Genomic DNA, 60,772 nt, shown 5'->3' on the forward strand with positions numbered 1-60,772 from the left:
ATGAGAATCTTGCAGCTTCTCAGATCAGAGTTTATGACTGAATATACTTGGGAGAGCATTTCTCTCCATTGAAACATATGCTCAGGGGAGACAGAAATCATTCCCACCACACCAGCGTTTTCAATAGATTATGTTTCTAATTCCCCTGCTGCCTCTCTGCAGCTCCTTTCTCCCTTAGTATGAAAGAAAAAAAAAAAAAAAAAGAAACAAAAAGAAAACAAGAAAACTACAGGTTTTGGTTATGAATGTTGGTTTTCCCGAGGGTTTTCCGCCCGATCCCTGCGGTTGGCGTACTGAGGTCTTTTTTTTATTTTTTTAGGGGGAGCATGGATCGCAACAGCTCACTCCTTTGGGTATTACCTCTTAATTCTGTTTTGAGTGTTAATGTGATTAAGTTTCATTTTAACAGCCACTGATTACTCCGTGTGGGTACGGCCTGAAACATGCACACAAGCCCGCCAGGGCGCGGGCGCGCGCGCGCGCTTTGGGGCGGGTCACGGCTCCCAAAAGTGGCAGCCCCACCTCCACCCTGCCTTCCCCTCCCACGACCTAGGGTTCATGGTCTCAGCAGTGTCTTGTGATCATCGAGTTTTCTTCTGTCCCCTCATCAAGAGATGCTTTGGCAGTGGGAGGAGAGTCAACGTTTTGCGCCTCTCGGCGCCTCTCCGGCGTTGTCACGCCCCAAAGAACAGCGGAAGGCGCCGGCTCCCGTAACCATCACTTTGGAGCAGTGCTGGCAAAGCCAACACTCCACACAGCTCACAGAAGAAAGCATCACGGACAATTGCAATCATGTAGACAGAACTTCCTTGGATTTTGATATGACAAGCTACTTTGTTAAAATACAGAAAGCAAAGAAACAGCATCTACTCAAATACTGTGCCGCTACAGAAAGTGTCCAGCACCAGCAGACAAGCAGGAACGAAGCTTTTCCCTATTGCTTCGTTCATTTTATCCCCAATTTTTATTTTTATTAAGCTTCTCTAAATTTGCAACACACTGTAAATGCAAGGGAAAGAAGCACACGCGGCTGAGGCAAAGAGCACAAACCCTTCTGACTGTAAACAGGATTTTGCTTTTTCTCCTCTTTCCCCCACCCCAAGGATGGGGATGTTTGACCTCTTTATTCCCCCTCTGCAATGTATTAATCAGGCACCAAAATAAGGAATCTATGAAAAAATATTTGGTGCAAATTAGGTAACAGCAACATGTCCACCACAAGATGAGTAGGGCATCAAACACAACATTTCTTAAGCTAACATGCTCCAGCTGCCATCCATAGAAATAGCTAAAGGACCCCTAACATGTTTCTACATATTTGAGAGGTATATATACAATCCCCATGAAAAGCAGGATTGACAGGCCGGACTAACCACAACTAGTTCCTTCATATTCAACACTAAAATCTTCTGCAGCACGGGGTCTCTGAGCTCCGGGAATGCCAGCTCCCTTTCACTGGGCCTGTATCCTGCGTATATGTGCAACATCTCCTACTGCTAGATATTGTAACACCTCCTCCTTCTCCTCACTACCGTGCCTGCAGACTTCCCCTCTCAATCAAATGGCTCAGAAGGCAAAAAATTTCGCTGCAAGGGTTTATGGCCATACGACCTGGTAAGGAAAATGGTGTGTCCAGCCAGTCTTTTCAGCTGTCCGAGCCGAGCTGTGTTTCAATGTCCACCCTGCAGATCGGGCACTTCTTGCTGGTGGCCAGCCACTGGTCCACGCACACTTGGTGAAAGAGATGCATACAGGGCAACCGCCTGCAGAGAGAAAAACACCACTGGTTTTTAGGGGTTAGGATGGAGGAGGTCCAAGGAAGCAAAAAGAGATGAAAAACAGCGTCTGGGGCTGCTTGGAACATGGGAAACTCTGCTGTAGTGACACCATTGCCACCAAGGTCCTGCAGCCTTTCCCAGCCATGCCAGTTCACACAGGGCAGTGGGCTGGAGACAGTGTCCTCCTTGGCCTATTAGAAAGCCCCACACCATCCTGAATTGAGTTGTTCCAGTTATTAATTGTGCAGGCTGCTAAATTTTAACTGTTCAGGAGCAAGGTTATCCTCCAAAGCCTCTTAGCTCTTCATGGTTGTGTCACATAAGCAGTCAGGTGGGCCCACACCGTTCCTGCATGGGTGTCCCCAGGGAACCTGGTCATGTTTCACCTACATCATCTCTGCCATCATCATGTGTCACCCTTGTGATACAGGGGAACCTCGAATCACAGGAACCAACAGCAGAAGGATCAGGGCTTTTCTTGTCAATTTAAGGATGAGAAGCAGACCTGGGTACTTCTCACTTGCAGTCCCTTCAGCCATGACAGTTCAGTCCCTTGCAATTTCTTGTCCCCATCCTCTGTCACAAGCAGAGATTTGACCCAGTGAGCAGCCTGGGATGTCTGTCAGAGACAACTGGAGTTCTGTTGGCTGGGGATGGTTCTCTGTGACCATGTGGGCAAAGTAATCCGACTTATTCTACAATAAAGCAGCTGCGTCTTGGACACAAGCCCAACTCTCCTGGACTTCACACCAACACTGCTTTTTATCTTACTTTGGTCATCTGTCAGGCTCAGGTGTTGATGACCCCAGGCTCCAGATGGTTGTCAGAGATCAGTTTAACCTACCCTTCTCTGACACTTTGCCACCTGGCCAGCTGGCACGGCCTGGAAGCAGATGATCCAAACCCAGGAAACACTATAAAAACCCTGCTGCTGCAGGGCTCTTCCTGTCTACAGGCCATACCAATGTCCTTCTACAAAGCATTGGGTTCCTGGACCCCACAACAGCCCAGGTGAGTTTCTCAGGACAAGAACAGAGACATTAATCCAAATAAACACAACTCAGATGGCACTGAGAAGCAGAGGAGGGGATGGAAGGCTCTCACCTGACATCCTCTCCATCTTCAAGCATGGACAGACAGATTGTGCATTTCTCGTCGGTATCTGACTCCTCGCCATCGTCTTGCTCAGCTTTGCCTTCCTGTGGTCTTCTCTGCAGCAAAATTAAAGACATTTGGTTAGGCCTTGCCCTTCTAATGCTCTCCCAAGCCTGGGCAGTTGCAGGAAGATAAATAATGAGATCTCCATCTATCAGCCAGATCCTCCAGCTCGGGGAAGCCATCCCAGCCAAAACAGCCAGCGAGATGAGTGTGCCACCAACATGCTGCAGGCTGGCATGTCTCCTCCTGAGGCTGGTGGCAGTGAGGAGCAGCCTGTCCTCTGCTGCCCTAATACAGCCCCCTACCACTTCCTTGCAGAGGGGATGGCCCCATGGTCTCCTCTGCTGGAGGCTTCTCCTTGGGGAGACCCCAAACCTCATGGTGCCACCACTGCCAGGAAGGGCAACCACTGTGCCGCACGCCAGCTTGGCCACTGGCCCAGTCCCATGCTGCACCACAGGGCCATGCTTATCCTATCAGCTGCCCCTTTTGCTCTTCCCCCACACATCCATTCCTATTCATATCCTTTTCCTGAGCTCACTGGAGATGCGATGAGAGACAAGTGCAGCAGGAGTTACCTCACTTCCAACCTTGGCAATGCGACATCCCTACCCTCCAGCCAGGAGTGACTGACACCAGAAACCACTACCCAGACAAGCATTCTTCCCAATTTCTACTGAGCACAACCCAAAAATGTGCCCATTTCCTCATGGGTGGGGAGGTCAGCTCTGACAGAGGAGACACCCCTGGTGAAGCCAGGGGAGAAGAAGGCTCCCTGGGACACAGAGCCCTCACGGCGGGCGCGGGGCAGTGCCGCTGGCATGCAGAACGGGGCGGGTTTGCATGCACCAAGCCCCCTTGGTGGTGTGCACTTTCTTACCAGGTGCAGACAGGGGGGAAATTGCACCCGCTGGGTGGGAGAAGGTTGAGACCCTTTTGAAAATTTGGCCCGCAGCTTCCTAGCCTAGAAGTGAGAAACAGGCAGCTGAGCTACGCCACCGCTCCCACCCCCGGGAGCCCCGCGAGAAATTAAAGCACCCCTGCTGCAGTGGGATTGTGGCCCACCAAAGTCCTTCCTGCTGCCTGCTCCGTGCCCACAGCCCCTGGCTGAGTGAGAGGGGCTGGCAGCCGCGCTGTGTTCTGGGGCACTCACCTTCTTGTACTTGTGGGGGAAGGTGAATCTCTCAATGGTGTTCTGGACGGCGCCCCGGCTCACGCTGCCCAGCCTGTCCTCCAGCTGCAGCAGCTCCTGTGGCACAGGAACATCAGGAAAGTGCCATCCCCACTGCTCCCAAAGCACCAGGTGCCACCACACAGCCATACCTGCTGGCAACTGAGGCTCCCTCCTGTCCTCTCCTCAGTGGGAATGGCCATCAACCCCAGATCAGCCATGCTGTAATGATGGATCTGATCCCTGGCCCTTGGGGTAATAACTAAGAGCTCGAGGCAAAGAGCTGGATCCAAAATTTCACAAATTAGGATGGGATCTGAGCTTCATCTGACAGGCTGGGAAACAAAACCCCATAGATCTGGAGCATTTTGTTCACAAATGACAGGAGCCAGAGCCAACCCAAGCCAGACCCAGGCACCTTGGAGTAAACCATCTTTAACCAAACTTAACCCCATCACTTCCCAGCTATTACTAAAACTGATGAAAGACTCAACGCAACTGCCACACCACAAAGAACAGTCTTACAGCTTTATAGCAGAGCTTGCATAAATTCACAGCACTTTGAAAATGAATAATTCCAGTCCCCAGATACGTACTTCATAGCTCTCCCGCACAGCGGATGTGTGCCTGCTTGGGTTCAGTCCCTGAAGAGCAAGCAGCTGAAGCTGAGGGTAAGGGTAATTTCTGATTTCATGAACAACCTGAAAAAAGTGAGGGAGAAAAATAAAGCCACCTGTATACTTGCCTACAGAAAACCCTTGTGTGCCCTGATGTAAATCTAATGCTTTAAAAATTCAAATTGAAAGAGTAGATTGACATTTTCATCAATTTAAGCCTTTTGATAACAAAAAAATGAGGTTTTATCAAATACATTTCCTAGAAATGATACCTAAGAATGTGCACTCCTTCAAAATAAACTAATCATTCCTGTATCATCCATAGAATTGTAGTTCCAAACCCCCAATATGGATTAGATTACAGTGAAATTTTGTTTCATTTAAGTGGGTGGATTTCTGTTCATCCAAGCTTTGATTGTTTTTTTTTAAGGCTTGCTTTAGTACACAGGTGTCAGGATCTGACACAGCACAAGGGAAAAGCACCCTCATGGTATTTCTGGGGAAGTTTTAAGGATTAGCAGTGGGTGGCATGACTTAGCTCCAAATACAGCACCCTGCTAGGAGAAGGGGTGGAAAATTACCCCAGTCAGCCTGTCTTCTCATCAATCCCACCTCCACCTGTGCAAGAGGTCATGAAAACCTTTACAGGTGGCATCAAAGCTGACGTAGAGAGCAATGACTTGATGAGGGATGGCCCTGAGGGCTGACACCAGCAAAGGCAGTCACCCACTGCCAATCCTTCAGCACACAAAAAGTCCTGGGAGACCACAGTTCCTTCCAGTGTTAATTATATTATTAATATTAACTGCTGAGTCTCTCACATCATGCCCATGTTTTGCAGACCAGCTTGTGAACGTGATGCTGCAAGCAATGGACTGAATCCTTCCAGAACAGCTGAAGCTTTTCTTTTCTTTCTCTAATCCAGTGCAGTGATGCAACATTATCCTTTCAGACACTCCCTCCCACGGCCGGAGATAAGTGGGATTTGAAGGAGACAGGTGATAGAAAGATAGCAGCCTTTATTTTGACTGCTTTCTGGCAGACAATGCATAAAACATTTCTCAGTAAGAGCATTTCACTTACCACCTGGGTTGAGGATGTGCTTCTGGGGAAGTGGTGCACCCGAGGAGTGGCCAGGTAATGCTGATAGGGCTGGGGCACCGGCCGGACCTGGAACTGGGCGTGGGTCAGCCCCGCATCCACGCTGAGGTCCCTGTGGGCACCAGGAGGGACACATGGCTCTGAGTGCCTGGCTGTGCTCAGGGACTGCAGCACCAGACCCCACTGACAGGGAAACCTCCCTGCTGAGCTCTGGGCTGCTCCTCAGCCTGGGGAGATGGTTTGGCATGGTTTGGCTTGGCTTGTCTTGGCTTTGTTTTGCTTGGCTTGGCTTGGCTTGGCAGGGAGCTTCCTCCGGTTTGGGGAATCACCCACCAGGTCACCATGAAGGAGTGAGGGGTTGTTTCTGTGCCCTCCCTGTGGGCACCAGGAGGGACACATGGCTCTGAGTGCCTGGCTGTGCTCAGGGACTGCAGCACCAGACCCCACTGACAGGGAAACCTCCTTGCTGAGCTCTGGGCTGCTCCTCAGCCTGGGGAGATGGTATGGCTTGGATTGGCAGGGATTCCTCTGCTTTGGGGAGTCACCCACCAGGCCACCATGAAGGAGTGAGGGGTTGTTCCTCTGCCAGGTAGCATTTGAGTTATTTGGGGTCAAGAGCTGTGCAGATGCACCCTGCTAATTTCAGAGCAAGAGCATTTTGGTGGCTCAAAAGGATACCCAGGCTCAGCAACTCAACCTGGTCAGACCAGGATCTTCCAGCGCTGCAAACTATTACAGTTTGCCTTGAATGTTTTGCAGGAATATAGTTAATTACTCAAGGGACTCAAAAAATGGTAGCTTTTAGAAGCTTCTTCTAGCTTTTAGAAGCTAGATGGACACTGTCTGTGGGCTTTTTTGATGTGCCTGTGCTCTCCTTAGAGGCTTCCCAGCCCAGATCATGGCAGGACTTGGGGAGTTAAAGGACACTAAGCCTTGCCTGAATCCAGCCTCAGGGTGGGGGGGCTTTAAGGTGTGAGGGTGGGCAGGCCCTGGCCTGGGGTGCCCAGAGCAGCTGTGGCTTCCCCTGGATCCCTGGAAGTGTCCAAGGCCAGGCTGGATGGGGCTTGGAGCAACCTGGGATAGTGGAAGGTGTCCCTGCCCATGGCAGGGGGTGGAACAAGATAATCTTTGAGGTCCTGTCCAACCCAAACCATTCTGGAATTCTACGATTCTATGAACTCCAGAACTGTGATTTTTGCAAAAAATATTTTAAGGTTTTAAGAAACGGAAATCAAAAGCCCCTGGATGAGGCAGCTGGAGGAAAGGATGAAACAAAACAAGAGGGCAAACACCAACGGAGCAAGACATCCCTGGTGGCCCTGCTTGCCTGAACACAGCCTGGCCCAGGTGAGCAGAGGTGGAGCTCAGCTTGGTGAATCTGAGCACTGTTATCCTCCACAAAGCTAACCCAGCTCAATCCCTGGACTTGTCATAACCAAGATGCCATCAAACATCACAGCTCTGCTCAATCCAACACACAGAGACAAACTACAACCCCACCACTACCACACCATGTGGAGGGAGTGGGAGGGGGCCTATGCAGCATCTCCAGCTCTAATCCACTTAGCTGGTCCCCATTCTCTCCACCCTAAGAGTCACTTGTAAAATGAGTGCTTTGAACATCATTCACTTTATCATCATTACAAATCCCTTGCTCTAATAACAATTGTCTTCACATTTCCCAAAGAAAAGCTAATTAAAGGGTGGCTTCCTATTTCAGCCTCCAACTTACCCTCCCCTTCACAGAGGACAGCATCAGTGGGTACCACACCTTCTTGGGAGCACCCCAGATGTGTCCTCCAGCAGCTATGAAACTGCTTGCCCCCACCAGAAGATGGGGACCTGAAGGGACAGTAGATGCAGAAATCCTTCATCCAGAACCGCCTGTGCACCAGGCAGCAGCACCAGTGCTCTAGAACTCCCTAACACCCCCACCAGGCTGGATGCAATGACCCTCATGGGTCCATTCCAACTCAGAATATTCTATAGTTCTATGATTCTAAGTTGAGGCTGGGAGAGGGACTACCTTTGCTGGTCCTGTGTTAGCCATGTGCTGGACAGGGAACACCTGGCAGAGGATGAAACACAGCAGGCAACTGGCAGGAACACAACCAGGGGAAGAATCCACAGGTCTTGGCACTTTCCAGCTCCTGTGTCCCAATTTTGGATATTTACCCAATTGCTTAAGGTTGTTCCCAGGTTGATGGAGGGCTCAATTGGAAATCAAGAGGCTTTGGATCCATTCTCAGCCCTGCCACCTTCTTGATGCATGACCTTGATCCACTTTCTCTCTGCCTTCCCATGTTCCCTGTTCCATGTTCTATGAAATAGATGTGGTAATTTATGGAGTGCTTTGAGATCAAGGACTGAAAACAACTCTCAAAGGTGAATGGTCATTATTAAATTGCACAAGTAACAGCAGTTACAGGACTGCTGAACTGTTTGTGCATCTAGAGACTTAAAACCAGATCTTGAGGTTCCTGAGGTGGTGCTTTGGGTCTACAGATGTGTCCAAATAAGAACAGAGCACAGAACAGTGTTTTCCCAGGGTTTGGGGCTGAAGAAGCAGAGCACACTTGCTGAAGGAGAATGGAGCTAACCATCACTTTCTAGCCCATGTTACAGGAACAAGTGTACAGCATCTTGGTGCTCAGGTGCAAGGTTCAAGAGCTGTGATGCTTGTGGTAAATGGGCTGCCAACAAACAGCCAAGGAGTGAAGGATAAAACACCAGATAAAACAGGTAGGATGGTCATCACTGCATGTGTGTGCAGAAGATGATTTAAGGAACCAAATGGGAGTTTGTTTATTCTTCACCAGAAGATTTCAGTTGGGGTTGGGCTGAGACAGCCTCAGATCTTACCTCCATCCCCACTTCCACATCCTGTGGCAGTGCCTACGACCTACAGCCTCTGAGAAAACCCTGCTGCTGCTGCTCATCCAGGGGTAACACATTAGAGGGGAGCTTTTGTATTTGTCACTGGGCAAAACTCTTCATGTGCCCCAAGGGAAAGTGAGTCACCCAAACATATGCTCCCTGTGTATGGTTCCTGTCACCCTGACTCCTTGGGTTTTACAAGGCTATGGAGCAACAGAGGGGAGGAAAGGAGGCAGGGGGAAGGCACTTAGTGATGCTTTATCAGATACTTCTAATGATCATAATTAAGAACTCTGAGCTGAAAGAGAGGCAGAAAGAATTGCTCTATCCAGATGGTACATGAACTGCTTTGCAAACCAATCCAAAAAATGTCATCCTGACCACATTCAGCCCACAGGAGAGCCAATAATGGGAACTCCTGAGAAGAAAATTGCAGAAGGATGTGGTCATATTTTAGATTGTGTATTATGCACTGAAGGGGGGAAAAAAGCAACAACCTTGGGTTAAAAGGACTTTTCATTTGCAGAGTGGAGTGCTCAGATGTTAGGAAATGCCATCATTAAGACTTCCTATGCCATTTTATTCCAGTCCTCTTGTGCAAACACATTGCAATTGTCTTTAATTACAAGTTCACATGCTATTTTTTCCATTCAGTGCACAGAATGGACTTTGCTCAGCTTACAAGCAGCTACTCAGAAGGATGCTTTTATTTTCTCATTCTTTTGACCAGGTTACCATACTTTATTAACTGTTCAAGGGCTCTCAACCTGCTCTGAAAATGAAATGAAAATTCCTTGCAAAGGTTTTCCAGGGCATTAAACACTACAGTTGGAGAATGATGAACAAATCTCCATTCATACCACGCTGCATGGCAGGGTAGCATGGTGTTCCCTAATTTGGACCACAGAAAATACGATGGCCACTGGGATATGAGTGCCTGAAGGACAGCAAAGGGTCTCGTTCAGGCTGACAGTGGTCTACAGGAAAGAAACACTCTCTGTGCCCTACAGCACAAAGAGCAAGTTGGAAGAATTAATGCTTGGCTTCACTATTAATCTGTAGGTGAAAAGTTATGAGCAACAACAATGGAGTGTGCCTAAAGGGTGGGCAATGGAGCTGGGGAAGGGAATGGAGCACAAGTCTGATGACGAGCAACTCAGGGAGCTGGGAAGGGGCTGAGCCTGGAGAAAAGGAGGCCCAGGGGGGGCTTTGTGGCTCTGCACAGCTCCTGACAGGAGGGGACAGCCAGGGGGGAACAGGATCTGCTCCCAGGGTACCAGGGACAAGAGGAGAGGGAACAGCCTCAGGTTCTGCCAGGGGAAGTTTAGATTGCCTACTAGAGAAAATTTCTTCATCCAAGGAGCTGTCCAGCCCTGGCAGAGTTGCCCAGGGCAATGCTGGAGTCCCCACTCCTGGAAGGATTTAAAAGCTGTGTTGATGTGGCACTTGAGGACATGGGTAACTGGTGGACTTGGCTGTGCTGGGGAATGGTTGCTCTTCACAGCCTTAGAAAGCTTTTCCACCCTAAATGATCCAATGATTTTTTTTATATAGGAGGCTTTCACACCCCCACAGACCTGTCAGAGAGGAGTTTTCCCATTGCACACTCCCCACACCATAACCACTGAGCTGGCTCATTAGCTTTCACCAACTCCGCGATCCCTGGTGGCATTCCCCAAAACCCACAGCCTTCCCAGGACTTTTTAAACACCTCACTGGATGCAGCAGTGAAATGGGGATCACTCACCAGTCCGTGCCCTCTGCCAGATACCTGGGCTGGGGGCCCATGGGTTGTGGAGTCTGCAGTTGGTGGCTGAAGTCGAAGCTGGGGTGTAGGCGGTGAGGCTGGACAGACATGCGCTCTTGGGCCCGCCTGCAGGGGGAGAGCAGCAACAGGCAGGGTCAGACACACCTGGGCACTGCAATTCCTGTCAGGAACCCACGGGCAACCCCCAAAGGCTGGCCTTGTGGGCAGGTGTCCAAAGCCGAGCACTCCAGGCAGGTGTAAGTGGAAGGGGAACCGAGGGCTGTTGTTCCCTCACAGCCATCACGCAGCAATCCACTCTCAGGCCCTGTGGCACCCAGATATGCTCAGTTTGCAGGAGATGCTATTTGCTGGCAACGTGCAGAGAAGGAGGGGAAGCCAAACAGCTTCTCAGCAGCTTTGTGCAGTTTGCACTATTTCCTTTTCTGCTGCAGTCAGCCCCATAAACAACACATAAAGTAAAACATGCCCCTGCTCCAGCTGTGATCCATCATCATAAAGAAGCTGCAGGTTGTCTCGTCTCCTGTGCAGTCCATAAACTCCTGGGGAACCTCATTCATAACTAGATTACTCACGAATGACTGAAAGCAGAATTTACTCTCACTGGCCTTTGCCAACATTTCTTTGGATGATGGACAGGCCAGGCTGGGTTCCAGGTCCTTCTCCCTCTGCTCTGCTGCCATTGCAGTCAGGGTAAAGAAAGTGCTAGAAAATACAGCAAGGTTTTTCTAGGGATTTGAGTCTCATGATTATTGCTTATTTGAACTGCTCAGGGGAAGTGCGTGTGCTGCTGGATCAGTGTCCACATTTGGCAAGAGACAAGGAGGATGCACAAGCAGGATTTGCATTACAGACAGGCTCCAACCCTTTGCTTGCTGACCAGTGGAACCATCACAAAGAAAATCTTCAGGAAAAAACTAGGGCAAATGGAGCAGGGGACCGCCAGGTAAATAACTTTTAATGCAGGTTCAGTTCAGAGGCTTCACTCTCAAAGGCATAACCCAAATTCCCATTACTGGGACCTCCTGCCCCACACCTGTAAGGGTTCTGACATCCTGCTCCACTGCAGCTTTCAGAGACAAGCACTGGGACTGGGCAAGAGGTCCCTGCCTTCTTCCACACTACAGCCCACTTGCAAATACAACACTGACAGCATTTACCAAAGCAGGCTCTGCATGGAATTGTGCTCTGTGGTTTTATTTGAATTCAGCTTATGACTAAGAGATAAACACTTGTATCATCAGTTTCTCAGCCTGGAACATACTCACTACCCAATTATTAGCTAATCATTAAATCCACCTAAAATCCAGTTTATGCATAACAAAACAATGATGAGAAGAACACACAATTTTCAGACAGAAAGGACATGGAAAGAAAGGGATTTCAATCCATAGCATTCTTTCCAAATGAAGCACCATTGCAAAGTCTCATCCTCTGATTCTTGATCCATGGGTACAACCCACAAATAGCTCCCTTATGTTTCTAAAAAAAATCACTCGTCTCTCAAGAAACACAATCAAGACAAGGCCAGGCATCCATTTCCATCTCTGCTGAGTTACAGCAATTCTCTCTGCCTTTGTCAGCTCAGTGTAGAGTTAGGATGCTCTCTGTGACAGAGTGTGCTGCAGGTCAGTGGCATCATTCTCTCACAGAGACAGAAAGCCTACCCAACTCTGAGCAGCACAACCTCCATGTGTATGACCTGATGAGTCAGGTGCGCATGCATGTGTTTGAAACAGCAGCTGTGAGGATGCAGCTCACCCACGCAGAGACTGGAAAGGCCCCCGGCAACACCACCATGATTCTCCTAGGTGTGACAATAATGGGACACACCAGATGGGCACAGCAGGGATCCCCACAGGAAGAGCACACCTTCAGGTGCAGCCTGCCCTTCAGGTGGATGCATTTTCAGTGCACACAGGTGAGCTGGAGACGAAAACCCAACCCTGCCAGCGCGGCTGCGGCTCTGCAGGCGACACGCACTCGGCGCGGCTTCTCCACATCCTCGGGGATGCCCTTACCTGGGATGGGGCATGAGCCGGCGGTGCTGCGCCTCGAGGAGCTGCTGCTGGAGGAGGTATTGCTGGTGAAGCGCCTGAGGTAGGAAGGAGGGCCCGGCCACGTCCTGGAAGGGCAGGGCGGGCACGGGCGGCAGGGGCTGGTGCAGGGCGCCGCTGTGCTGGTGCGCGGGGGCCATGTGGGGAGCCAGCCCCGGCTGCGGCTGCACCGCGTGAGGCAGGGCAAAGTCGGCCGAGAGCTGAGGCTGGGGACCCAGGTGGAAGTGCCGGCAGGAGGTAGCATGGGGATGCTGAGACCTTTGAAAGGGAGCACCTGGAAGAGAAGAGCACACGGCGGTCACTGATGTATTTTCGGAAAAAATCTCTTCGCCGGGATTTTTTCTCCTGAAAAGCTTCAGCTTTTTTCCTTCAGGAGTTTCTCCATGTTTTGCTCCTCTGGAATGTGATTTGGAGAATTGCTTACCCAACGTGTGAATTGTTTTTAATTAATAGCCAATCACAGCTGTATCAGGCTCTCTGAGTCAGCCACAGGTTTTTTATTATCATTCTTTGCTAGCCTTCTGATGTCTCCTTTCTCTTTCTTTAGAATAGTTTTAGTATATCATTGTCTTTTAATGTAATATAATGTCATAAAATAATAAATCAACCTTCTGGGAACTTGTGAATCAATTCTCATGTCCCGCCTCATCCCGAGACCCACAACAACACCACAACAATTAAAAACCACACACAGTGGTCACAGGGGCCAGCAGTGGGCAGGGCAGAGCACCACCCAGGGAAAGGGTTGGGCAAACGGCTGTCACTCTCCACTTGCAAAAGGTTTGCAAAAAAATACAAGTAGAAGGGAACAAGTAAAAGCTGATTACAAGAAAAAGTGCTAGTTTTGACTAATGGTGTTTCTTATCCAAGAAAATGCTGGAGCCAAAACGTAGGTTTGGGTTCAAAGTCCTGTTTCTGCTCCAAGTTGAAGTGTATACTGATGAAAACTGCTTTGAGCTTGTTTTGGCTTCCCTGTCTTAAACAGAAAAAGAAAATAAGTCTTAATAGAGCCTTTGGAGATAGAACAGAGAGTGATGGTTTTAAACAAAAAGAGAGGAGATTCAGCCTAGACAGGAGGAAGACATTTTTTGTGCTGAAGGTGCTGAGGCCCTAGCACAGATTGCCCAAAAAAGACATGGATGCATCCTCCTTGGAAGTGTTTGAGGCCAGCTTGGATGAGGTTTGGAGCAACTTTGTCTGGTCAGAGGTGTCCCTGCCCATGGCAGTGGGGTTGGACTAGATGACATTTAAAGGTCCTTTCCAACACGAACCATTCTGTGATATAGACTCAGACACTCTAGAAAAGGAAATAAGCAATAAAATCTGTTTTCTAAAATATTTGGCTATTGTATATTATCTCACAGAAGTTTTGAATGTTTTCCCTGAATTGCAGACTTTTCCTGCAAGTTATTTCTTTGCCTCTCTAAAACTGTCTCATAGGCAAGGAAATAATCTCTGCTCTAAAAAACTGCCTCACACTGACTTCAGGACAAGAGTGAGACAACTTCCTCCTCTGAGAGCAGGGATGGAGGCCCTGTGTGTTTGCTGAGATCCTTCAACAACCCGTCCTCATGGGCTGCAGGCAGGGAGAGAGCAGCTGCTGGTAACACAACATGGAATGCTATGAGACCAGCCATGAAACTGATGGGAATGAGGAAGAAATGAGGTGTGAAAGATATCCATAGTGGAGGCGTTTTGCAAAACATCTGGCACTGGCTTGCACCTTGCTCAAGATCCTCACTTGGACAGGCCCTTGGCCCAGTCTGGCCTGTTAATTCCTACATTCCTGGAGCATTTACAGGCACTATGCAAAACTTTTGGCTCTTTAACTGGGGAAAGAGTCAATTCAGAAATGAAGGATGGGACTATTAGAGATGGTTTTTTGCTGAGGACCAGCCCCAGGATGGGACGCCTGCTTTTTTACAGTGTTTTGAGCACCCTATCTTCTTCTTTCTATTTTAATCTTTGTGAATGGTACAAAACATCCCAGAACAACAGCATCAAGAGACACTATTTCATCCCAAAGCACAAGCATGTGCATCATGCCTTCTTCACCCAAATCCCTCCTGCTCACATCTCCCTGGCAGGCAGAGCCAGTCCATCACAGCAGCTCAGGGAGTCCTGAGCAAGCCAGATGACACCAGGAGAAACAACAGGAGAGGGCCTATCAGAAATGGATAGGTTTGCAAAACTGTGCATAATTACACACAGCATCTCTTAAATGCAAACTAATCCTCCACAGTGCCCCTCTGAGAGAGCGCAGGTTACACAATATGTGCCACCCACAGCAGTGCTTCTTGAGGTGATAATTTCCCCTGCTGTCAGATAACAGCATGATTCGACCACGATATTAATTAAAACCAGAGGTGGTGGGATCAGACCTGCTGCTCCTCAATAACAGATCTGCAAACCCAGGCCAAAGAGCCACTTGTATACCCTGTTTCCCTGCAAGATGTATTTGCTGCTGATGGCCTGGCCCAAATTCACGACACAGAGGTAAAAGCTGCATAATGAATGGGGATCCTGCTCTTCCCCGGCCCATTGCTGAAGGGAATTGTGAGGAGAAGCCTCCTGGCTGCTGTGAGGAACTCGTGGTGAATTGCTCGGCCTCTGATGGCCATGTGCTCTCCCAGGCTGCAGCAGGTCACAGGTGAGGCATTGTGCAGGCCTGGAGACAAGGTGTGAGAGCAGGTGAAAGTGTCAAACCCTCTGCACACACCAACACTCCAACCTGTGCCACCACGCTGAGGTTCAGCTGAATTCCAGACAAAAATGTCTTAGGGCCATACCAGACAGTGAAACCCAGGGAGACTCCCCCACATTTCCTGGGACACATTCTCTAGCACATAAGTGAAGCAGAGAAAGCCTGTCTCTCATCTGCTGTGACTCTCTTGTCTCGCAATGCCTGGTGTAACCTCAGCCAGCGATTCCCAGCTTTTACTGAGTTGTGGGAACCCTTAACTCAGTTAAATGTCTGGAGGGCCTTGGATGCCAGAGCCGTGGTGAACTAGAGAGCACCAGGTGGGCAGATGAGCTGGTCATGGTTTTGATTTGGATTTTGCTTCTCATACACAGACAGTCCTTGAGAGGAACTCAGTCATGCCCTTTCCCGAGGTCCAGAACACGCAGACCTTATCTGTGGTATGTGTGCAGGAAGATACACAGAGCTAACCTGTCTAAAAGCAAAAGCCTAACTCATTTTGTTTTTGTAGAGAGTCAATTAGCCTTATCTTTAGGAACTAATTAATTAAATAAAGCATTTTTCAGTATTTTTTGCTAGTGCCTACTGGTGCAGTGATGCATTTCTCTTCATAGGAATAACACCATCAAGATGTGACTGAGACCATATGATTAAATAAAACCCATCAATTTGTCTTAACATAACACATTACCCTATGTAGTAATTGTTCATTCTCTTCAACTAATCCAATTTCTGATGAGGATTTTTACAGCAAAGCAAAGACTTTGGGGAATACTTCAGCAATCCTATGCTTATTAGCAGTTATCCAATTACACTGCTGGCATAACCAAGCCAGCCTGCAAAACAAAGAGCCCGTCCTCACTAAGCAGGGTGCTGGTGAGCCCCAGTGAGCCCTGGCAAACAAATAACAGCTCAAAAGAGAAGATTGCATTTTAAAGTTAGTTATTTTTGAGTTTACCTTCTCCTGCTCATTGCATCTAGATGCAAAGGGCCCTGGTGGGGGTTGCTTTCCCAGCCCACATTTTGGTCTGGTGTACACAAGGTAAATGCAGTGTCACCCTGCAAACATGAGCTGAGCATCCTTGTCCAGGTAACTCACCACAATCAACACCAAAAGCAGGCACTCACCCCTTTGAATTCCACAGAGGTTCACACATTAGCAATGTCAGGGAATCACAGGATTGTTAAGGTTGGAAGACTTCTCTAAGATCAGCGAGTTAATTAACCCAGAGTCATTGTGAACCCACATTCACATGACTATTGAACACTTCCAGAAGTGGGGACTCCACCACTTCCCGAATGCCTCCTCCAGAGCCAGACCACACTTTCTGTGAAGAAACTTTTCCAATATTCAACCTACACCTCTCCTGGAACAGCCTGAGGCCATTTCCTCTCATCCTATCCCTTGTTCCCTGGGGGCAGAGCCCGACCCCCACCTGGCTGCCTCCTGCTTTCAGGGAGTTGTGGAGACCCAGAAGCTCTATTAGTGATTACTTTGCTAGCACAAAGTCTTCTCCCTCTTTTCCAAGCCACAAGTGTGGTCCTAGATCACATTTGCATTGACACAAACAAACATCAACATTGTTCATAAGATACTTCAAGAAAATTGAATTCACAGATTTAATCTGCTTTTTTGCCTGGATAGCAACATCTGCCACAGCAGAGACTAATCCATGACTAAAACCGAGTCCTGATACCACATTCCAACTTTTGTTTTCACTCCCCACTGCAAGGGCAGAGCTGACACTTTCATTAGCCAAGCTTTGGGGACACATCCACAGCAAAGACAATGAGGATGCAAAGTGTGCCTATCATGCTCCAGAGCCACTCACTGCATCCTCCAGGATCCTAGCTGGATCCCACATGAAGGCAATGTTGCTCTGGGATCAGCAAGGCAGAGACTTTCAGCTTAATGAGCTCAAGTTTTGGTCGTCATACCATAGAAGGATTCTCCTCCTCCATTGGGATACTTTGATCTTGCAGGAAGAGAGATTACCCAGTTCTTGGATGTTTTTATGGTTTACCCTCCATGTCCAAACACCTGCCTTCTCCAGCCCAGGAGACAATCACAAAATCCCAGAATTAAGGTTGGAAGGACCACTGGAGATCATCTAGTCCAATCCTCCTGCTCAGGCAGGACTGAACACATTACTCAGGATTTTGTCCAGCTCTTTAATATCTCTAGGGAAGATTTTCAGGGAAGTCCACAGAGGCAAAATAAAGTCCTCACCAGCCCTAGAGAGACTTTTGACCCAAGGCCAGCTGGAAACACCTTTTTCTGTGCCCAGCCTGCTGGCTGGGATGAGAGAACCAGCCCCTTCCATGAGGCTCACTGGCGTGCTCCCGGTGCCGTGAATAATTCCAGCTGCTCCTGTCTGGAGCTGTGGAGAACTGATTTACCTGGGATCACTGTCAGGCTGCCCACCAGCCAAAAACCATTTTGTTGTCCTGATGGTGCTTCCTTGCATTTAAATGCTGTTGCTGTAGCAGATGATGACAGCACAGAGCAACATCAGATCAGCAGCTCTGAGATGAGCGATGCATCACATCTGTGTCAGCAAAGCAGGTGATTATTTGCTCCAGTCTTGGGCAGTTTTTCTTTCACAGGTTGAGCCCAAATGTCCTCAAAATGCCCCCAGATGCCCACACACCCACCTAAGCTCCCAGCCTGGACAGGCCTTGTTGCCTTATGCTCAGCTAAGCCACAGAGATAGCTAATGCCTGAATCTAGATAGTCCAGCTCTAAAAGGTGCTTTGCAAGCCTCAAAATTTGTGATAATACATGGAGTGAGACAGGATCTGCTGGAGAAATTAATCATGTCATTGGCAAGCCAGGCTATCTGCGGGGTGGGAAAGAGAGCTAGGTGGTTCTCTGGCATAACTGGGGACAAGTCTGACCCAAAAGAGGCTGTGGCATTTTGTGATGGTGTAGGGCCATGTGGCCAGGGATGCCTTTGAGTGACCACCAACAACATCTCCCTGCCTTGTGTAATGCTCTGCTTGTTGCTGCTACCAGTCCCCCTGAGCTTCTTGATCACATCCTAAAGCCAAGTTCAGCACCAGGGATCAACAGGACCAGTACTTGGGTGATTCCTGCCACTGACAGACCATGGGTGTGGGTCAGTGGCTGCCCCAGCTGGCCTGGCTCTCCTCTGCTGCTGTGAAGCTGCAGCTTCACACTGTGATGCTGAAAACCTGCTATGGAGCTGGGTCTGTGTGACACCCCACTGCTCAGGGCCTCTACAGCCTGCAGTGCACCCCACAGATACTCAGGTCTGCAATCGCACAATCACAGAATGGTTTGGGCTGGAAGAGGTCTTTGAAGGTCATCTAGTTCCAATCCCCTGCCATGGGCAGGGACATCTTCCACTATCCCAGGTTGTTCCAAGCCCTGTCCAATCTGGCCTTGGGCACTGCCAGGAATGGGGCCCCCACAGCTTCTCTGTGCAACCCATGCCAGGGCCTCACCACCCTCACAGGAAAGAATTTTTCCTAATATCTGATCTAAAACTACTTTCTTTCAAGCCATTCCCACTTTTTCTGTCACACCTGGCTCTTGCCCCATCTCTCCTGTAGGTTCCCTTCAGGAACTGGAAGGGAATGAGGTCATTCCAAAGCCTTCTCATTCCCAGGCTGAACAATGCCAATTCTCTCGGCCTTTACTCATAGCAGAGGTGGTCCATCTCTATCTGATAATCTTGGTGGCTTTCTCTGGACTGGCTTCAACAAGTCCCTGTCCTTCCTATGCTGGGCACCCCAGAGCTGGAGGCAGCTCTCATCTGAGTGTGGTGGGGAGACACTATCACCTCCTTGATGCCACGGCCTCACAGAATAATTTAGCACCATAGAAAATAATAATAATAATACAATAAGTATTATTGTAATAAGTAATACAATAATAGAATTGTTTGGGTTGGAAAAGCCCTCTCAGATCATAAAGTCCAACCCAGCCGTGCCAATCCCCCTGCTAAACCACATCCCCCACCTGCACTGCGCAGACAATCCTCCACCAGCCTGCGGGGAGGGCTGCTGAACAACAATCTACAAAGCACCCAAAACACTTAGCTGGAAGCATCACAGCCTTCAGCCTCAGACTGAGGAAGGTACAAATTAGATTTTAGAAAGCCAGCAGATGATGCAGGCCTGTGGACAGCTAAACCTGCTTGGCTGCTCGCTGCCATTCCCACCCTTTGCTCTCGCAGGCATCGAGCACGGCGGAAACCCACAGGGAAACTCAGCACATCCTCCTCACCACCTCTTTCTCACTTCCACTGCTGCTGCTTAGGTTTTTTTTTTCCTTTTCTCCCTCTGTTCTACAGTTATATTTATTGTTTCCATACATTATCCAAGGCAGCACAGACATTTTTTCATTAACAGGAACGCTCCCTTTGCACCCCTGGGTGAACCCTGCGAATTATAAATTTTGGCAGGTTGGTAAGTGACGTTGAGTCACAGAAATGCACTGGTCTGGTCCTAGGTGATTCTGCCACTGGGGATTCTCCTTTAGCATCAGTCAGGGTTTGACTTTAGGCACATGCATATTTATCCACCCACCAGTATTTCAGCCCAAAAGGCTCAAGGGATCCATGTGCTCAGTCCAATACTGACCCATCTCTGAGATGCAAAGCCTCTGGGTAATCCCTGCAGCCAGACAGGGGATGCTACAGGCTTTTAGAAAACAAAAACCCAGAAAGCAGAACTATTTATTTCCACCTCCCCTCCTCAGGCAATAGCACTCTTGATGCAATCAGGCTCCTGGTAAGGGCCACAGGAGCTGGGATAGGTGTCTCGAGCAGACAGCTGCAGCCCAGGAAGCCTGGCCACCTTCGAGGGAAAAACAAAATCCGTCTCATGCTGTTAAGCTGCCTGCAAAGCACATGAATATCTCCCCTGGGTAAGGCAACCAGGGCTGCTCATTGAGGCCTCTGTGGTCTGCATGTGGGGGCTGGGGGTGTCAGGGAGACTGGGGCTGGTTCACATCCAGGTCCCATCGTGGCAGAGGGAGATGGCAGCTCCTGGAGAGCCCTGGCTTCACTCACTGACAGGTTTTACAGCTGAGGACGAGCTGCCTGTTGTAATCAGCCAAGCTGGGGGATGGAGCCTGCTTGTCTCAGCCACTTTGTCCTGATTAGACCCCCTGCGACCCCTCCTCCTGCACTGGGCAGTAGATAAGCCCCCTCAACAGGAGGCCTTGTGGTGCCTCTCTGAGCACCAGAAGAGCCTGCCAGGCTTTTACCATCCCAGGATGCTGCAGCTCACTTCCCTGGATGTGCATTAAAATTCCCCTCGGAGCCAGCAACGCGGTGGGAAGTTTGCATGGGCCCCGACAGCATGCAGTGAGTAAAGGCCAAAATCATGGGAGCAGCCCCAGCTCCACGTGGCACATGGAGAAGGACACCACAGGGGACTCACACTGTGCCTACAAACAAGCTCCTAATTGCCTGGTGTCATCACACACATGTTAATGCCTTCAAATTGTTTGTGAATATACCCTTATGAAATGAGTGAAAATTCACTTACTAATGGGAAACGAGGTGTGACAATCACAGAACAACTGAATGGCTTGGGTTGGAAGGGATCCTAAAGATCACCTAGTTACAACCCCCCTGCCATGGAAAATAAAACATGAAATAGATGACCCCCCAGACCAAATTAAAGGTATTCAGCTGCATAAAGGTTGAGTGGTCTGGCAGAGTGAGATGCTGTGCTGTCTCACTGCTGTTACAGGACAGCTGACTGCAGGGTGAGGATGAAGGAAGAGGAAAGAATTTAAGTGAAATCTATCAGGAAGGGAGGAATCTGTCTCACTTTCAGCACCTTTGCCAACAGCTTTCTTATTTCATCTAGTGAAACTGAGAATCACAGAATCCAATGAAGGTTGAAAAAGACCATCAGGATCATTGGGTCCAGGCATTAACCCAGCACCACACATAACCATTCCAAATGCCACATCCAGACACCTCTCAGACACTTCCAGAGATGGTGATAGAACCACCTCCCTGAGCAACTTATTCCAATGTCTGACCACTCCAGCAACAACAAAGAAAAATTCTAATATCCTGTCTGAACCTCCTCTGGCACCTTTTTCCTTGTCCTGTCCCTGTTCCCTGGGAGCACAGCCCTACCCCCCCAGCTGTCCCCTCCTGTCAGGAGCTGTGCAGAACCACAAGGGCCCCCCTGAGCCTCCTTTGCTCCAGGCTCAGCCCCTTCCCAGCTCCCTCAGCTGCTCCTTATATTACTTGTTCTTAGACACTTGACCAGCTTTGCTGCTCTGCTGGGGCAAGATGCAAGAAGCCAAAAGCCATGCTAAAAATAATGGGCTGCCAGCTCCAGGGTCCAGCCTGCCAACCCACATGTCTAGCGCCAGGGAAGTGGTAAAGGACCCCCAGATCTGTGGCAGGGAGATGCAATAAATGGATAAAGACAATTTACATTTGCCTTATTTACTTGTTGAGGTTGTGCTGTGCCAGCAAGGAGTCAGGATGAAGGGCTGGTCTGTGGTGGCTGGTGAAGCATATTTGTGTTCTGGGTGGCAGCTTGAGGTTCTGGAGGTTTATCATCTGCCCAGAGTCTTTCACACCTGATGGAAAAATGCTTAAAAGGCATTCGGGGGAAAGGGGCTCAGATGGGCTCCCCAGTGCTGATTAATTCTTTGGTTGTCACAGCAGCCCTCTTTGCCTCTGTGCAGGCACAGCACAGCTGAGCTCTTCCCAAAAATCCTCAAAACCACAGAACCTCAGAGCCTGCACAGTGCCCCTGCCTGCTTGTACAACCCCCAGTCAACATCCTCTCGCATTAATGAAGCCTCTCATTAATTGCTGAGCGACACGACCTGGTGTGGCTCAGGGTCCCTAACACAGAGCACAGCATCCCCTCTCCTGCACCCCACACAGGGGAACCACGTGCAGCATCAATACACCAAAAAAAAGATGATGTGGGACCCCTACCAGGGCCTAGGTTCAGCATTCAACAAAATCAAAACCCAGCAAGTGGTGTGATTTTTAGGACTGCTCAGCACAGGGCTCAGAGCTGGACTCCGTGATCCCTATGGGTCCCTTCCAACTCAGGATAATCAGTGATTTTGTGATTTACAGCTGGCAGTGACCAGCATTAATCAGCATATTTACACAAAATCATAGATAGTTAAGGGTTGGAAGGGACTTAAAGATCGTCTAGTTCCAACCCCCCCACCTCTATTTACACCAAGACTGAAGAGGTGCTGAGTGCTGGGGATGGGAACCAGCAAGAATGAGGGATGGGATACAGCCAGGCAGCCTGGACCCATCACAGGAGGGAGACAGCTGTTTATACAGCACTGGATGAGAGTTTTTTTCCTGCAACTCTTTCCCACTAGCTTCAGGGGGGGGAAAAAAGTTTTGTTGAAGCTGATGTTTCACAGCAACGTGTTGAATCCAGCAATATTTTCCAAGGAGGAAGGAGAAACACTTCAGCAGCGTTGCTATACTTAAAGCTGTCTTTTGCTTTTATACTTCTCACTGTGTTTTAATTATAGCCTTATTCTCAGTGTTGAATTCGAGGGTGTATTTGAGATTTTTGGATCATCACATTAAAAGAAAAAAAAAAAAAAAAGAAGCCAAATTGCACAGGGAGAAAATGTTTTCTGGGATTTAGTGGTCCCAGTTTCATTCCTCCTCTCTCAGGCTCTGGAATGTCTGGAGGGATGGAATGATGTTTCAACGGCCTGGCATGGTGTTTCTCACCCAGCCCAGCAATTTCTCCCCAGGTTGCCCTGTTTCTCCTGGGTTTAGGCTTAGCCCTGCACATCTGCCAAGAGCAGGCCCTGGAGGAAATTTGGCTTTGGAGGTGTTGAAAAGCCCCTCTGAGAATGGTGTTTTAAATAATGCTTCTCCTTTCTGTTTGGTCTGAAGGTGCTGGAGAAGGAACAGCTGACAGGAATCACTTGATCACAACTCCCATGCTAAAAGCAGGAGCCACCACACTGCGGGTCTCATAGGCTTTTTTGGGCTGCAGGGCTCATGGCCAAGCAAAATTCCAGCAATTCCAAGGGCAGAGAAGGTTTGGCTGGTACCTGAACTTTAAGGCAGCTCCTGGGGCTTTGCCCATCAGCCCAATTCTATGTGCTCAGCCACCCCTTCTCCCTCACCACCATTCCATCCTGCGTGCAACCCAAGCCTGTTCTGCACTGCTCTACACTGGAAAATGCAAAAAAAGTTTGAGTATTCCCAATTTGTGGGAAGATATCTGGGCTCAAAGGCTCCTCTCCAGGTTCTGGCCAGTTATCTCAAATTAAAAAATAAAAATGTTGAAAAGGAAGTGGAAGGGGTCTGGGTCCCCTTTGGTCAAGGGAGCCAATAAAGCTCAACTTTTGTGGTTTTATATTGCTGGCAGGGTGATACATCCATGTGAATGAATCCCCAATCTGGAAATGTGATAATTAACCAGGGGAAGGAATTCATCTCCTATTTAAAAGTAAGAAATAAAAAATCCTGGCGTGACAGCAGCCTATTACTTGGCTCTCCCTGCAATGGGGAAGCACTTGGAGCAATCCCTATCTCTGCCCTTGGGAATGCAAAAACGTGCTGACTTGTGCCTTCAACTTTGACAGGCAGTGATAGGCTGCAGCCAGTTGTTTGGAAAAGGAAATTCAATACTGGTATTTCCAATGTTTCCTTGCTTTCACAGTGTCCAAAGCCCTCCCCAGGCATTTGGAAGTGCTCAACACCTGCCTTAAAAACACTCTTAACTGCTCCTAATGACTGACCAGGGAGGTTTGCAGCAGCTCCCTCCTACCAGTAATGATATACAGGACATCCAGAAACAGGCAAAAAGCCAAAGCCATGGGGGTAAAAATATCCAGCCAGACATTGCAAGGGCCTGGCAGGGTCTTGGGGGCTGCACTGCATTGTTCATGGAGCCTCTTAATTCTGTGACAGCCCCACCTAAAACCTTCCACCCAAACAGTGGCAAACCTTAGGGGTCTGAACTCCTCATGGGGCTTTAACCCAGAGAGGGAGTCAGTGGGAAGAGCCAAAGCCCTCAGCTGACTCTGATCCGTGTTTAAGCAAAAGGTTTTGTGATCACCCCTGGTCTCACCCCTGCAGGTGCTGAGCACCAGCCCAGCACACACAGCAGGGGCTTGGGCAGGAGTAGAGTCCTGTGGTATGGCCGTGCCCCATGGGCACTCGGGACCCAGGGATCATCCACAGCCCTGGAAGCCACAGCACCCCAACCCTGTGCCAACCTCGACATCCCCTCCCTCCACAGCAGCTTTTGGGTGAGGACCTGTGTGGTGGTCTTGGCCCTCTCCTCTCCCACACACGTTGTATCCCCCCAAAGGGGTTTCCAGTGAAGGCTTTCCATCCTGTTCTCCCACTATCAGCAAAGAGGGGAAAGATGCCTTTTTTTGGAAGGCATTATTTGCCTGACCTGCTTTAAACCTCCCCTCTAGGGACAGATTGGAACAGACTTTGAAACCTACCCTGGAAACACAGAGGAGGCTGCTCTGGGTGGGTTATTCTGCATCAATCCCCATCCGCCTCTGTTTTGCACGCGTTAATTCCCCACCCACACACCCCTTGTTTCAAATGGGACTGTAATAACCAGCTGGGTTTTCCTGAAGGATTTATTTATCTTCATCTTAAGGCCAGGGGTGGGAGATTCCCATCCATCATGTCCACAGAGTGCAGGGTGAGTGGCAGTGGTTTGTGGGGAGGGGGGCAGGTTTGGGAAACGAGTGGAATGTCTCAGCATTTCTAGGAACAGCACATCAGTTTGGATGGGAGATGTTTGGCAGCCCAGCCTTTCTTTTTTCCTGGCTCTCTGGCAAATCAGCCCCTAAGCCAGAACATTTTGGCAGGGAGTCAGGACATGGGACACCCCCTTGCAAAGGGATTGGTTGACGATGGCATGTTGCAGGTCACCCTCTGGGCTTTATCTTAAATCCTGTAATCCCATATCAGGTAGGGGATTTACCAGCCTGCATGAAACCCTCAGAGTTCCAGCAGGGTAAGCACCTGACACTCAGGGAAGACAGTCTAATGTGTAGTCCCCCTTGAGTTTTTACAGATGGCTCAGAAGCCACACCACAAAATGTCCCTCCTTACCCCAGAAGGCAGTGAAAGCTCAGCAGCTGGTTCCTCTTTCAAGTGACATTGCACAGAATACAGGAGCATCTCACAACTGCTAAGGTACAAAAAAATGAGGATTATCTCTTAAGAGAGAGCAGACTGCTCCCAGGAGGTGGGTGTGCTGGGTGCAGTGCCAGAACAACGCTAGCAAATCCCCTGTGAACCACTCTTGAGTCACCATCCTGAGCCCAAGAGCTCAGCCCCACATCCAAAGCAGAGTGGGGGAATGGTTGCACCTGTGGAGCTCCTGCAAGTTCCCTGTCCCCACTGGACCTATTCATTTAATCAGCCTAAAGGATTTTGGAGTTCAGACCATCAGTGTGCTCTGGTTTGAGGCACCTGCTTGCGCCCAGGCCAGCATCTGAGCTCAGGGTCCAAGGCTGGTGTGGAGCTGTGAGAGGTGCAGTGGATGCTGGCACAGGTCAGGGCAGCTCAGCAGTTGTCTGCACTGAACTGTCTTGAACTCAGGTTTGGGAAAACCCCGGCTACTGTGAGTCCTGCCACGCTGTGTCCTGGCAATTCCCCTTTTACACTCCATGAATAAGAAGTCTGTGGCTAAAAATCAAAGATCCTGGAAGCCTGTTCCCTATTAAATTTAATACCCTGAACTTTATAGGTACATGTCACTCCAGGAGAGACAGAGCTGTGTTTAAAGTACAAGGGAAACGTGAGTTCCTTGATGTGGAAATAGCTCTTCCTTTACATTTCTGCATGAGGTCCTGGCATGAGTTAGTGCTGCTAAGCCCTGCTGTAATAACATATAAAGGAAAACTCTAACCAAACAGCAAAAAAATGTATTTTATACAGCTAAATGTAAAGTCATCCATCTAAAAGAACCCGTACAGGTGCTATTTGCAGGTGTCAGGCTATCCGAGGGAAAGTGAATTTTGGTAATCAGCAAACCATAAGCTCCCAGAGCCCCAGCAGCATCTGAAGGCACAAATGTTTGCTATATAAAAAGCAGGAGGTGGGGTTCCTTGGGAGCAATAAGCGCCTCAGATTGATGCCAAAGCTGGGAAGGAGGCTTGGAGAGGAGCCCAAGCATCCACCGTGGAGGGAGGCACTGCAGGAGACCTGTGATTCCACGTCAGAACCAGCAAAGGTAGAACCATGGCTGAGCAGAGCATAAAATGCTGCCACACGTGAGCTGGGCAGGATGAGGTTTGTCCTCATCAGGCAGGCAATGAGCCTGACAAAACCCAGAGGCCAGGTCTGGCCTGCAGCAGGCACAGCCTGGAAACCACGTGCCCACAGCCAAAATCCCTTCCTCAGCACTAGGGCTGGTTGGTTTCCTAAAGGGCGTCCCCCCACTTGCACAGGAATTAATTTAGGGATGTGGGATGGAGAAGGTGACAACAGCTGTCCCTTCCAGCATGGAAATCCACCCCCTGTGGGTATTTTCCCCTCCTTCTGAAGCCAGAAGAGACTGACTGCAAGGGATTTTCCACCACAATGAGAAAAGGAATCACATTCCTGCTTATTCCATCATAGAATCACAGAGTACCCTGAGCTGGAAGGGACCCACCAGGATCACCCAGCCCAGCTCCTGCCCTGCACAAACCCCCAACAATCCCACCTTGGGCATCCCTGAGATCATTGTCCAAACCCTCCTGGAGCTGTGGCAGCCTGGGGGCTGTGCCCATTCCCTGGGGAGCCTGGGTAGTGCCAGCACCCTCTGGGGGAAGAGCCTTTCCCTGATACCCAGCCTAAACCTCCCCTGACACAGCTCCAGCTGTCCCCCCAGCTGTTATCACAAATTGGTTTCTATTTATTCCATCAAGAACATCCCACAGGGCTGCACACAACCCCACAGGATGCTGCAGATACAGCTCCATGTCAGGGCCAGCATCTCAATTCCCTACAGCCAGCTTTGGATCTGTCCTCCCTGAGATAGTTAGGACTAAGTCAATGTTTCCACCATCAACCTCACTTTTGAGGGGCTCATAACTCTCAACATTTGTGCTCTCACAGTACCAAAACTTGGCTGAGAAACACATGGCCCAGATGCAGTTTTATTTGATAATAAATAGCTTAAATCTCATAAGCTATTTTTCATTTTGGCTTAAATGTGTAAAATGGGAAAAGAAAAATGTGTGGGATTTTTTTTTCCTACCTTCCAATAATTTTGGAAAAGTAGATTATACTGAGTAATGGCAGGCTTTTTTTTTTCAGATGCAGACAGCCAACAATGCCATTTCTCAAATCTTTTGCCTTTTTTACATCCACTTTTTAATAGGATTGATCGCAGTGCCATCATTGCAGCCCCAGTGTTCTGGGGGTGTTTTGGATTATTCTATTTTTGGCACATTAAGCCTGAAGTTCTGTGAGAGTTAAAACACAGCAAAATTCCCCGAGCCTTTTAACCAATAACAGTAATATTTTGAGGATGCATTGCTGTTTTAACCGTGCCTCTGTGACCGCACTTTTCTCTGGAGTTCAGCAATTATTGCATCCCAGCACTCTCTGCCCAGCCCTTGGGTGAGCACTGGTTTTCATCAGCAACCCGCCAGGATTTCAGCACTTTGGGATTTACTCCAAACTCAGGCTGTGCTCTACCTACTCCAGCTACTTCCCAGTGGCCAAAAGCCAAGGAAACGCCCCAAACCCCCAGCCTGAGGACTTGGCTGCCCTTCAAAAGTCCGCCTCAGCTGGAGCAGAGAGAAATAGTGATTTTGTTCATATGGTCAGCTCCAGTCAGAGGAGGTTCCCCAGTGGGACACTGGGCCACTGTCCAGATGGTGCCACTGCTGAGTGATTTGTTATCTGTGGGGCTGGGATTTTTTCACAGAAGGCTGTGAAAGGGGGGATTCAGGGAATGAGAAGGTTGCACTGGTATGGGGAGCTGGGCTGATAATGGGTGCAACACAGTCCAAGGAGAATTCTCCAGATTTCATAGAAATCCCAGAATGGTTGGGTTGGAAGGGACATTTAAAGTGACATCCTGTTCCAGCCCCACTGCCATGGATACCTTCCACTATCCCAGGTTGCTCCAAGCCCTGTCCAACCTGGCCTTGGGCAGTCTCAGGGGATGGGGCAGCCACAGCTGCTCTGGGAAACTTCTGCCAGGGCCTTCCCACCCTCACAGGGAAGAATCTCTTCCTAATATTCAGTGTAAATCTCTCTCCTTTTAGTTTCAAACCTTTCCCCCTTGCCCTGTCACTATCTGCCAATGTAAAAAATCCTTTTCTCTCTTTAATATCAGCACCCTTCTGGGCACTGAGAGGCTGCAATGAGGTGTCCCCAGAGCCTTTTCCTCTCCATGCTGGATAACCCTTTCCTATCACCCCCTCAGACCCACATCCCCTTTTCCTGGGAAGGAGGGCTGAAGGCAACACAGCACAATTGGAAAGATTCCCACCAAATTCTCCATCTCAATGCCCAGCCTGCAACCCAGCAGCATGGACAGAGCATCCCCATGCACTGATCCCATGGCTCAGCCTCCCCAGATCCCAGCAAATCCAGTGCAATGTTGCCTCCAAAAGAGGGAATTTTGTGTCTGGAAGTGAGGCAGGCACCACCCCTTGTCCCAGCAGGACCCAGGCTGCTGTCAGCCCTGCGTGCACGTGGTCTCCAGGAGGAGCAGGATGGCTCCCATATGGTATGGATTCACAGAGGAGCAGGCTGACTCACTGCATGGGGGAGTGGTGGATGGAAAGAAAAACCCCCCAGTACACAGGTACGTTTTGGGACATCTGTCCTCAGAAATGCCAGCCATGAGCCACCTTACAGAGCTCCTAGGAGAAGAGGTCACCCATGTGAAACGACTCTGCCAGGAAACAGCAGCCACACCCAAGGAAGAAGCATCAGCCTGCTGCACTTTTTGGGGGAAGTTTTTGATGCACAAAATGCAGCCCTGCATCCTCACAGCAGCCTAGAGACCTTAGAGTGCTTTTTACCAGAGCCTAAAGTGGCTCCAGGAGAGCTGGAGAGGGACTTTGGACAAGGGATGGAGGGACAGGACAGGGGGAATGGTTTAAGCTGGAAGAAGGCAGATGTAGGGTAGATACGAGGGAGAATTTGCTGGCTGGGAGGGTGGGCAGGCCCTGGCCCAGGGTGCCCAGAGCAGCTGTGGCTGCCCCTGGATCCCTGAGACTGCCCAAGGCCAGGTTGGAAGGGGCTTGGAGCAGCCTGGGACAGTGGAAGGTGTCCCTGCCCATGGCAGGGGGTTGGAACTGGCTGAGCTTTAAGGTCCCTACCATTCTGTGATGAGGTGTCCCCAGGGCCTTTTCCTCTCCTCCCCATGATGGACAACACCTTCTTATCATCCTCTCAGACCCACATTCCCCTTTCCTGGGAAGGAGGGGGGAAACCCAAACCATCCTGTGACTCTGTGATCCAAAGCTACCTCCAGCCACAGTGAGGCCTCCCCACCCCTCATTCACAGGAGACATAACCCAGATCCCACAGCTGGGTCTTTGGAGGAAACACCAGGCATGCTCCACGGTTGGGAAGCGTTTGCTCAACATCAGGCTCATGCCAGGAATGTCTGTGCAAATCCATGCAAGCTGGCTTCAGTCTCCCTGCAGGAAAAACACAGCGGTGGGTCTGCACTCCCTGTGCTTGCCATCAATGAATGCCTTTTATTTTTTATTTTAAAATTAAAGTCAATCGAGTAATTGAACTCATCTGAGGAAGCAGACCCAGCCACCTCAAACAGAAAAGCTGTTGCAGAGCCAAAAGACCTATTCATGCACATATTAAAGACACAGGAACTACCAACAAATCCAGGATGAACCAAGCTGGGTGACAAGGGAGACCCACACAAAGCAAAGCAGCAACCCCTGGTTTCATGAGGAATGAGCAGGCGAGGAGGAAAGGGACCCTGTCAGCTAAGTATGCTCCCTCCTTTGAGCTAAACACGACTTCCAGCAGTCTGCTCTCCATAAAATCAGATCAGGTAGAGCCAAACTGAGCATCACTGGCTGGGAAACGGGTCTGGGTCCAACATCCTCGCCCTGCACCAACCCCACGGCTGGGCACCTCATGGGATGGGAGCACTGGGCAGCAGGGGAAGCTGCTCAGAGAAAAACATTCTTCTCACCAGAAGACAAGCCAAACCAGGTCATCTCAACTCACCTTGAGGCAGGGTTGCAAATACAATGGCAGATGAGTGTTCTCCCTTTACCATTTCCTTCCAAAGAGCTGCATCCTCCCACTGTGTGCCCTTCCAGGACCTGAGCTGACCTCCCACTATGATTTTTAGCATTCCTGACAGTGGTTTAGCTGAGCCTGCTCAGACAGAAACATTTTTCCTCTCTCACGTGGATGTTGTTTTTATTACCTTGGAAACCTCCACGCTGCCACTCAGCATAACCAGAAAGCACAGCAGGTACAGGGGGGCTGCACAGCCCTCTGCCCTGCTGGACCAGCAAAACCCCCTTGCTATATTCCATTAACAGCACCAGGTTGCCACCATTATCTTGTTTTCCAAAGCCAGCCTTGCTGTTGAGAAATGAAATTGACATTTAGAAAGAATTTGACTCTCAGGGCTGCAGGCAGTGCTCTTAACAGAGACGACAAAATAAGAGGGTTTTTGTTAAAGGGTTAAGAATAACCTGCAAATTGTTGTTTAAGGGGCTGGTTAAGTGCCCCATAAATACAAAGAGTGGCAATGACTGGAGCCCATGGGCGGGGAGGAAGGTGGGATGCTGTGGCATTTCTGCACCCTGGGCACCAGCCACTTTTTATTTTAACTGATGCATCCATTCCACAAGTTTTCAGGACTAATCACTACCCACCACATATCAGAGGATATTACTCTAATACCAGTGGGTTATTTCATGTTAGCAGGGTTTCTCAAATGGGCTTTTAGTGGGTTTAGTAGGTGTGAGGCTCAGCTGCTCCTCAAACTCCAGGTCTTGGCTCTCTGGAGTTTGTGGGAGACCCAATATAAGGCAGCAGAAACTGGATGGTGATGGAATGAATGAAGTGAGACCATCCATCCCTGACAGAGCCAAGGGATTTGCCATTAAATTAGAGCAATGCTATAAGGAGAAGGTTGGTGGCCTTGGGGAGAAGCCTGCAGCCCTGCTGAGCTCTTTCCACGAAGGCTGGACCCCCGGTTAAACTCATGTTTGACACTGCTTTTCCCAGATGAAATTCCTGGCCGGCACAGCTCCTGTACTGACAACTCTGATGTCAGATGAAGCCTCCAAAAGACCTTCAAAAGATTCTCAAACAGATGCAGGAGGGGTTGATGTACCTAGCAGAGAGATGTCCCTTGCTGTCCCCAGAGCTGGGGCTGGAGGCTGGCAGAGGGACAGCGCTCCCTTTCACAGCTGCTGATTAAACTGCCATGACAATGCTCGGCACAGGGCCAGATTAATTAGCACTAGCCACATGATCTACAAGTTCCTTTTGGCTTCGAGGGGAAAAAAAAAAATATCTATGGATTTTCCAAACTCACTTTCACACACCTCCCCGGCTTGATGCTCTCCCTTGAATTTTCTATCCCTGAAGTTGTGTCTCTCTTCCACAGGGGTGTGTGCCATTTTTAGATGCTGTGAGCCTGGACGTGTGGCAGGAGAAACTCAGAGCCTGTGTGGCTCTTGGCCTTTCAGAGAGGATGGACTAATCTCTGGCTGATATTTAGCAGAGGCTTGCAGCACCACACGCAACCTCCAGCTTGATACTGTTGTGACCTTTCAGCTTCATTTGCGAGACCATCTGAAATTTGTTTGATTTCGGTTCCTCTGCAGGCTTTTCGTGCCATGGCAAACCACAGCACACACAAATTAGCTGTTTCTCTGCTTAAATGGCACAGAGGGAGGGTGGCAAAGTGCAGTGAGAACCAGGGCTGGTGACTGCACCCTGTTTTACAGAGAGGATGGGGATGGGGCAGGGGGCAGAGCTGTCCTGGCCAGCAGAACCAGTGGGTGGGTGGTGGATCCAGGGTCAGATTCCCTCTCTGCATGTGTCCCATGGAAAAATGTTTGTACAAGGGCAGGCTGCTGCCATGCTGTTCCCTTCCCACTCCCTCTTGCTGATGCTTTGAGGATCAAAGCCACTTTTCCCCCTTTGACCAGCCAAGGCCTCCCACAGGCCTGCAGAGCATTTTCTGTTCATCCCCTCATATTCAAGGGCAGTTAGGATGAGACTTTGAGTAAACTGGCCTGGTGGAAGGTGTCCCTGCCTGTGGCAGGGGCTGGAACTAGATAAGCTTTAAGTTCCATTCCAAAACCATTCCATGATTCCATGATTTTCAGATATCACCCTCCCAGGGTGACAATATGTGACAATATGACAATAAGTGTGTTACCACTGCTGGTAAGGTGACCCAAACACAAACAGGGATGTGCTTCTACCAGGAGCAGCCTAAATATCCTATTTTTGGCTTACATGCACTATTTTTTCCCAGCAGCAGGCAATTTTCTGCCCTGCAAACCATGGACATACACGACCAGGAGTGGGAAGATGCATCTGGAGGGCACTGGGTCAGCCCCACGGAGGTGGGCAGCACATTTACAGACTGTAAGATAGCTCAGCTTTTAACAGCTCGGCTTTTATCAGCTCAGCTTTTATCCATGTATCTCACCCCTGCTTCTTATGGAGAGATTTCCTTCCCAAAGGACCTATTACAGTGTCATGGCCCTAGATTTCCTGAGGCATTTAGGAAATAGTAATCTGATCTTTTGTAGAGTCATGGAATTGTTTAGGTTGGAAAAGACCTCTGAGATCACTGAGTCCAACCATTCCCCCAGCACTGCCAAGCCCACCACTAAACCATGTCCCCAAGTGCCACAGTCCCCAAGTATCCTTTTTTTGGACACTTTCAGGGATGGTGACTCCACCACTTCCCTGAGCAACCTTAAAAGAGAAGAATTTTTTTCCTAACATCCAAATAGAATACCAGGAATATTTTATCTGGCCCTGTGCCAGCCCAGAGCTTCCTTCCTCCTGGCCCCAGAGAGACACCTTCATCTGCTCCAGACTGAGGAGCCAAACAGCTGGAATGGCTCATTCTCCAGCTTTATTTTCTTCTGGCAAGGACCTTATGCTGAGAACCCTGCCTGTCCTGCTGCTCCAAGGGGGAAAGGGAAGAGAGGGGAACAGGCAATAAACCTGTGGTCACTGCAGACCTACTCATACCTGTTATCTTTGGCACTTGCAGAGCAGAAACTTGTCAGTGCTGGGGCCCAGCTGAAGCCCAAAGACAAAGGCAGAGGTTTGTGTGTCTTGAAAATCCCACAGGAGGAGAAGAAAACCTTCTCCAGCCAGCCTAGCTTGTGACCCAGATGCACAGATGTTCCCAGCTGTGGACAGCCTCCCCAAGGAAGGATCCCAGAGCAGATCCAGGTGTGTCATACCCAATGCATCTGCCTGCAGGCCCCATGGAGCAAGGCCTGCAGCCAGGCACCGAGGATGAGGGGTGACCACATCTCAAATCCACTCTGGCAAACATGGATTTTTAGAGGCGACAGCCCCAAGGCCAGATGGGGACCACAGGGAGCCAAACTGCAGTGAGGAAGGCGCCATGTGGTACCATGAGGTGCTGTGAGGTGCCATGAGGGGCCATGAGGTGCCATGAATGAGGTGCCATGAGGTGCTGTGAGGTGCCATGAGGGGCCATGAGGCGCCATGAGGGGCCATGAGGTGCCACGAGGTGCCATGAGGGGCCATGAGGTGCCATGAGGTGCCACAATGTGCCATGAGGGGCCATGAGGGGACATGAGGAGCCATGAGGGGCTATGACGTGCCATGAATGAGGTGCCATGAGATGCCACGAGGTGCCATAAGGGGCCATGAGGTGATGGGTGCATCAGGAGAGGCCCCAGGGTTGAGGGCCTCAGGGTGACAGACCCTGAGCACCTCAAAGAGACCAGGAGGGGGAAGGTGATGGTTGTGAGGCTAGAAACACAGAATCATTTAGGTTGGAAAAGCCCTCTAAGGTCACTGAGGCCAACCATTCCCCAGCACTGCTAAGGCCACCACTGTCCCATGTCCCCAAAGTGCCACATCCATGCAGCTTTTATACCCTCCAGGACTCCACCATTGCCCTGAGCAGCTGTGCCAGGGTTGGGCAAGCCTTTCCATAGAGGGATTTTCTCTGATGTCCAACCTGAGCCTCCCCTGTCCCACCCTGAGGCCGTTCCCTCTGCTCCTGTCCCTGTTCCCTGGAGCACAGCCTGACCCCCCCGGCTGTCCCCTCCTGTCAGGAGCTGTGCAGAGCCACAAGGGCCCCCCTGAGCCTCCTTTGCTCCAGGCTCAGCCCCTTCCCAGCTCCCTCAGCCTCTCCTGGGGCTCCAGCCCCTTCCCAGCTCTGTTCCCTGCCCTGGACACGCTCCAGCCCCTCAATCCCTTTCTCATTGTGAGGGGACCATCCGAGTGGGGCCGAGAGCATCCCAAAATTTCCCACCAGTCCAGGACAAACAATGTGCACCACACTCCTCCCTGCAGCACACAAGATCCTACCAGGAACCTGTCCAGCTGCCAAGTGGAAAGAAAAATGCACTTTTTTTTCTCTTCCACATGTGACCTCTAGGCCTCAAGGATTTTTTACTAACTACCAAATTTAATTTACTTTGCTGTCTTCTCAGTGCTAAGGCTTTGCATTGCTGGGCCTGTATTGTTTCTGATGCAGCCTGCTGTTGTCCACAGAAATTTCAAATTAAATATCAGGCACACATTAAGGTCAGGCAGCTCAATTCCATTAGCAGGCAGCCAGGCTCAGCCTCTCTGTAATGAATGCTGCTCTCGCCTCCTAATGATAGCAGCAGAGGAACTGGGCAGTGCCAGCTTGTGGTGATTGGCACCCCACTGACACTGGGGACCACTAAATTGATTTTAAAATTCCATTCATCTTCTGCAAATTGTGGCTTAAGTCTTCCTGACCTGTGACAAATCTTCATGAGCTGCAATTTGAAAGATAGAGCCAAGAGGAAAAGGAGGAAAAAAATGCACAAAAAACCCTACAAAAAATTCCCCAGAGCAAGAAATATATTTCAGCTGGGTTGTTCTGCCTCAGCTTCGAGCTCTCTCCCCCAGGTATGATTCTGCACTCACTTTGTGAGAGAGGTTAAAGGTTTTTTAACCCACTGCCCACCACAAAGAGGACTCAGAGGATCCAAGGATGCTACAAAAGCCTCCCTGATGCTGGACTCTGGGCATTGGAGGACTCATGATCAGCAGAGGTGTCCTCCCCATCACCATCCTGACACCTTCCTGGCCCACTGCAGCACAGCCAAAACCACAGCTCACAGCTCCCTGCTCGTGCAGCTGAATGGGCTGGCTGCTCTCACCCTTGGGCAAAGGAGACCTACAAAGTTATCAGAAAATGGTTTTTCCTGCACCCTTTAGCACAACAAACTCCAACCCAAGGGTGCAGCCAGCTCATGTCTATACCAGAGTTTTGCGCCAGAGTTTACACCAGAATAGTCCAGGCTGAAACTTCCTCTAGATCCACATCTCAGAGGGTGCTGAGGCCCTGGCACAGGGTGGCTAACTCATCCCTGGAAGTATCCAAGGCCAGGTTGGATGGGGCTTGGAGCAGCCTGGGAGAGTGGAAGGTGTGTGAGCAGCACCAGGGTTTCAGAGATACTTCAAAAATTCTCTTGGGGTGAAGAAAAGGACACGGGGAAGAGGGTGAAACAGGACTTGGAGGCACTACCACAGCACAAGGAGTCTGGGTTTCAGGCTGTGAGTTGTCACATTGTTATTGCTGAGGCATTTGGGAGGTTTGTAATAGCTCTTTTACTCTGTAGAATTCACCCTTCCTAAAGAAAAACATTTATTCCCCTCAAATACAAATAACAGCTAAACACAGGCTGATGAGTTTAATAGTGCAGTTGTGCCTATTAAAGCGACTGCAAAACCAACATCAAGGCATTTCACATTAATTCCCTCTCAGTGACTCCAGATCTGATTCACTTTGACAAATCCCCTGCTATGAAGAAGTGGCCACAAATCCCCACAGCCCTCTCTCAGGTGGCATTGAAAAAAACATTGCTGTTGGACTCGAAAATTTTGTCAAGGTCTGTCAGGGAAAGAAAACCTGTTGATCAGAGCAGCCAGATAAGGAAGCTGTACAGGTAGTGCCAGCAGATGGGTTTTCCCCCAGATCAGTATTTTTAAGCAGATTTCATTAGAGGAGAAGGGGTGTGAATGTCTCTTCCCACTGCTGTAGTGAGTGACCTTGGGAAAGTGCCTCCCCTTGGATTTTAACCAAATAATGTTAAAGCTATTATTTAAAAAGTAAGATGTATTCATGTCTTTGACATTAAGAAAGAATTGAGGTTTTCATTTTTCATTCAAAAGTCTCAGCTTTGTCAGTTTTCTGTTTCATTTCCAAATCTGTTTCCTGAAGAAAGCAGAGACATCTGATCAAGCTTTTATGGCTAAATACAATCCTCCAGACATCTCCTGTAACACATTTCCTCAAGAGTGACCACAGAAAGGAGGATATGAGACAGAAATCTGCTTTTCTCACCCACATTTACATTTACCCCTGAATTTTACATGCAAAGGAACAGAATCACCTGCATTTCCCTGTTCCCTGAATTTTACACCCAGTGGCCTGCAAGACAGTCACTGGTATATTGTGCAGGTGGAGAAATGAAGGTAAGAGATCCAAAGCTCTTGCTCAGCCTTAGGAATCTCCATTCCCAGAGATTCTGATGGGGATCTGCAGAGCTGGGGGTCAGCATGCTGTGCCCACACCCACCTGAACCCACACGAGGATGTTTGGGAAACCGGGAGCACTTTGGGAAGAGCTGGGTTCTGCTCCAGGTGCTGGGCACAGATATTTGGCCTTGGACCACACCCATGGTGGTTTGGGTCACAGAATCCCAAAAGGGTTTGGTTTGGAAGGGACATTTAAAGCTCATCCAGCTCCACCCCCTGCCATGGGCAGGGACACCTTCCACTGTCCCAGGCTGCTCCAAGCCCCATCCAGCCTGGCCTTGGGCACTGCCAGGGATCCAGGGGCAGCCACAGCTGCTCTGGGCACCCTGGGCCAGGGCCTGCCCACCCCCCTCAGCATAAAAAAATTTTCTTCCTGAAAATGTTCTTCCTACTCAACTCTTTATGGGACAGCTGGGACAGATCAAAAACCGTAATGAAAATAATCCTAGATTTTCCACTTATACTGTCAGTTCACAATGTAACTGGACCTTTAGAGAGCAGAAAAAGATTACAAGGGTTTTTTTCCCCCCCAGTGCTAACTGCTGAACCCAGGAGAAGACTTCTGCCTGGGTGGAAATAAAAGAGCACAAATAACACTAACCCATGTAATATCCACTGGATGGGGGTTCTGGCAGTTATCAAGCAGAGGAGAGAGGAGCAGCAATTACAAAGCAGTATTTCAGATTAAACCCAGCTCTGAGGGGAAAAAAAGTAACATCTGTTTGAGACACAAAACCTGTTGACACCTCAGAACTCCCAGTTATATACAAAAAGGAATTAAATTTGGGATCTGAACTTCTCAGTGATGTTAATTAAAGGCTGGCACCTCTAGAACATCAGATGAGCCACACACTGAATTTCTAAAATCTTTCTGGTGCTTTTGAGAACGATGGACTACAAAGCATCTAACCCTTCCCCTCCATTCAGAAAAAGCATTTTGAGCAAGCAAATCAATCTGAGCCCCCAGTTAGGAGCTCTGGGCTGGTTCAGAAGCTGCCCAACATTTGGCAGGTCTGCAAACATCAAGCCCTGAAGAGGTGTCTGCTGGCTGTCCCCAAGCCCTGAATACCATCACCCAGGAAGCTGGTGGACAAAATCCTAATTCCTGACTTTTTTGTACATTCAGAATGGGAGCAAACAGCCTCAGGTTGTGACAGGGGAGGTTTAAATTGGATGTTAAGAAAATAATTCTTCACTGAAGGAAGAAATTTTCAGGTCAGACTTTAGAATGGGCTGCACAAAGGGCAGTGTTGGAGTCCCCATCCCTGGAGGGGTTTGAAAGCCCTGTGGATGTGGCACTTGGGGACATGGGTCAGTGGTGGCCTTGGCAGTGCTGGGGGAATTGTTGGACTCCATGATCCTAGAGGATTTTCCCCAACTTTAAGGATTCTATGATTCAATGGTTTTGAAGTGGGCTCACCCCTACTTTTTACAGCAACAACAAAAGCTGCGTGGAGGGCAAACTTCCTCTGGGACCCTGAGCTCAGACGTGCTCCTGAATGCCCCATTTTCTCAAAGACAAGGGGTGGCTCATTCAGAAAGGTGCCCAGCCCTGCAGAGCAGCTCAGCAGGCTGGACCAAGGTCTCCTTTCCTCTCAATTTTGCAGGAACCAGCCAACAACCTCCTCCACGCCAGCCTGGAGGTGGAGACCCACAGTGCTCCTGACCATCACCAAGCTGCCCCAGACCAGTGTGGGATTTCTCTCTGTGTTGCTGTTTTTCCCTGACATTCTGGTCCATCACCTGCTGCCCTAAGAACTTCCTGAGCTTCTCTCTGTGTGTTACCCTGCCTCCTCCCCTATCACCCAGCACTTCTACAACAGAGCTCAGCTAAAATCTCCCCCACAGATGAAAACTTCCCAGGAATTTTAAGCCCTGCTCTTTGCAGAGAGATACCTTTCTCCCCCAGGCAGGTTGTGTGCCCTGACAGACAGAAAAAGCAACTCCTACAGCTGATGGGCTGCACCCCACCCAACCCCAACTCAGATGTGGGGAGCACACCACTCACCACGGGTGTTGATAACAACAAATCACTTTTCATTGGCTTTTTGGTGCCTGAACCTTGGCAAACACTTCACATTTCCACCATGCTGTTGTGCTCTGGGCTCTCATCTCTTTCATTTCTTTCTTTCTTTCTTTCTTTCTTTCCTTTTTTTTTTTCTTTTAATCTCGAAGTCTCATTATATTTGTTGGCTTTCCCAAAGCTGCAGCTCCCTGGCGTGATGCAAAGTGTGCACGTCATGGCATCACTAGAAAACGGCTTGTTCTCTTTTGGGGGTGAAAAAACCCCAACAGCAAACAGGATCTGGGATTGTTATGGACTGGAGAGGGGCACTCTGGCTCAGGGGCAGGGTGCCCCTCTGCACACCCACCTGCTCCATTAAACTTACCTCCATCAGGCTGCATTCAAAAAGGGCTCCCAGGGCATCTGCAGAGGTGGCAGCTCCAAGCAGGGGTTGTTGGGTGCCCTGGTGCATCTCTCCTGCCCTGCACCACCCTGCTGCCAGGCCCTGGCACCTCTCTGATGCCCTCTGCCCCTGGTGCTGGCCTGGATGTCACCTCTACCTGCAGGGAATGCTGCCAGCCAGTCGGGTTTCTGCAGAGCATCTCCATCCCTGTTTCCCATTTAAATTGCAGGGCATTAGGAAGGACCCCTTGCTGCTGCCCCACTCCCATCATGGGGCCAGAAAGCTGTGACCAGTTGTGCCATTGCAGCAAAAAGAGGAGAGGCACCAGTGCTCCCTGTTCTGTGAAAGAGCACCAGCCCTTCAGCACAGGGACTTCCTGCACAGCATCCATCAAAACCACCACCCCCACCAAAAGCAGTGTTTTCTGGAAGTGAAACTGGAAGAGGGATGTGAGCCGAGAGCCCACTTGGCACCACACCACGATGTTCCTTTCTCCTGGCCAAATAATGAACGTGGCTGCTCTTTAAAGCCAGTTATGAGAGAGATCTGCCCAGCTCTGTGCTCCCAACACCACTTATTACACCATCCATCACAGCCATCCCCCACGGCAGCAGCCAGAGGACAGGGCTTGCTCTTCAGCCTCCTCATCCCTTCAGCCTCCTCATCCTTCAGCCCACACGGAGCTCTCAGGGAGCTCTGGACACATGGAGAGCAGTTCCTTACCCTCGCCTACACCAACACCAGGCCAGTGCTGAAGCATCTCAATGTTTTCAGCAGGTTTGGGTCCCAGAGCCAGCACTAGCCATGAGGGAGATGTTGGTGCTTGGAGGAGGAATGTGAGGAATGAGCAACTCCTTGCATCCACAAGGGAAAGCACAGCAGGTACTGTAACACATGGTGGGAAATGAGACAGGTAAAGGTGGAGAAGTCTAGTGAAGGTAATGCCAAGAGTGGTGCTGGCTAGGAGGAGGGCTAGTTTGGGTATCAGGGAAAGGCTCTCCCCCATAGGGTGCTGGCACTGCCCAGGCTCCCCAGGGAATGGGCACGGCCCCGAGGCTGCCAGAGCTCCAGGAGCCTTTGGACAGCACTGCCAGGGATGCACAGGCTGGGGTTGCTGGGGGTCTGTGCAGGGCCAGGGTGTGGATTTGATGATCCCATTTGATTTGTGGGTCCCTTCCAGCTCAGATGGATTCTCAGGCTACTCATGCAGCACACAACCAGGCTCAGAAGACATTTGCTGAGGAGCAGCAGAAGTTGAGTCTGCAGAGAGACAGAGGATGGGCCTGAGTCTGACAGTGCCAAGGCCAGCCCAGGGAGAAAAGATCTCCCTCATGGCTCAGTTTCTCACAGGAAAAGGTCCAGTGAGAGATGCTGGGCTGTGGATAAGGAATCCCAAGACAAGGACACGGGTCCCACAAGGTCTGCATGATGCTTGAGTGTGCTGGTTTGGGCTGGGGTAGAGTTAATTTCCTACACAGTAGCTGTTACAGGGCTGTGTTTTGGGTTTTTGCTGAACACAGCGTTGATATCACAGAGATGTTTTTGTTATTGCTGAGCCGGGCTTGCACAGAGCCAAGGCCTTTGCTGCTTTTTGTGTGGCCACAGTGGTGAAGATAATATAAAGTGAGGGGAAGAAGGAGGAAGGGAGGGATGTTTGGAGTGGTGGTGTTTGTGTTCCCAAGCCACTGTCATGTGGGAGGAAGCCCTGCTCTCTGGAGATGGCTGAACACCTGCCTGGCTGTGGGAAGCACTGAATTAATTCTTTGGTTTTGCTTTCCTCATGTGCACACTTTTTGCTGTGCCTATTAAACTGCCTTTATCTCAATTCCCTCAGAAGTTTTCCAGCTTTTACCATTCTGATTCTCTCCCTGATCCTGCTGGTGGGGGATTGAGTGAGGGGCTGTGAGGGGCTGGATGGGGTTAAACCACAATGAACCACTGCAACATACCCCAAAAACTGCCCTGAGCTTCCCAGATATTAAGGTTTGGCCTGGATTTTCCTAAAGGGGCTAAAAATCACTCGTTGCAGGAAGAACAGAGAGAACACCAAGCAAACATACCCAGCATCCCAAACCCTCTCAGGAGGAACCGCTTCCTGTCCAAGGGAACATGCCTTCCTTCCCCCTGACACACACTCTATTTTTCTTATCCTGTGACTACCTCCTGGCAATATTTTCCTTTCCCAGGACACCCCTGCACCATCCAGAAGGAGCACCTGGGAAGCACCACAGCCATCTGTGGACCTGGCAGTGCATGACTCTCCCTGCAGGTGACCCAGGGCAAGATGACACATCCTGGCCCCCAAGGTGCCTCTGTGGTCTCCTGTGGCAGAGCACCCAGGATTTCCACTGGCAAGTTTGTAATCACACCTGCCAGACAGCTTTTCCTGCCCACAGCAAACAAGGCCATGGAGAAGGTGCTGTTTGCACCTGCAGGATGGCAGAGAATCACAGAATATCCTGAGTGGGATGGGAACCCACAAGGGTCATGGTGTTCATGTCTCTGCACAGACCCCCAACAATCCCACCCTGTGCATCCCTGGCTGTGCTGTCCAAACCCTCCTGGAGCTCTGGCAGCCTTGGGAATGTGCCCATTCCCTGGGGAGCCTGGGCAGTGCCCAGCACATTCTTGGGGAAGAGCCTTTCCCTGATATCCAGACCTCAGCCCTAACACAGCTCCAGCCATTCCATGGGTCCTGTCCCTGTCACCAGAGAGGAAATATCAGTACCTGCCCCTCCTCTCCCCCTCACAAGGATGTTGAAGACAGCAATGAGGTCTCCCCTCAGTCTCCTCCAGCTGAGCAGACCCAGTGCCCTCAGCTGCTCCTCACTCAGCTTCCCCTCAAGGCCCATCACCTCCCTGTGGCTTTCTTTGGTTGCTCTCTAACAGTTCAATGTCTTTTTTTATGCTGTGGCACCCAAAAGTGCCCTCAGCACTTGAGGTGAGGCTGCCCCACCCCAGAGCAGAGCAGCAGAGACCGAGCTGGGTGAGACCAGTGAGGAGCAGAGCAGTGGTGACACATCCTGGTCAGGATTTCCACTCTCACTGTCATTTTGGAAATGACCTCTGGCCCTTCCCCAGCCTGGAAACTCATCCTTGATGCCAGTGGAGGTGAGGAGGAGGGAGGAGCAGGGGCTGACATGGCCTTCCTCATTTTGTGACCTCCCACGCCTTTGCAAGACTCATCTCAGGCATTATTAAAGCATTTTCTGTTGATTAGATAAATTTGATGGTTTCACAGTGCAAGAAAACAAAGGCAGTCTATTCCTGACCATTACATGCTTCCCAAAACACCTAACCCACCTCTAAGATACTTTAAAAATTATGTCAAAGTCAAACATTTGTGTATGAAAACCCCAATTTAAAAATCATGATGAATTGGTTTTATTCCCTCCATCCAGCTGGTGCTGTTTCATTTTTTGTCATAATATAGAATTTCACTTCTGGGGCTGTGGCCTATTTCATCTCCCTTCAAATGAACCATTTAAAAGCCTCTCCCCACCCTCTCATTTTGTTGAAAAACTCAAGGACAATATAAACCCAGAAAAATAAATTTTCAGCCAGTGAACTGGAAAATAATCATCATCATCAAAACCAGATATTCTTGTTTTCTAGTCCCTGGCAACTCAGTTCAATAGAACTGCCACCAGCTGAGCTGCTGGCCCACCACCCACTGCTCACCCATGCACTCCCCTGGTGCTGTGGGGACTGGACATTCCTTGCCTTGGGGCCCAATATCCATGCCACACTCCAATTTTCAGCTCACAGTTTGAAGGAAAAGCCTTGGAGGCAAGAGTGTGGCCACCACTGGTCAATATACTGCAGGAGGGAGGCAGGCAGAGCTGAGCAGCAGATTAAGGATAGAGATAGGTTTTGCTGCTGCAATCATTTAGACTGAAAAGACCTCTAAGATCATGTCCAAACACTCCCCAGCACTGCCAAGGCCACCACTGACCCATGTCCCCAAGTGCCACATCCACACAGCTTCTAAATCCCACCAGGGATGGGGGCTCCATCACTGCCCTGGGCAGCCTGTTCCTAAGCTTAATGACCCTTTCCATGAAAAAAATTCCCCAATATCCAACCTGAGCCTGCCCTGGCCCAGCCTGAGGCCGTTTCCCCTCCTCCTGTCCCTGTTCCCTGGAGCACAGCCCGACCCCCCCAGGCTGTCCCCTCCTGTCAGGAGCTGTGCAGAGCCACAAGGGCCCCCCTGAGCCTCCTTTGCTCCAGGCTCAGCCCCTTCCCAGCTCCCTCAGCCTCTCCTGGGGCTCCAGCCCCTTCCCAGCTCCGTTCCCTGCCCTGGACACGCTCCAGCCCCTCAGGGTCTCTCTTGTCCTGAGGGCCCAGAGCTGTCCCCAGCACTGGAGGTGCCTCAGCAGGGCGGGCACAGGGGACAGGACATGACACTGCCCTGGGGCTGTGTCACAGCCTGGCTGGCTCCCAGAGACCATCTGCTACAAATATTGAATGCCTACTTCCCATGAAGTAGCCAGACATAACCTGGTGATGGGAAATAGAGTGTAACTCTTCTATTTTCCTTTGCTTTTTTAAAATTGACTTTATCTCAACAACTTCTTTTCCATTTCATTTTCTCCCCCTGTCCTCCTGATGGAGAAGCTGGGTGGGCATCTGGTGTCCAGTCAGGATCATCCCACTGCAGTTTCCACAGGAATTTCCCACTCAGACCAAGGAGGGCTGAGCAAAAACAGCTCCCCAAATGCTTTTGGTGCACACTGGATAACATTTTCTCTGTTCAGGCTCCTGGAGATCTGCCTGTAGCCCTTTGATCTCAAAGGAGGCTGTGCACAAAGGGGAGAGTTTGGGGCTGCCAATGGGTTTTGCAGGGAAGGGGGCATTTTTTACAGGGTTGCATGCAATGAGGCGTTCATTATAAAAAAAGAAACAACTTTGTAACAACCCCAAGCCCGCTATCTCTGTGCAGGAAGCCTCCTCATTCCTTATCTCAGCCCCAGGAGATTTGTGGGATATCACAAATAACAGCTGGTTAAGATAAGGTCTCTCTCCCAAGACGCTGCTTGCTCCCAGCATCTGTAAAGCCTCATCCTGATGGACCTGAATGGACCAGTGCCTGGAGCTGCTACATCTCATCCCTTTTCAGTCCAACCCTGCTCTTTTCTAGACGTTTTGAGCAAATACTGTGAGGGCTCTTCCCTGCATTTCCATGCCTTAGGCACCCATCTCCAAACCCTCCCAAACACCCTCACCTACCATCAGGGGAGCTCAGCCACCAAAGGCGCTCAGTTTTGGCACGGCAAAACTTAATCCACTCCCTGCCCCTTCCAGCTCCTAGCACAGAGGGAATCCCTTAATTTCAATGAGGAAAACCCCGCCAAGGAGGAGGGGAGCTGTCAGGATCCCCCCCATGCTGACACAAAACCAGCAAACAAGGTGTTTATAGCCCAGTGATTCATAATACTGCAGTTTGCAGGAAACGTAGTGCCATTCATGGTTAAGAAATTCTCTTGTTTTCTGCTAAATATATAAAATAATCACTCATTCCCTGAGCAGCAGATGCAAATTACACCTAGCATTAGCCTCGTATGCCAACTGCTATAATTCTGGTGCAGCATGAAGCTGTTTCCCAAGGCTTTAGAAGTCCCTTAATCTGCCTTCTGACGTCAAATGACAAATTTCTTGCCTGGGATCATTAACGGGATGACTAATGAAAGCTGATAAGTGAATTTATAAATGAAATTAAAGATATTAATATTAAAGGCCAGGCTACAAGGGAGAGAAGTGTGGATTTAGCAAACCAAAACAAGCAGCGTGGTAATCTGCATGAGATTTACAGCTCCTATCCTGACAGGCAAACGAGTGGTATTTTCCGCCTGGAGGTTGTGGAAGCTGCCAGGCTTGATGGACACTTCTCCTGAAGCATCACCACCCCCATTACCTTCAGACGCTGACTGAGATTTAAAAAGCTCCTGCTCAAGTTTAACTGCAAATGCCAAAGCAGGGATTAGTGCACCCCAATAGTCTTTGCAAAGATAGCTTCACCACCAAACCCTCCTGCAAACAAAATACCTTTACTCTGCTGCCAACTTTTTTTTTTTCTCTCTCTCTCTCTCTTTTAAGATAAAAACACACCTCAGACTAGATTCTCATCTTATTCACCCCAGTATAAATGCCAAGCAACTCCTTTAAAAGCTGAGGAGTTTGGAGTTTTTTTGGGTTCATGCACGTACAAACAAGTTCAGGCCTTGCCAGATGGGAATCCAACCCCACGTCCAGGCAGCTTCACCATGAACCCACAGCTCCTTCCAGACTCCAGCTGCTCCTCACTGAGGCTTGGGGCCCTCAGGAGAGTCTGCTCAAGTACCAGCTCCCACCAGCTGGTGATGGTCAGCCATGAATGGACCACACAAACCTCCTGCATTGCCCCAGGGCATGCAGGCAAACACAGGCACCTCCTCTGATATAAAACAAAAAAAAAAAAAAAAAAAAAAAGAGAGAAGAAAGCTTCCTTTTGTCTGCAGATGCCCCGTTTTCAGCAGAGGCAGCATCAAAACTGGCTAGCTAGCTGGGCAAGTGGTCATGAGGGGTGACTCCTCATGCACCCACAGCCTCCAAAAATCCCAAGATCCTGTGGGAAGTATCAGTGCCTCCATCTGGCAGCGAGATTGAAAGAAGAGTCAGATGCCACCAGGAGAATGAGGAATCCTAGAGACATAGAGGAAGCACAGCTGGGGAGGGCACATTTGTTACAGGGATGTTTCCCAATCCCTTCCTTCACTGGAGGAACCCAGGGTGGGGAGCAGCTGCAGCAAGACAGATGTCCCAGGAATGGTTTTATTGAATGCCTTTTAGAGACACGTTCCAGCCTGGAAAAAAGGACAAGAGAATGTTTCCACAGCCACTCTTAGCTCCAGAGCTGGACATATGGTTTGGTAGGCTGTCCAGTTCCATCAGTCCTGCTCAAAAAAGTCCCAGAAGGTGCCCATGCCTGGTGCTCTCCTTGTTTGGGGACACATTTGCTCTTTGGACCATTTGGGAAAGGACATGGAGGGGTGGAGCATGGCAACAGCTCCACAGCACTGCTCAGGCCTTCCAGAGGGAGGAAAAAAGAGGAAAACCAGCGCCAGCCAGTGGCTCTGACTGAGCTGAGGGTCACCCACACTTCGGGGTGTCACTTCCACACAGGGCAGCCACTGGGAGCAGCTGGGACCCCAGGGATGTGATAAGAGACACACAGACACCTGGATCCTTCACCCAAGTACCAAAATCCTCACCCAAACATTTCCCTACAGGCGTGCCCTCACTTCACAGGCTCCCAGCCCACAGGGCTGCCCCTTACTCTCTCTTTGTCCCCACAACCTGCACCTTTGCTGCTTCCAGCACTTCTTTGCTGCTGACCCCACTGGGTGCAGTCCCTCAAGCCAATGAAGAGATTCTGTTCATTAAAGAGCCACAAGCCACACACACAGAGCTCTCCTGCAGGCACATTTTGCAGCCTTTAAAGGGAGGGAGAGAAAACAACAGAGGTTAAGGACACTTACCAAGAGGGATCCATGACAGCATGGGCCAACCAGCCCAATCCAGCTGGGGCTGGGAAATGCAAAGGACCATCAGGCAGGAAAATGTGTGAGAAAAGGTCCTGGGAGACTGCAAAACTGAGCAGAGGAGGAGCAGAAAGGGTTAAGAAAAGGTGGAGAGGAGGCATGGAGCACACAAGGGTTTGCCTTCCCTCCATCCTGGCTGCTGCTGAGCTCTCCAGCACAGGAGCCCAGTCCTTGCCACCACCAGGACCTGTTGCAAGAGGCTAAGGAGTGATTGCACCTTTTTTTTTTTTTTTGGTGAGAATTTAACCTTTCTCAAAAGACAGAGTTTTCTCACTAAGAAGGTTTAGGAGTAAGACAAGACCACACAAGGATTTAACTTGTGGATCTCCCATGGGGTCCTGTGCAGAGTTGCTTGGGAAACCACTTTGCCAATCCCAACTGCAGACCAACCCACTCCATCTACCCAAAATCAACCAAAAAAGGGAGAAAATTACCATTTTCCCCACTGGGTGTTGTCCCCCCTCTCACTGCCTCCCTGCAGGTCCCCGTCCTGCAGCCCCACATTCCCCTTCTGCTTCTCAAACCCCCACATCAGCTGAAACACCTGCTGACTGCAGACTTGTGAGTTTTGAGGACCAAGTTGGCCATAAGCAGCACCTTGAAGCTCTACATTATGTGAAACCCCTTAAGATTAAAGCCTCGTGCTATCACCCAGCTCCAGGAGCTGCAGGGTTATGCAGGAACACCCAAATTCCATGAGATGCCTGAGAGTCACAGCATTTGGCAATGCCATCACACCTCTTCCAATTGCCAAACCAACTCTGCTCCTGGGGGTTACAGATATTGAAGACAATTTAATACAGGAGAAGTTGCAAATCTTCCCTTGGATTTCTCACTCATTAATTTAAAGCCTTCCAAAACGAGCACTCCCAGGTTAAGGGTGGGAAGGGCTTTTCTCTGCTGACCTGCTGCAGCACCTGTCCCTTTTTGAAGACCTCTGGAGAGAAGAATCTTCCAGTTTAGACATGAGGTGCCCCAGTGCATGGTTTGGAGTTAAACCAGCACATAAAGGGGTGGGATGTCCATGTCCTTGCTACCCCCAAAAGAGCTGTATTCCCCTGTCCTTCCACCTCTGCACCCCCAGTGGTTGTCACCATCGTCCCTCTGGTCAGGGGAGACGCATGAGCCAGTCTTGGATGTCCCAAGTGCCCCCCGAGGTACCTGGGGGGGTTCCTCCTACATCTTTTGGGGCAGTGCCTGCCCCAGCCATGCTCCATCCTCCCCTTTCAGCTACCAAGGAGCTGCCCAGGTTATGAGCAGGGTTTGAAGCTACAACAGAAACGAAACTCAAGACTTACTCTAGGAAAGTCCTTCCAGAAAGGTCACAGAGGAGGAGTCGGGGCGGCTCTGCGAGGACACCCACACTCTGCCCAGGGCACCCCGAGCAGCCTGGGCTGTGTCCCCACCGTGTCCCCAGCACTCCGTGCCCCTGCACCAGAGCAGCTCCGGGGATTTGTGGCAGACACACCCCCTCGAGCACCCCCGAGCTTCACAGCTTCTGCTGCTGCCTCCCTCGCGCACCAACTCACCGGTTCTTAAATAACACACTTCCACGGGGCCAGATCCGCACGCAGCAAGGTAAATCCAGATCAGCTCTCTCTTTAGGCTCTGCTGATAATTCCCAGCATGAGCAAAACGTGAGCACTACTCGTTTCTGTTTCCTCTCAAAAAGGATGGAAGCTGTGCCACCAGCCCAGACCCCGTGTGAGACCCATCAGCCCAGCTCCCCTTTGCCATCATTAAGCGCGCACAGATGGGTGTGAGACCTTTACACAACCCTTACAGAAATGAACCTCAGAGCCCCTTTTGTCCGTGTTTGGGATTATCCTTCTCCCTGTTACTGAAAGGAGTTATTTAAGGGAGGCCAGAGATACAGGTTGGTGCTGGAGAGACGTCTAGGCTTTACAGAAATCACTGCATGTGCCTCCACACCCACAGCAGCACCACCAGCACGTGACCCACCTTGGATTTCCTCAGCCCACCGACGCTAAAACAAAAACAAAAACCAAAAAAAAAACCAAACAAAAAAAAAAAAAAAAAACCAAACAAAAAAATCATTTTCTTTGTACCAGGTGACTTTTTCAGGACTCAAACGTGGCTTTTCCAGGGTGTCAAAGGAATTAAGTCATTAAAATGTGGATGAGTTTGATGGATTATGAGCTATGAAAGCCTGGTGGTTACTGACTAATAAGGCTGGGAGGTGGAGGAGGGGGGGATGCTTCCTCTTGTAAGGATGTGTTTCTAACAAGACAGGTCAAAAATATGATGCGGATGATAAATTGCTTTAAAAGTTGCCATTAACCCAGCAGTTTTGTGCATTATTAGATTACCAAGGCATCCTCGGAGTGGGCTGAGCACGCAGCCCTGCTCTGTAGCAGGGCTAATTTGCAGAGTGAGACCTGGGGGGGGTTGTCACGCTCGCTGCAGTGAATCCCCACTCCCAACAAAGGGGCAGCTGCCGGCAGGTGTCCGTGGAGGGGATGGGTTTATCCGTGTTGGGGTTTGGGCTGGGGGGAGAGGAGAAGGGGGATTTTTTTATTTTTTTCCCCCCCACGCCATAACCCGAATCTCATTGTCTCACGTGGCGTGGGGTTGGTGGGAGGGGGAAGGGGGGTTGAATTTAAAAAAAAAAAAAAAAAAGGAAACGAAACAAAATCAAAAAAATAAAAAAAAAAAACGGGGGGTGGGGGGGAGGGTGGGAGAGGGGGGAGAAAATAATAAAAAAAAATCACATTGGAAAATGATCAGCCCCAACAGGCATGCATGTCTCCCTTCATTCATGCAAGCGAGAAGCACAGCCTCCCTCCTCGGGATGTGTATGGGGACGTGTCAGGCACGGAGGAGCTCAGCGCTGGCCCGGGGCGAGGATGGAGCGAGAACAAAGGGCCACGGCATACACTACATCCAGGGGGGAGCAGGGGGCACCCCACCGGTGCTCATACAGAGGGGGACAGGATGGCCAAACAGTCACCGAGGTACACGGAAAAGGAAATATGGAGAAGGAAATCATAAATAAATGTTTATAGAGAAAACCAACCAAACTCAGGATAGAGCTAGGAGAGAGGTGGAAAGGCACAGCCTTGCGAAATGATGCGTCTCTGGGAGGGATGCTGGGGTAAAGGCAGGGCGGGCTGCAGGAGCCACTGGCTTTTGTTTTGCTTGCCAGCGGCTCCTCGTGAAATTTTAGCGGGTGGGAACCACCGACCTGCTGAATTTGTCTTCCTCTCATTAAAGACCAATCACCAATGCTGCGTCTCCCCCCCGCTTCTGTGGAAATGTAATTAAAGACAAGATGCTCCCCCCGCCTCCCCTCCCAGCCCCGTCTCCTGGCTTTGGGAGCCCTGACTTCCCTCAGCTCCTCGTGGCATCCAAGCCAAAACGGGGAGGTTTTACGGGACCCTTTTGCAGACCTGGGAGAGGAGGTCTGCTGCAGGCACAAGGAGAGGTGACCACTATCATTATCATCGCTTTGCAGCCGCAGCAAAGCTGCTCGCTGACCGCAATTCATCCATTCCTCCATGCTTCCAATATTTTAAGGCTCCCCGTGACTTTTTCTCCCAACCCCATAGTTTGCCTTCTTTTTTTTTTTTTTTTTTTTTTTTTTTTGACCAAATCGAGTTTTTATTCAGAAGATGGTGGGCCTGGAGGCTTCGAGCAGGAAAAATGTAGTTACAACATTAGCAGCTGGGACGTTTTTACGAGCCCTGCCTTGCAGGGGTCTAGTGGAGATATTTATAGCATGCCAGTCGCCCCGGGACCGAGGCACGGCAACTCCTCGCCTGGCAGATGGTGGGCAGGGCACTCGCAGAGATGTATACGTTTAAAATATACAGCCTAAAGATCGGAGGGTTTTTTTTTAATTTTTTTTTTTTTTAATATACAGGTTGGTTTACCTCTTGTTAATCAGGACTTTAGAAAAATAAACAATTCCCCCCCCATCCATACAGAGGGATCAGTCTGGTAAGGAAGGTGTAATGTTGTAACTAGAATGAATAAGCAGCAGACCCTTCATCAATTTCTTTTTTTGATTAATAATGAGGGATTTGACTTTTTTTTTTGGCTGTTCTGCGGTAAAACCAGAATTCTGCATCAGCACAACAGCAATAGGGACTGTGCGCTGGGAAGTATGTACACACAGACTAATGCTGAGGGTAGATATGGGATAGGAAGTGGGGGGGGGAAAAAAATGTATTTAAAAGCCCCCATATCTGTTCTAAGAGGGAGAAAAAAATCCACTCACTCAAACCTCACGATGAGGGGAAAGCAAGGAAAAAATCTAAACAGCAGGATACGACAATAAATGGGAAAACAGCAATAGAAAAAGCACACTAGGTTAATATAGGAAAACTAGTTTCTTTATTGAGAGATCGTATATTAGTATTAGTGGAATCGTGTGTAACAATGTCATCATGCACACAATACAAAAAGGCAAGGCCCACCATGCTATGGAAGGGCAACAGAACAAAAGCAGCGTACACTGAGCAGATGTATAGGCTACAGCACATTACATTTCAGCAGGGTATGTCTCTACAGAGAGATTTACATCAGAAACTAGGTAATGTAAAAAAATACAGACCATGCTTTAGTTTTAGTACAAGAAAAAAGGTGGAGATACACAACCAAAGGATATTCGGTACAGAAAAAATTACCCACAAAATAAGAACAGGAAGTAATTTAGCACAGCAGAAAAAAATGTTATCCCTGTTTAATGGAAAACCATTTTGCCAGTCGTCTCTTTCGGCAGCCCGGTTTGTTTGGTTTTTTGGGTTTTTTTGGGTTTTTTTTTTTTTTTGGAGGGTGGGGGGTGTCGCTGGGCGGGTTGTCGGGGGTGTGCCGGCGGGACGGGACACTTGTGGCTGCAGGGAGGGCCGGGGCTGGGGGCGATGCCCGCGGGGACAGCGGTGTCACCGCGGGGACAGACAGGGATGCTGCGCCCCCGGACCACACGCACCCCGCCGCCCGACTCCCCGCCAGCCCGATCCTGGGAACCGCGGCCAATCGCCGCGCTTCCCCTCCCCAAATTTAATGGGTTTTTGGAAGGTTTTTCAAGCAGGGAGGTGGGACCAGATGACCCCACCGTGGTGCCCTCCAAGCTCAGCCGCCCCGGGATTGTGGGTTTGGCCGCAATTCGGGGGCGTTTGGCCCCGCCGCACCCCAAAGAGACTCTGCGACGACGACCACAGCAAAACGAATCCACTTAACAGGAATTTACAGTGCAAATGTAACTCAGCTACTACACAGGATGGAGGTACAAAAATGGCTGTTATCGGCTACAGCTACGCTGGGATGGCCTGGTGGCTACGGTGAGGGGTGGGGGTGGGGGAGAGGGTAAATTAAAAAATAAAATAAAATCCGTAAAAGAAGAACGGGAGGGAAGGGGGGGAGGGTGGAACAGATCTACCGCAGTCGGGAGGTGCGGGCGGTAGGGGGGTCCCGAAGCGTGGCGTGTGTGGGGCGGCAGGCGCCCCAGAGAGGGGGACGCCGCCGGGCTGGGTGAGGTGCGCTGAGGGGAACGCTGAGGGGCAGCCCCCCCTTCCTGCCGCCGGGGACCCGGGACGCGCCGCCCCCCCTCGCCGCCGCCAGCGGCCCCGGGACGCGAACCCGCGTTGCCGGGAGCGGTACCTCTGTTGCGCACGGAGCCGAAGACGGGCAGCACCAGGTATCCGACGTGCACCAGGACCATGCTGCGGCCTTTGTGCCCCCCGGACGCGCCGGCGACTGGCGGCGGCCGCGCTCGGCCGGCACACAAAGGGGCGCGCGGCCAATAGCAGCGCGGGGGCCGCCGCCGGGACACGCCCCCCCGCCCGCCGCCGGCCAATGGGCGCCGAGGGCGGGGCGACCCGCGCGCGAGGGAGGCGCGCACGCGCGCGCGGCAGCGGCAGCGAGGTCGCGTGCGCGCGCACCCGCGCCCGCCGGTCCGGCCGTGCTTCCATCCGTCCGTCTGTCTGTCCGTCCGTCCGTCCATCCATCCATCCATCCATCCATCCATCCATCCTTCCGTCTATCTGTCTGCCCGTCCGTCCGTCCGTCTGTCTGTCCTTCCGTCTGTCCGTCCAGCCATCCATCCTTCCGTCTGTGTCTCCGTCCGTCCGTCCGTCCGTCCGTCCAGCCCTCCTTCCATCTGTCTGTCCGTCTGTCCTTCTGTCTGTCTGTCCAGCCATCCTTCCTTCCGTCCGTCCGTCCGTCCATCCATCCATCCATCCGTCTGTTTGTCCATCCATCCATCCATCCATCCATCCATCCATCCATCCATCCATCCATCCATCCATCCACACAACCACACCCCTGTCACCTGCACACACAGACACACACCACAGACACCCTCAGAGCCCCCACAGACACCCTCAGACGGGGACACGGACACGGCCACACCCTCCCACAGGGACACGGACACGGCCACACCCTCCCACGGGGACACGGACACGGCCACACTCCCGTGCTCCTGCTGTCCCCTGCTCACAGCCCCGAGCTCTCCCACCCCACACACGCGTGGGTCACAGTCTGGGGTGCACATCCCTCATCCTGGTACTCGGGAAACCCTCAGGAGCAGGGCCACCGAGGGCTTGTGGCTGTCCCCACCCCAGTGCCACCGTCCCCACGCCCATCCGTGTCCCATCCCTGCTCCCCGCGGTGACACAGTGGCCCATTGTGTTGACGCCCCAGTTGCTGACAGAATTTATCCGCTGGGGCATCCCTGACCTAAAACGGCTCTGGCCGAGCCCGGAGGGGCGCGGAGAGCGCTGGAAACCCCTCGGAGCGCGGAGCCTCCCCCTGCTGCTGCCCTTCAGCCCCCAAAAACCCCAAACAGCACACATCATCTCCATTCCAAACTGTTTTAATGGACTCGGAGCCCCCGTTGCGCAGGAGGGATCTCTGGCAAAGCACAGCATCCAGGGAATATCATTTCACCCCGCTGCAAAGCGACTTTTCCATGGCTTTCCCACCCTGCCCAGGCTGGTTTTATATTTTATTTCATTCGCCCCCATTCCCCCCGCCCGCTGCGGCCGCCGTCCCGCCGTGGGGAGCCCCCTTAATCCCGGTTTAGCCTTATCCGTGCCGTGCATCTGGCAGGTTTAAGCGCCCGGCAGCCTCTGGACGCGGATGTGCCATGGATTTGTCCGCCCGGATTATGGCATCGGGTCTGTCGCTGGGCTCCGCTTGTGGGTTTGTTGTTTGTAGGGGGGAGGAGGGGAGGGTTGGTTTGGTTTTTTGGTGGTTTTTTTTTTTTTTTTTTCTCCTCCCGATCTGAATAAAAACGTGAGCTTGGTAACCTGGATCTGCGTAACCCCTTCCTTGCCCGTCCCACAGCCCCAGGGCAGATGCTGGGAAGGATTAACTTGATCCGCAGGGAGAGCTGCGAGCTCTCCCTGGAGCCTTCTCCAGAGCTGCAGCCTCCAGCCCAGAGGGCCCTTTTGGGCACATTCGCACAGCTGCTGCTCTGAGCTGCCCAAAACCGGCAGCAGGACAAGTTCTTCCAGGTGCCCGCTGCCTCCCGGTGCCCATCCCATCGCATCCCAGCTCGGATTTGCCCTCCTGCCTTTCCCCCCAATGCCCTCGGGAGGCTGCTCTGGCTCATGGGGGCTCTTGGCAGGGAAGGGCTGGATTTTGTCCCCTCTGTCACCGTGCTGCTGTGGGCATTGCCCACCCCAGGGCTCTGCCAGCCCTGCCAGGCAGCAAATCGTGATGTCCCAACAGCATTAATATTTCCAAGAAAAGAGCAAAATTTGCTGTTTCATTTTTTTCTGCCTAGAATCCCAGAATGGTTTGGGCTTGAAGACAAATCAAAGCTTGACTAAGACCATGAGCAGGGACACCTTCCACTGTCCCAGGTTTCTCCAAGCCCCATCCAAACTGGCCTTGGACACTTCCAGGAGCAGCCACAGCCTCTCTGGGCACCCTGTGCCAGGGCATCCCCACCTTCACCACAAAAAACTCCTTCCTTACATCCAATCCAATCTAATTTCCCATGTTTATACCGTAATGAAACCCTTCCTGAGCCCCGTCTGCGTGGCAGCATGGAAACACACCCGCTCCCCACGCATCTCTGTCAGCAGCAATGGGCCACCCCTGGCCCCTGGCGCGATGCCGAGCTGGCTGTGTCACAGAGAGCCGGCAAAGGGACATCTCTTTAATCGCTAAAAACCCCGCAGGGCGCCCCGCAGCCCAACCCACGCGTGGATCCGACAGGGAGGGACGCCCACCGTGCTTCCCTGGCCCGTCCCCACCCTGGGGGTTTATGGAACGCGCTGCCATCCCCTCCGCGGTGCCCTGGGACGCTGCTGGCCCCGGGCCGGGCTGCAGCCCCTCCAGCAGCCCCAGTTGCCTCGGGCAGCTGCTCCCGTGGTCCCCGCAGTTGTCCCGGGCATTTCACGGGGCTCAGCCCCCGCCGCTGTCGCTTTGCATCTTCCCCGCCCTTCCCGGACACCCGATCCTCCGCAGATGCCGAAGGCACAGGTTGATGTTAAAATTAGCCCCTGGATCCCTCCTGCCCATCCCCAGAGCAGATTTTGGGGTGCAGCACCCCCCGTTTGGGGCATCCTCCTGCCTTTGCCGCGGGCTCAAAATCCCGCTCCTCCTGGATGCTCCCTGGCCTGCGGGTGTCCGTGAGACACGGGTGTCCCCGCGGGTGGCTCTTCTGGGCATGCTGCAGGCACAGGGGGATGTCTCACCCCTCGGTACCATAGGGAAGGAGTCTCCCCTTACCCGGGAGGATATCCAGGAGTTAATAGGTGATCCAGGGCCACACGTGGCGCATCAGCACCATCCTGGGGCAGGTCTGGGGGTGACCTTCACTCCCAGAGCTGCCAGATCTGCCCCCCACCCTCTGCCTGTCGCAGACGTCCTTCACGAAAAATCCTTTCTTTAGGATTTTTCCTCCTAAGAAGCTGAGAAGCTTCAAAAACAAAATATGAACATTGATTATCTGCTGCTGTTGAATGCAACAAGTGAATCTTTGATTGGCCCATGTTAGTTGTTTCTAGTTGATGGCCAATCACAGCCCAGCTGGCTCGGGCAGAGAGTCCGAGCCACAAACCTTTGTTATCATTCTTTCTTATTCTATTCTTAGCCAGCCTTCTGATGAAATCCTTTCTTCTATTCTTTTAGTATAGTTTTAATGTAATATATATCATAAAATAATAAATCAAACCTTCTAAAACATAAAGTCAAATCCTCGTCTCTTCCCTCAACCTGAGACCCCTGTGAACACGGTCACACTCTGCCCACCCTAAAGCCCTCTGCAATTTCACCCTGATATGGAATATTTCACCAACATTTCACTGCAAAACCAAGCTGGGTGAAACCCTTCGGGGGGGTCAGGATGGTCTGAACTGGCTCAAAAAACAATGAGTCCGTTTTCTTCAAATTTAGGGGATTTTTTTGGCTGGCCTCAGGCAGGACAGTGGAACAGCCCCCAGGGAAGGGCTTTATGCAGCAGTTTTGAGGCCCGTGGTTTGCTCCAGAGGGACAACTCACGCCGCCCTGAGGCCTTTTTATGGAATGCCAGAATGGTTTGGGCTGGGGGCCCCGAGGGTCTCAAGTCCCAGGCTGGGGAGGCACAAAGCCTGTGGGGCTTGGGGGAACAGCACTGGAGAACCTCCAGGGAAACTGGGGCTGAAAACACCTGCAGTTAAGGTAACATGGATAGAGAAAGGGTAAAAAAGGAGGGGAAATCTCTACAGCAAATAGCATTGCTCCATGCCTGGGAGCAGCAGCAACCCAAACACAAGTGGGGACTCAGAAACTGGAAGGGCTTTATTTGAGAATTTTTACACTGACATTTTATCTCAGGTTATTTTGCTGCTTTATTTTCTTTCTCCCTGGATTTTTTCCTCTTCTGCTTCTTGCCTTGTTTCTTTAGCAAAAAAAAAAAAAAAAAAAAAAAAAAAGAGAGAGAGGCAATCTAGAGGAAATCATTACGCCTTTGATTAAAGTGTAATATCTCAGCATTTCAATTTTCCAATTTTATAAAGTAAGAGATAAAATAAGAAGATGGGTGAAAACCTCAGCTCCAAAGAGCAGCCATTTGGGAGCAGAGAAAGGGAGAGAAAGAAAAGACTTTGCAATTATTTTGCTGTAGCCTGTTTCAGATGCGTGGCCCAGGAGGTGCTTTTTCCCTTTTCCCTGAAATGAGGATTTTTGGGAGCTCACAGCACTCGAAGGAACCCAGCACACATCCAGAGCCCTCCCCAGCTCATTTCAGGAGGGAGCACAATTTATGGTGGCAGAGGGGACGAGTCCAGGGCAGGGAACGGAGCTGGGCAGGGGCTGGAGCCCCAGGAGGGGCTGAGGGAGCTGGGCAGGGGCTGAGCCTGGAGCAAAGGAGGCTCAGGGGGGATCTTGTGGCTCTGCACAGCTCCTGACAGGAGGGGACAGCCGGGGGGATCGGGCTGTGCTCCAGGGAACAGGGACAGGAGCAGAGGGAGCGGCCTCAGGCTGGGCCAGGGCAGGCTCAGGTTGGATATTGGGGAATTTTTTTCATGGAAAGGGTCATTAAGCTTGGGAACAGGCTGCACAAAGGGCAGCGTTGGAGCCCCCATCCCTGGTGGGGTTTAAAAGCCACATGGATGTGGCCCATGGGGACATGGGTCAGTGGTGGCCTTGGCAGTGCTGGGGGAATGGTTGGACTCAATGGTCTTAAAGGGCTTTTCCAACTAAAGCCATTCAATGAGTCTATGATGCCCCATTTGTATCTTAACATTTTCCTTAATTATTTTTCTTTGGGGAATTTCATTCTCCATCTGTATGGGGGTGGCAGATGGCAAAACAGAGCTGGGGATTTTCTGACTGGTGGTGGTTGTTGCAGAATGGGAGCTGGTGGAGATTCACTGCATTGAGTCCAAAGTGGGACACTGGGGCCGATTGAACCCTTCCTTTCAATCAGAGTTTTAAGCTCACAATACTCATTACTCCCTGTGTGCCTCCATAAGGTGAGGGCAGTTTTGGGCTTTAGGATGTGTCACACCCCCCTGTTTCAAGCAGAATGACCCCAAATTCACCCTTTCTCCTCCATGCTGCCCTTATTTTTGGGGAGCAGAGGTTTTGGTGTGTTTTCCCCCCAGTGTTCTCCCCATCCCAGTATCCCAGCAGCTTCCTGCAGCAGCAGCTTTGGGATGCAACCAGGAACTGAGAAGAAAGGAAGGCCCTCTCCTGGAAACATGCTCTGCTGCAAAATCCCACAAGTTCTGCCACTAATCAAGGACATTGAACTATTTTATTTATGAGATCTGGTCCTTGGTTTCCAATACCCAAAAATAAGGCAAGGTCAGCAACCCCTGTCCACATTCCCAGATCCTGGGCTTAATATCTGGAGAAAAGACTCACTAGTGGTTAATTACTTCAAAATCACAGCTGGATAATTTAATTTCAGTATTCCATCCAGATGATTTTATTTCTTTTGCTCTTCCCAGGGCCCTTTTCCCTGCCTTGGGATGGATGCTGGCTGCATGGACAGGGTCTCACCAAGGTGACTGGGTCCAGCACCGTTAGGAAAATTAAAAAAAAAAAAAAGATTGTTTTTAAATTGTTTTTTTCACATGCAGAAGCCCTTTTGCCTGTTTTTGAGGGCACTTTCCCTGTTCTGGGGGATGCAGGGGAGGGTGAGACAGCAGCCAGATCCCGTATCCTCTGGCTCTGGTGCCATCTAGTGCCTTGCCAGGGGCTGCTTCCAGCCAGGGCTTCCTGAGAGAAAATATCAGCGGCCAAACTGCGGTAAAAATCATCGTTATTGCAAAAAGGGTGCTGCTGAGAGCCCTCATCGCCACCCACCCACCCCTCCCCAGCCTTCCTGCGGGGTTGGGAGCAGGCTGAGCCCAGCCTGGAGCCCCAGGAATTAAAGGGATTTCTCCCTGAGGCACAGGGAAGGAGAGGATGCAGGGGTAAAGCTAATTTTGGAGCATTTTGGATAATTTTAAGGGCATTTTAGAGTTTTTCTACACCCTTGGACAAGCTGGGAATTCTGGTCCAGGGCAAGACCTGACACTGGCCATCAAAGGATGAGGGAATGCTGCATCACCCCTCCAAAAATTTGGCTGTAGTATGCAATCCTGCCGCTTGCTGGGAAAATAAAGCACTAAACAAGAATTTTTTTTGAGTGTCAGGGAGCTCAGCCCCTCACAGAAAGCTCACTCCCTGCATTGTGCCATGCCCAGGTGGGACTGCTTTAATTAAAAGCCCTAATTCCTCCTTTTGACAAGCAGATGGAGGAAAGAGGGATTGTCCAAGGAGTCAAGGATTCCTCAGCTGTAAGTGGGATGGGGTTTTTAGTGGCCTCAGGCTTTGTTTACACAGCTTCCCAACCACAGAAAATGCTTGGGAACTGTGGAGGTCTCCTAGGTGGGCACCGGGGGCTCATTCTCCTTTTGCTGGAGGGGGGTTGAACTAAACATTTTAAACTTGCCAGGCCTCTTCTGAGACATGTTGTGAGGTTGTTTTTGAAATTATCCCCTTTTATTAGGATTTGCTCAATACAGCCCCTCTGTATTCTGGTCTTGGTGTGTTACCTAGAGAAGAGAATATCCCAGGGACACCTCAGAGCCCCTGCCAGGGCCTCCAGGGGCTCCAGCAGAGCTGCACAGGGACTGGGGACAAGGCCTGCAGGGACAGCACCCAGGCAATGGCTTTAAATGGAGAGAAGGCAGGGTTGGATGGGATACTGGGGAGGAATTATTCCTTCTGAGGGTGGGCAGGCCCTGGCCCAGGGTGCCCAGAGCAGCTGTGGCTGCCCCTGGATCCCTGGCAGTGCCCAAGGCCAGGCTGGATGGGGCTTGGAGCACCCTGGGATAGCGGAAGATGTCCCTGCACATGGCAGGGAATTGGATTTAGATGGTCTTTAAGTTCCCATCCAACCCAAATAATTCTGTGATTCTGTGACACTGGGGCTCACTGGCACACAGCAATTCCAAGTTTGAAGCAGACACACAAGGATGTGGAAGAAACACAGCGGGAAAGGTTTGGGTGTTGCTGACCATGGGCCAGCCGAGGACAAAGCAGAAGCACAGCTCAGCTGCAGATGGCATTTCATCAGAGGCACCAGTCAGGCTCCAGGAGCTGTGTTCAATTCACAGCACCTACAGCAATGGAAAATGAATTTGACAGAGCACTCTTGTTTGTTTTCCCAGCTCTGATGTGGCTGCCCTGGATTCACCCGAAGCTGCTGATGCAGCGAGTAAGTGTAGAAAATTATCTGAAATTAAACTTCCAGACAGCTTTCCCCCTGCCCACTCCAGCTTTGCCCCGAGACTGTCTGAAAGATGTTGCCTTCCCAGGGGCTGGCACTCAATTCTAATTTTAAACTGAATTGCAAACCCAGATGACTAACCAGATCCATGAGAAAACTTCCAAGGGGCATTTGTGAATCAGCAGTCGTCAGGACTCTCAGGATTGAATTTACTTTCCAAAAACTCAAGATATAGACTGTGGGGATCCATGGGTTGGATCCTTGTCTGCCCTTTAGCATCAGTAACAAGAGGATTTCACCTTATTTGCACCAAAGTTGTCAGTAAGTGCGGGGTTCGTGCATCCCAAGTTTGCATTTTGCAGGCACTCTGCTCTTTCCCTGTGCAGACAGAAGGGAAACTGCATCCCTGGGGTGCTCTGGAGAGAAAGCCACAGCAGCTGACATTCAGAGATGACAGCCCCAAAAAGGAGAGGCAAAACTGGCAGTGTTTCAGGCAAGGGAAGTGATGCCTTCAGCAAGGAGCACCATTTGCAGATTCTCCAGGGAACTGGGGGAGATTTTATTTTGTGTTTAGATTTTATTTTGTGTTTATCAGCAGCTTGTTCAAAGCCACTTAGCACAACCCATTCAGTCTTCATTTCAAGGCGGGCAAAC

The 60,772-nt window shown here is 50.5% G+C and overlaps 1 protein-coding gene across 1 annotated transcript; it reads right to left on the reverse strand.

Annotated features, from left to right (window-relative positions):
• Positions 1-253: 253 nt before the first annotated feature.
• ARK2C (arkadia (RNF111) C-terminal like ring finger ubiquitin ligase 2C) lies at positions 254-52,670 on the reverse strand. The gene is made up of 8 exons (XM_066569051.1): positions 52,564-52,670; positions 12,489-12,798; positions 10,450-10,575; positions 5,808-5,937; positions 4,704-4,808; positions 4,090-4,185; positions 2,883-2,989; positions 254-1,763 (listed from the first exon to the last, which is right to left on the reverse strand). Exons 1-8 carry the CDS (start codon positions 52,622-52,624, stop codon positions 1,646-1,648), a joined length of 1,053 nt encoding a protein of 350 aa, XP_066425148.1. The 5' UTR covers positions 52,625-52,670; the 3' UTR covers positions 254-1,645.
• Between the last annotated feature and the right edge of the window lie 8,102 nt (positions 52,671-60,772).

Source organism: Molothrus aeneus, chromosome Z, assembly GCF_037042795.1.
Source record: "Molothrus aeneus isolate 106 chromosome Z, BPBGC_Maene_1.0, whole genome shotgun sequence".
NCBI classification, from domain to species: domain Eukaryota; kingdom Metazoa; phylum Chordata; class Aves; order Passeriformes; family Icteridae; genus Molothrus; species Molothrus aeneus.

What these genes read in the sequence shown, in the direction of transcription:
- ARK2C (XM_066569051.1), bottom strand. Translation starts at nt 52,624, where the DNA reads ATGGTCCTGGTGCACGTCGGATACCTGGTGCTGCCCGTCTTCGGCTCC. An exon ending in CGGCTCCGTGCGCAACAGAG is followed by an intron (nt 12,799 to 52,563) that starts GTACCGCTCCCG and finishes CTTCTCTTCCAG; the next exon opens with GTGCTCCCTTTCAAAGGTCT. An exon ending in TCCCCCACAAGTACAAGAAG is followed by an intron (nt 2,990 to 4,089) that starts GTGAGTGCCCCA and finishes ATTTTGCTGCAG; the next exon opens with AGAAGACCACAGGAAGGCAA.